This window comes from Tamandua tetradactyla, chromosome 23 (assembly GCF_023851605.1).
Source record: "Tamandua tetradactyla isolate mTamTet1 chromosome 23, mTamTet1.pri, whole genome shotgun sequence".
NCBI classification, from domain to species: domain Eukaryota; kingdom Metazoa; phylum Chordata; class Mammalia; order Pilosa; family Myrmecophagidae; genus Tamandua; species Tamandua tetradactyla.
The window spans coordinates 21,026,121-21,098,209 of NC_135349.1; the positions used below are offsets into that span (position 1 = coordinate 21,026,121).

The 72,089-nt window shown below is 35.5% G+C and overlaps 1 protein-coding gene and 2 pseudogenes across 1 annotated transcript; all 3 read left to right on the plus strand.

Moving 5' to 3' along the window:
- The first annotated feature begins 2,576 nt into the window (after window positions 1–2,576).
- Window positions 2,577–3,513, plus strand: LOC143666533 (olfactory receptor 5M5-like; annotated as a pseudogene).
- A 9,471-nt stretch (window positions 3,514–12,984) lies between these two features.
- LOC143666699 (olfactory receptor 5M11-like) lies at window positions 12,985–13,942 on the plus strand (annotated as a pseudogene).
- A 12,618-nt stretch (window positions 13,943–26,560) lies between these two features.
- Window positions 26,561–27,515, plus strand: LOC143666534 (olfactory receptor 5M5-like). Its single transcript, XM_077140216.1, is given in 3 exon segments — window positions 26,561–26,963; window positions 26,966–27,391; window positions 27,394–27,515. Coding segments are annotated over 3 exon segments (951 nt in total).
- The last annotated feature ends 44,574 nt before the right edge of the window (window positions 27,516–72,089 follow it).

Here is a 72,089-nt window from a genome sequence, read left to right on the forward strand (position 1 = left end):
TAGTTGAGAAAGCACTGTTCTGGTGTAGTGATTTTGAGGATGTAGTTGTAGCTCAGACACAATACTTGACCCTAAGGAGCTCGCAGTCTGATATTGAATCTTGTTCTCTGCTAGACCTGACTGTCACCAAATAATAATATGAACTGCACCTTATTGAGTGCTTGCCACAGGACATGTGTATTTACAAGGTTTTACCTGAATTAGTTTACATGCATCGAGGGAGTTCCTATTACTAACTACATTTTATAGATGAGGAAATGAGGCAAAGAGATTAGTAATATGTCCAATGCCCACAAGTAGAAACTAGATTTCCCCAGGAATTACGGCCCCAGAATATTTCTCACTAAGTATTAAACTCTGTTGATACTCGATAATTAAGCATTCTTATGTTTATTCAAGAGCTTAAATAAGGGGTTAGTATTCAATAATCTTTCTGATTTCATCTGTGTTAATGTGAATACTCTTTTAAATTATAACTGTGATATTGTGTAATGTGCTGCAACCACTTAATGATGAGCTGACACCTTTTGGGTTAATATTCTATCACCTATCAATCTATCTACCTATATTGCTAAACATAATCAAAATGTATTTCAGTAAGATGGCTTCTCTAAATTTCTTTCTTTCATTCAACTTCAACCAAAACTCAATATAAAGGAGACACCACCCTTGTTAAAGCTGAAGACTACTCTTCTAAACACTTTGTGAGACTGAGCTGTGGAACAAAGCACTTACATGAGAGGGCCCAAGTCGAAGGTGAATGTTTGGAAGACAAATTCTGGGACATTCCCTAACATTTGTTTCTACCTACAAATGCTTTTCTCTGAATCGCCTTTGATTAAATCAAGGATGTTGGTTCTGCTCCTTTAAATGAAGGTTATTACCATAAAATGCTCAGTTAATTTATTTGGAAAGTTCATTTCAATTACTTACTTAATTTTCCACAATCAAGAATGAATAATTGGTGATAGTAATTATTTTAACACTTGATTAATATTTCAATAAATAGAGACATTAAAAATACCAAGGACATCTACCTTTCTGTCATTTTAAAATAAGTGAAGTGAGCAAGGTGGCATTTTATATAAAGCATAAGATGTAGACTTATATAAAGATAAGAAAAAATTCATGAATTGAAGTCCAATAAGTTTCCTGTGGTTTCATTCTGACACCAAATAAATACTTGTCTATTTGATAAGTATAAAGATAGCATTCATTTGAACTTGAACTTATGAGCTTTAAATAGTAAAACACAAAATAATTATGATTTTTTTTTACTTATTTAACCTGTCTTGCACCATATTATCTTAGTCAATATGTCCAAAATCCTCATGTATAATGGAGAAGAAATTTTGGGTGATGTATTTTCAGAGTACCTTACAAGGAGCCATGTATCCAAATGTAACACAGTATGTTAAAAAGTGAGCATAATATTGTCATACCTTGTTATGTGTGTCCAATAGAGGACGGAGATTTCTTCAAGATGATGTCTTTGCTTCATTCATCTGAATAAATGTCAGGTGATGCACTTCATGTTAACTTAAGTAAAATCTTGATTATTTGGTTAACATGATTACTATTTGGCTATGATCTCTGTACATGTTTTAAATAACTTAATTTGATTTCATGTTTTAGTGTTTTTATTAATTTGCAAGGAGGTAGGCTGAAGTTAAATTATGACAAAGTTATTATGACCTGGGAAGAGTTTCCCAATTTTTGTTGCTGTTCATTTCAGCTCCAAATGGGAAAATTTTTAGACCTTATTTTACCCTAATCATGAATGCAACCACTATGATAACAGTAGCTATACATTTGGTGACAAAATGGCCAACTGAGGTAGAGTAGAGTTGGGGACATTGATATATATTGCAGGATGAGGGAACAGCTTGAAGATACTCAGAGATGTAAGAAAAGAGGTCCCAGTTTTATAAGAATTTGCATTATATATCAGTCAGTTTTATTTATTCCCAGGTCCATTCAGTTGTGCACAGAAACAACATATCATTTCCATTTTACCAAGGTCTATTCAGCTGGACATAGCACAGGTAAGTTTCAACAATAATACTTTACATACCCCATCAAAAGGTATAATATAAAACAAAGATTACAATTTCAAGAAAAGCAATGTTTTCATCTGTATGTACAAGAATATAATAATTCCAGCAAAGGTGCCATCACAAATAAACTAAGATTAGGGGTGCAGGGGTAGTTCAGTGGTACAACTCTCACCTGCCTTGCAGGAGACCTGTGTTTGATTCCCAGACCATACACTTCCCCCCATTCCATGTACAAATACATTTCAACAAATGGTACTTTCATGGAAAAAGAATGGAATGTAAACTGCACCACACAGCATACAAAAAAAGGTAAGATTGCCTTTATACATAGAAGCTGTATCAATTTACATGTTTAAAATATGAATCACATGATTAATAGCCTCCTTTCTGTCACATATAGTTACTGTCTGAAAGAATAGGAACAAGTATCAGATGACATGAAGTGGGTAATAGATGAATAACAACATACCAATAAATTTTATTCTTTCTGTAGACCTCATTAGAAGCCAAGAAAATGCAATGTTAATGAAAAACTACACACCCATGACTGAGTTTATTCTCCTGGAACTGACAGATCAAGCTGATTTGCAACCTGTCTTTTTGTGGTATTCCTAGTGATCTATCTTATCACAGTAATTGGCAACATGACCATGATTTTGTTAATCAGAAGTGACTCAAAATTTGACATCCCAATGTATTTCTTCCTCGGTCACCTGTCCTTTGTTAATGTCTGTTATTCCACCACTGTCACTCCTCAGATGCTAGTTAATCTCTTATCCAAGAGAAAAAACATTTCCTTCAATGGTTGTTTGACACAATTCCACTTTTTCATTTCCCTGGTGATTACAGATTATTATACACTGTCAGTCATGGCTTATGACCGCTACATGCCATCTGTAAGCCTTTGTTGTATGGGAGTAAAATGTTCAAACGCACCTGCCTCTCTCTGGTCACTGCTTCCTATATTTACAGCTTTGCAAGTGCTCTTGTCCAGATCATCCTGATGCTGTGTCTGTCCTTCTGTGGACCCAATGAGGTCAACCATTTTTACTCTGCACACCCACCTCCAATAGTCCTTGCTTGTTCAGATACCTATGCCAAAGAAACTGCCACGTTTGTGGTGGCTGGTTTCAACCTCACTTGTTCTCTCACTATCATCCTTGTCTCTTATATTTTCATCTTCACAGCCATCCTGGGCATCCATTCAGCTGAGGGGGGGCACAAAGCTTTCTTCACCTGTGGGTCCCATCTGATGTCTGTCACCATCTTTTATGAAACTCTGTTATGCACACATTTGAGGTCCCCTTCTGAGACATCTGTACAACAGGGGAAAATTGTTGCTGTCTATTATATCTTTGTGAGCCCTATGTTAAATCCTTTCATCTACAGCCTGAGGAACAAAGATGTCAAAAGAGTACTAAGGGAAGTTTTTCAAAAGAAACTGTTTGCTAAATAAGGTAAGCATTTTTTAATGAAGGTACATAATGTATCTTCATTAACTGTCCTGTTAGTGAGCACTTTAAGTTACAAATCATTTTCTGTCTTGGAGTAATTTTGTCTTTCTTTATCACTTATGGAAGTTGGAACAATGCGTTAAGTTATTTGGTAGAGTATACAGTGTCTCTCAATGAATTAAAACACAAAAACACACACAAATTCAAAGACAAACCAAAGGTACTGATATTGCTCTATAAAACCAGATAAAACAGATGATTCCATCTTTAGTAGCCATACTTGTGCAAAGATATGTAAAACAAAATTATGACATGCTAAGGCAAAGGCAACTTACTGCATTTTATAGTGCTTAATAACTTCTAAACTATTTCTCAGATATCTGCCAACCACAGGAAGAACATTTTTATTCTTTTATAGAGAATAAAAGGAAGAACTTTTGGGTATATCTCAGTTTATTTATCTAAGAAAGCCCTTGAAATGATCTTTTCAGTAAAATGGACTTCTCATAAACCTTTTGTTAGCAGTTTTATTGAGATATATTCTCATAACAAACCTCCATCCAAAGTTTATATTCAGTGGCTCACAATATCATCACATAGCTGTGCATTTCTCACCACAACTGATTTTAGAAAATTTTCATTACTCAAACACAAAAACCCATGCCCTTTATCCTTCCCCATTGACCTTTAGCATTAGTAAGTTGCATGTTATTATTCATAATAGATTATTAAAATATTAATGTTAACTTTAGTCCACCGGTTTGCAATAGTTGCATTATCCTGTATATCACTCTATCATTAACTCCTTGTAATAGTGGCATCTATTTGTTCTAGTTCATGAAAGAAAATTTTTATATTTTTACTATAAATCACAGTCATCATCCACCACAGGGTTCACTGTATTATACAGATGTTTTATCTTCTAGAGTTCCTTCTAGTGACATACATGGCACTAAACTTCCCCTTTCAACCAAATTTTCATGCATAATTCAGTGTTATTAATCACACTGACTGTGTTGTCCTAGGATTACCTCTATCCATTGCCAAACATTTAAATTCAACATAGTTAAAAATTCTGCACACATTAAACCCCTGGTCCCTGTTCTCTACCCTCAATTCTATCTCATGGGAACATATATTCTAGATTTTAACTCTATGAGTTTACCTATAATAATCTTAGTGAGATCATAAAATATTTTTCTTTTTGTGAGTCTGCCTTATTTCACTCAATATGATGTCCTATAGGTTTATCCATATTGTTGCATACTTCCGGGTGTCCCCTCATTTCTTCTTACTGCTAAGTATTCCATCATATGTGTGTACACATTTTATTTATCCATTGTTCAGTTTATAGACACTTGAGTTATTTCCATCCTTTGGCAATTATGAATAATGCCACGACAAACATTGTTCGGCAAATGTCCATTTGCATCCCAGCTTTCAGTTCTTCTGCATCATACCTCATAGCAGAATTGATGGATCATATGGAAGTTCTATTGATAGACTTCTGAGGAAACACCAAACTGTCTTCCATAGTAGCTGCAACATTCTGCATTCCCTCCAGCAGTGAATAGATGCTTCTATTTCTCCATATCCTTTCCCACATTTGTAGTTTCCTGTGCATTGTATAAAAACTATTTTAATAGGTATGAAATTATATCTTATGGCTTTGATTTTCATATCTCTCATAAGTAGTGAAGTTGAGCTTTTTAACTATTGGTACATCCTCTTTGGAAAAGTGTCTTTTCATGTCTTTTTCCTATTTTTAAATTTGATTGTTTGTCTTTTTATTGTTGAGCTGTAGGATTTCTCTATGTATTCTGGATATTAAACCCTTGCCAGATATGTGGTTTCCAAATATTTTCTACCATTAAGTAGACTCCCTTTTCACCTATGACAGTCCTTTGAAGCACAAATATAGTCAATTTTGAGGAGGTATCATGTATTCATTTTTTCTTTCATTACCTGTGTTTTGGAAGTAAAGTCTAAGAATCCATTGCCTTCCCTGAGATGTTTCATATGCTTCCCTACATCTTTTCCTAGGATTTTCATGTTAGTGGCTCTTAAGTTTAAGTCTTTGCTCCATTTTTTAGTTAATTTTTGTATGGTTGTAAGATAGGCATCCTCTTTCTTTCTTTTGGATAGGGGTATCCAATTCTTCGAACACCATTTATTGAACAGACTGTTTTGCCCAAGCTGAGTGGACATGGGAGCCTTGTCAAAAATCAAGTGACAGTAAATCTGAGGGTCTATGTTTGAATTTTCAATTCAATTCCATTGATCAATCTGTCTAAATTTATGTTACTACCATGATGTTTTGACTGCTGTAATTTTGTAATATGCTTTTAAGTCAGGAAATATAAGTTCTCCATCTTCATTCTCCTTTTCCAAGACATTTTTGGCAATCTGAAACCCCTACCCTGGCAAATAAATTTGATAGTTGACTTTCCCATTTCTGCAAAGTAGGTGTTGGGATTTTGCTTGATACTGCATTACTTTTGTATGTAAATGTGAGTAGTATTGAGATCTGAACAATACTTAGTCTTACAACCCATGAACACAAAGTCTTCTATTCATTTACCTCTTCTTGGATTTATTTTAGCAGCATCTTGTAGTTTTCTGAATGTAGACCCTTTATATGTTTGGTTAAGTTTAGACCTAGATATTTGAGTCTTTTAATTCTTACTGTAAATGGATTTTTTTCTTGATTTCCTCCTCAGTGCATTACTAGTATGTAGAAATACAACTGATTTTTGTGTGTTGACATTGTATCATTTCATACTGCAGACTTGTTTATTGCTTTAGTACCTTTATCACAGATTTTTCAGGATTTTCTAAATATGGGATCATGTCATCTGCAAATAGTGAAAGTTTTAGTTCTTCCTTTTCAAAGTGGATGCTATTTATTCCTTTTCAATGCCTGATTGCTCTAGGTAGAACTTCTAACAAAATGCTGAATAACTGGAGACAGAGGGCATCTTTATCTTGTTCCCCATCTTGGAGAGAAAACTCCCAGTTTCATATATTTCCATTATATCATGTTGAGGATGTTACTTTTGAGTCCTCCCTTTCAAAATATTTTTATCAAGAAAGGAAACTGGACTCTTTCAAATGCCTTTTCTGTATCAATCAAGATAGTCATGTGGTTTTTCCCTTTCAATTACTAATTGTGGTGTATACATTAATTTTAATTATTTGTGTTGAAGTGATATTGTGTACTTGGAATGAAATCCAATTTTCCATGGTGTGTAATTCTTTTAATGTACAGTTGGATTTGATTTGCACATATTTTTTGTTACAACTTCTTAATTCATTCACTTATGTTTGTTGATGAACTATTATCCAACAGATGTGTGCTAGATGGGGAGAATACAGTTCTTGCACATAAGGAGTTTACAGTGTAGTGGAGGAAATAGACACATGCACTTGAATTACCACTCAGTGTGCATCCTATTTGACAGGGATAAGGCAGAAGATGGTAAAAGCTGGGAGAGTGGAGGTGGAGGCCAGGCTCAGATCTGTGGAGGCAGAGAAGGTTTCAACCTGAAACTTTGTTACTATGAAGAACAAATTGGATGTTGCCATATGGAAGTGCTGACTGGAAGAAAGCTGAGGAAGGAAACACTTTATAAACATTGAGTGAATGAAGGATGAACTAGGATTATGGGACAGGAGGAGGAATGGTAACAGCATACAAATAAGGAAATATTCTACTCAGTATATGAAAACAAGGATTCAAACCTGACCCTGCGACCTACTGGATATGTGGCTCTGGGTGAGACAGTCAGTCACTGTTCTTTAAGCTGAGCATTATTCATCTGGTGGAAACTTGAGGATGGAGAGGATATAGTTTAATAAAAAAGAAAAAGAAAACATAAAAGCAGGCAATCATCAAAATTTTAATATAAAACTTTTCTGTGTGGCTTCCATAGAACTTTAGTATAAATGCTGGTAAATTTGAAATTATGCTAATACACTGACATGTGATCAACTCCCTGATCCATGAGTGCTCCATTTAAACCCAAGAGGGTTAATTCATGATGTAACATTCATCTCTTCGCCTCAGACATTCTGAGATTTGCTTTACAGCATGAGTTTCCACCTTCCTTTTCCTGGTATAAATTCACTTATATTTTACCACTTAAAGACACATCAAAAAAATTCTCTAAGCAGGGGTTGAGAAAATAAGTGCAAATCAGGTTCTGAAGTTTTTGTGTTTTGTTTTATCATTTTTATCTTTACTCTGAAGGAAATTGTATTAAAGTCTTATGCTGAGGCTTACAGATCATAGGCCTTTACAATCTTTAGAAATCAGGTTTTTTCTGACTGAAAATCATGCCAGCACAGGAATGCTGAATTTTCTTTGTAAAACAAAACATGCTCTTCTCTTCGTGACTGAGTGTAAACAAGGAGGTTGGCTATGAAAGGTGTTAACTATTTCTAAAAGCAGACATTATAAGCTAAATTTATCCAAGGCATTTTTCTAAGCACCTTAAATGAACCAACTATTGCATTTCCTGTGACAGCGCTATTTCCCATTTTATAATTGGGAAAACAGAGACCAAGCAGGTCACATAACTTGCCACTTTCAAGAGTTTGTTACTGTTGGAGCATGAGTCAATATCACTAATTGTCATTGGTTTCATAAAATTCCACCTTTCTAAAAACTAAATTATTAAATCCTTAGACTTTGAAGATATTAGAACAGGACCTGGTTTATTTATTTTTCCAAGTTTGTAACTCAGCTAAATGTCACCCAATTTTACTCAGAAAATTATTTCATAGCATATGTGCATTTTGGCTCCAAGTTCTAGTCAGAGCAATTGTTCACTTAAAGGAATTCTCTGAGCACAGAGAGAGAGGTCAGAGAGTTGGTGCTATCATCAGTCACTGGCCATGTGCATCTGATTAGAAAGACTGCCCAGTGATATGCTGAGCATTAGACAGTGTCCACCTCTACTGAGGGCTGACACAGCTCAGGGTTGCATGGTCAAAATTCACATGTCTTTCTGCTGACTCTGAAACTCCTGTCTCAGCCTGGAACACCATCAGTGTACTCTTTCTTCCTTCTAGAGGCTCTGGGTCATTGCCTTTAAGCATCTTATTTCTTGAATTTAATAATTTCTTCTCCTTCATCATTGGTTAGAACATTTCTAAATTGCCAATATAGTTAGAAGGAAAAGGGGGTGAAGTGAAGGAGATGTATGTTGACCCATCTACTCTACTTATCCCATATATTTAGACAAATTCTTTTTGAAAACAGATTATAAGAGAAATCAGATTTTATCTGTCCTTCTGATGGCATAGAGTTTGATACATCCCTGATGTGAAAACAGTAATTTATTTATTTTTTACTGTGACTCCTTATTTCCAGTAAGTGAAACAGCTGTATTTAGAAGGATTTTAAGATTGTTTCTTAAAAGGTAACTGATTATTATGTCTTTACTGTTTATTTAAAACATATTGCCCATCTCCATTTTTGCAAGGAAAAAATGGACAAAGTGATGTTTTCCCCCCTGCAGTCTTCTTGGACAAATTTACTTTTGGAGCACCCTATTTTTAAAAAAAAAAAATTCATATATGATCCTTCCTGATGTAGTAGGAGTATGAGAACCTCAAGTGATCTCTATAAAAAGCTTTATCAGAATTCACTTTCATCTTTTTGGATAATATTCTACAGAATTATCACTTGGTGCAAAGGAACCAAGAAAAAGAGTCACTACACTCACCTTCATATAAATGCATTTTTTAGAAGTTGAATTAGAGAATGAGTTCTTATAGCTGATTCATACAATCTGGAATCCCTTACATTCTCTGAAAAATGTACGTATGTGCATTTATTTTGGTTGAGAATTCACGGTTACATTGAGTGTTTCAAATATTTCATGGTAAAAATAAAACCAAAGAATCTTAAGAACCTTATTAAAATGAGTTCATTAAACAGCTTCTTGTTTCTTTTTCCAAAAAAAAAAAACCAGCTATTTTCTTATTAGCATCCAATTGAATGGCATATAAAATTCATCTGGACTTCTAGTCCTTTGAAATGGCATGGTCACTTGGGCTGAAACAATTCATTTGTAGCTGTTCCTCTTGTTCTTTGTGTTTGTGTATGTGGTAGGGGTGGGGGTGTTCTCCTTCTGATGCCATATTCCTCTCATTATCCACCTCTGGGACCAGGTGCTGCCCTCCTTCATCATGGGAGTGAGACTTGTGAAGTTATATTGGGCCTTGTGCTTGAAGAGGTGGTCTGAAGTGCTCAAAATTCTTTATAATTTTGACCAAGGGTCCCTGCATTTTTATTTTGCACTGGGCTATACTAATTAAGTAGGATGTTTCAGTTCCAGATTCTATAACTCAAAGGTTTCCCTTACCCAGCTGCTACTTCCTCAGCCTACTCAAACAGGTAGAGGTTCTCCTTGATGGTGACCTGGAAAAACTGCAAACTTCTTGTTCAGAAGCTGTTCACCTTTTAGTGACCTGGCCTGGCACAGGCAGCCTGACCTGTTGCAATTACGTTTCTCTGTAAACATATCTGATTAGTAATAATTTTTTACATTTTTGCACTTTTCAGTGCTTCTGCTTTACTTCAATTGGATTTATCTGTATCTGATATTCTGAGCTTATGAATCAAAACCCTTTCAGGTCCCAAAGGCAGTCTACAAGTGACATGTAATGAACGAGTCCTCCTGTCAATGTATCCCTCAAATTCCATTTCTTATCATGCTTTTTTTTTAAAATATGAAAGCCCCATATAATAAGCTTTTTCCTCCCATTTTTCTGTCTTTTGGCTTGCACTATCTAATTTCTCCGGAGTTTCCTATGTGCAAAGGAATATGAAAATACCTCCTAAAGCCACCATGTTGCTGTCACAAGAGTACATGCTGCTTTCAGAGGCTAGACATTTCTTCAGGAGAAGTTGCAAATAGCCTCTTACCCCTGTTTCAGTAAAGCTTGCTGATATTCTTGATAGGAATGTTATAAGAGTTCATAAATCAGTCTTTCAATGAAGGGAAACATTCAAAGTAGGGAAACTCTGAGCTGAAAGGTCTGTATTTCTCTACATGAATTCTGCACACACACAAATAAACCCACATGCATTCTGCCATGCACCCATCACTCACAGTTTCTGAAGAATGGTCACTTTATAGTTCTTTTTATTCTTCCTAGAAGGTCTTACACAAGAGATCTTTATTTCTTGTTTACTTCCTCATTCTTTTTGGTGCTTAAAAAATTTTTGCCTCTTCCTCACTTTCCCTTTTCCTCCTTTCTCCCAAATCCCATTTCTTTTAGTTTTCCCCAGAGCATTCACTCTCATTTGAAACTTCATTTATTTACTTATTATAAATGGAATGTACTATCTATCACTGCCCACTAGAATATGAGCTCCAGAAGGGAGGAATTTGTGAAGGCTTTGCTCATTTATATATCAATAGTGCCTAAATGCATGATGTCATGAATATTAATACATATTTGCTTTATGAACATTCAGTTTGAGTCCCACAATGATTTGAAAAGGAATCAGTACACATCAATACCACTTACAAGTGGAGAAATAGAGTGACTTCCCATCATTATTAAGCAGTAAAACTGCAAAATCAATATTTTAATCCAGGGCCCCCAAATGTCCCTTAAGGTAAACTTTTCTATTGTTTCTAAGTTTAGTGTTCCCTGAGAACAGGTGACCACAGACTATGTGTCAGCTGCACAGTACATATCTATGAGTTTACCAATAAGCCACAAAGTAGAAAATGCCTACTGTTAAGGGGAAGATGAGTGATTCAGCTCTGCTTTTTATGTTGCAATATTCAGAGATGCCTTTATGTCCTTGTCTCAGCTGTCCATTTGACACTTTATTCCTCAAGGCTGTTGGTATCTATATATGGTATTTTCTGGCAAAGTTTCAGTTTAGGTTGGCAGTCTGTTGTACCAGCACCTAGTTCAGATGGCTCTGAAATAAGGTGGCTTGAGTTGGTATTGCACACTGGTAGCAGTGTGACCTTAGCTTATTTACCTGATCATCCTATGCTTCATTTTTTTCATCTATAATCACGATAATGACAGTATCTACTATGGGAGGATATTGTGATGATTAAATCTGTTATTGCATGCAATATAGAAACTAAAACCAATTATGTAATTAATGATCACCATATATTAGAAATAACTATTTTTGGTTTATTCAACAAATATTCATTACATACCTTCTGTCCTGCTTACTGGAGGTATACATGCAAATAGAGACCTCTCTACCAGTCTTATATTAATGGAAGACTTAGTGACAAATTTTTAAAGAAAATACAATGTAGGATAGATGAAAATAGACTTTAAGTATGAGAAAAAAGGGAAAAATAAAAGTAGCATCTTGAGAAAAGAAAAGAATTTTAGTAGAGGTTTGTGAGTGAACTTAGAATGTAGAGGAAATAGTAGTACACCTTGACAGATACAAGCTGTGGTTAATAGCTTAAATATTGAATATGCAAATACTAATTTTGTGTTCTTTATTTAAACTTTGTCATTGCTAGTGACCATCTTCAAATACAATGAGAATTCATTTAATTTGAAGATAACTTTATTCTTTTATTTGACATACATTCATTGAAACACTATGACTGTATCTCTCCAAGGAACATAAACATTAAAATCCTTTGGATAGCTTATTAAATATGCAGGTCTTGGTATATTGTGTAAAATTTCCTGAAAAATGTCCCTGTGAATTTGGTGGAAAACAATCTTCCCAAATAATTCCCTTGTACATTAAGGTTCAACAAGCCTTTTATTCTCTTTTGTATATGACATCATACAAAATTCAACAAGGAAAAGCAGTGAGTAAAATATTGTAAGTCATTTATCCTTTCAGACAAGAACAGATTATTCTTCCTTATTTTAATTCAGTACACAAGTATGTGCTGAACAGACATGGTAAAATTGTGAGCTAGAATTTGTCCTTGCCTTTGAATAACTGATATAAGTGGAAGAGAAAGCAGGTGTATTTTATAAACATAAGGAGAAAAAAAGACTGTGCTAGAAACATAGAGATAGACCTAAAGTAATTTATTCAGTCTCACATGAAAGGAAAGAAATGAGAAATTCTTCCAAAAGGTGAAGCCGTAAACTGGGCCTTTTCCAATACAGAGTTTCAGATGGAAGACAATTCTAAGGAGACTTGGGCTTGTGGGACACTTGGAATTGTGTTGATGCAGGAACGGTACAGGCATAAGTATAGCTGTTGCTGTAAGTACAGCTAACCCATAGACATAGATATACAGGTAATTTATAAGAACTCACTATAAAGGAAAATTAAATAATGAATTAGTAAAAGTATGAAATTTCTGTATGTAATATGCAGAAAGAGAAGATTTTGCATGGCATGTTCGAGTTTAGAGACAATGATTTCAATTGTCTTTAACATGAATTGTAGTTATATGTCTTCTTCATTTCCAATATTCTTAAGAGCAAGCACAAACTCTCAAGTAATGCTCGTCTAAAATGGCACTGGAATAACAGAATTCATTCTCCTGGGGCTTTCAGATCTACCAGAACTCCAGCCTCTTCACTTTCTGTTGTTTCTGATTGTTTACCTCATCACTCTCCTAGGCAACCTGGCACAGTGGTGGTAATCAGACTGCACTCTCACCTTCACACACCCATGAACTTCTTTTTCACCATCTTAGCCTGTGTGAACTTGTGCTACACCTCCAATGCAACCCCACAGATGCTGAGAACTTTGTTATCTGAGGAGACTATTTCCTGTGCTGGCTGCTTTACACAGTGCTCTGTTTTCATCGCACTCCTCCTTACCAAGATCCATATGCTGGCAGCCATGGTCTATGACCGTCGTATGGCCATATGCAACCCACTGTGCTACAGTGTGAAAATGTCCAGGAGAGTCTGCCTCTGCCTGGCCACATTTCCTTATGCTACAGCTTCTCAGATGGTCTGTTCCAGGCCATCTTGACCTTCTGCTTGAGCTTCTGTAGATCCAATGTCCTCAACCACTTCTACTGTGCTGACACACCCCTCAATAAACTTTCTTGCACTGATAACTATGTCAAGGAACATGCCACGCTCATATCAGCTGACTTCAACCTCTCCAGTTCCCTCACCATCATCCTGGTGTCCTCTGTCTTTTTATTGCTGCCATATTCAGGATCAAATCAGCAAAAGAAAGGCAAAAGTCATATCTGTGGTTCTCACATGATGACTGTCTCTCTATTTTATGGGACAACCTACTGTGTGTGTGTAAGACTACCAACAGATAAAACTGTTGAGGAATCCACAGTAATAGTTGTCTTTTACATCTTTGTAAGTCCAATGCTTAAACCGTTGATCTATAGTTTGCAAAACAAAGACATAAAGCAGGCCTTGGAAAATATCTTGAGAGGAAATGTGGTCACTAAAATGGCAATACCTCCACTTTCCAGGAAACCATAATTCTAAACCTCCCTCAAATGTCTTTACATTTGATGCAATTTAGTGTTCTCTATGGGTAGTGCTCTTCTGTCTGTGTTAAAGTCTAGGGAACAAGAAGCTGCATTTCACTTTAAAATCTAGGCTCTCACACCCCAACTTTTGGTCCATGAATCTGCACCATCAGCATTGCCTCAGGGCCTGTTAGAAATGCAGAATCACATCCTGACCTCAGATCTCTGTTTGAAAATCTGCATTTTAACCAAATCCCCAGGTGATTTTTAATCTTACAGTTAAGAGAAATACTGCTTTAGGTCCCAAATTCCCTACTTGTATGACTTGGCACATTGGTGTGCTCTGACTGCTTATGAAAATAAGTATTACAACATTGTTCTCATTTCTGTTCCTTGAATTTCCTTTATTGCCAATCCTATTTAGAGAGTTCTTGAAGATGTACATCTTCCTACACTCTCTACTGATCTTTGAGTAAAGAAGAAACTGTGGTTTATGACAGTGATTTCTCTTTCTGAAGAAAGTGCATCTATAGTGGAGGAAGTAGCAATGGGAAAAGAGGTGAGGGGAGTCAGACTGAGTTTGGGGATCTTTCTCAATGAGCTGTAGCAACCCATTTCCTCCATTTGACCTTCCCGCCCAGGGAGAAGACTTTATCTCTCACCTTCACTTGTAAAACTGAAGTTGCTGTGACAGGAAGGATGAAACTTGAAGGAAAATAGAGGATTTGACAAAGCAATGGGTCCTAACAGAGTACCTACTTTTATTTGAATATTGATTTTACTGATTTTATTCCTGATTATGCTTAATTAAGTTGTATTAATTATTCTTTCTTGAGGATAGTCCTAGTGGTTACAGTGTTTAGATGTATGAGTCATTAGAGGGAAAATGTGATCTGGGGGAGGAATTGAAATTGTTCCAGCCTCTTTGCAAACCTCAAGTAAGCAAATTAGCTTTGCCATCAGGATCAGTGCTAAATTGATGTAAAAGGTTTTTGTACTCTGCAAAATCCTAGTTTCCTTGCTCCCTCAAAATGTGGATTATTTCCTAAATTCCTTTTTGGGAGGGCAATAAAGACTTTCTTTCATTTTCACCTCTGAGAATGAAAGAAAGAAAAAACTATATTTACATAAATATTTATTAGGTTGAATATAAAATAACTGTATTAGAAAAGACTCATTTTTAATACAAGGAATGAAATCTCCTTAAACTAGTTAAGGCAACAAGGAATGAAATCTTCTAAAACTATTTAAGGGAACAAAGGTAATTTTTGTGAATATGCAGTGTATCTCACACCATCCGAAGAGTAGAGTGCATCTCAGGAATCAAATGGAATGAATGTGGGTCATGAGAAAATTTATGTCTCATTTTCTATACCATATCTACATGTCGCTATCATATATAATACTTGAGTAGTGAAGACGGGCCTTCTGTCCTGCAACCTTGCAAATTTCTCTAATTCTGGTAGGATTTTTGTTTTTCCATTTATATATTCCTAAATTTACTTCATGCCCTCTGGGAATTAAGAGTTTTTACTTCTTTTCAATATTAACAATGTTTATATCTTTTTACTTCCTCCTTACACTGGCTCAGACTGATAGTACAATTTCAATAGAAGTTATGAACACAGATAAACATGTCTGGTCCCCATCTTTGAGGTGGGGAACATTTTCAATGTGTCATAAGGTAATATGGATTTAGCTGTAGATTTTTCAAAGATGTCCTTTATCTGATTGAGCAAGTTCCTTTCTTTTCTTTGCTGAGAATTATTATCATTAATGGGTTTGAATTTTGTAAAATATTTCCTGCATATATAAAATGGTCCTATGATAATCACCTTTACCCTGTTAATATGATGTAATATCTTCAATTTATCCTGCATTCCTGAGATTAAATCAGTTTATAATGATGTGTTATCTTTTCTATCTATTGATGGATTAGATTTGTTAAAATATGATTAAGATTTTTTTCATCTCTTCTTAAGAGGGATAACTACGATGAAACTTTCTCATTTTTAACAACTTTGACAGGTGTTATTAGTAGGATTATGATAGTTTCATAAAATGAATTGAGAAGTATCTTAACTTCCTGCATTTTCTGAAAGGTTTGATAAAGAGAGTCTATTTTATCCTTAAGTAGTTGGTATAGTTTACCAGCAAAATCATCAGGTTCTAGTTTCCATTGTGTGAAATTTTTTATTGTGCATTCATTTTTTTATATGTATTAGGGTAATTTTTGTAATCTCTCAAGTAATCCATCCATTTAGTTTATGGTGACAAACGTATAAAATTGTTTACAAATTCTCCTATATTTTTATTTTTTCATTATTTTTTCATGGGGGAGTTTCCAATATCCTTTTAATGATAGTACTAAATTTTCAAATATCTCTTCCATTCTGTATTGAGTTGTGTATTCTCTTATTTTTTTCTTTTGTTAGTCTGAAAAGGGATTTATAAATTTGATGAATTGTTTTCAAAGAATCAATATTTAATTTTGCTATTTTCATTGTATGTTTTCTATTTCATAGATTACTTACTTCCTTTTGTCTCTCATGTTGGGGGTTATTTTATCATTTCTTTTAATTATTCAGAGTGAGACCGGATAATTTATTTCATATTTTATTTTCTCAAAAAATAAAAACTAAATGTTTTCCCCAAGCACTGCTTTAATGTTAATTTTGGTACTTTCTTTTCTATTATACAATTTGCATTATTTTCTTATTTCTCTAGGATATCTTCTTCTATCCTTTGGGTTATTGAGAAAATTGTGCTTAATATACATATATTTGGGGATTTTGTATATACATATATTTATTGCTATCAATTTCTAATGTGATTCTATTATACACAGAAATATGCTCTTTGTGATATTAATCTTTTAAAATTTGTTTATATTTGTTTTATGGGTCAGTGTGTGATCTGTATTCCATGAGTATCCCATATATACTTTAAAGGAATATGCATTCTTCAGTTGTTGGATGTTGTTCTAGTTTATTAGCTGTCAGAATGCAATATACCAGGAAGGCAATGGCTTTTAAAGGGGACTTTAATAAGTTGCTAGTTTACAATTCTAAGGCTGAGAAATTGTCTCAACTAAAACAAGTCTATAGAAATGTCCAATCTAAGGTATCCAGGGAAAGATATCTTGGTTCAAGAAGTCCAACAAAGTTCAGGGTTTCTCTCTCAAGTAAGAAGGCACATGGCAAACACGGTTAGGGTTTCTTGCTCATCTGGAAAGGCATGTGGCAAACAGGACATCATCTGCTAGCTTTCTCTCCTGGCTTCTGGTTTCATGAAGCTACCGGGAAGGCATTTTCCTTCTTCTCTCCAAAGGTTACTGGCTGGTAGACACCCTGCTTCTCATGGCACATTGTTCACTGCTCTCTCAGAATCTTTCTCATTCTCCAAAATGTTTCTTCTTTGCTAAGATTCCAGTAAATTAATCAAGACTCATCCGAATGAGACACATCTCTGCCTAATCCAGTTTAACAACCACTCTTGATTGAATTACATCTCCAGGGAGATGACCTAATTACAGTTTCAAACATACTATACCGAATAGGGATTAGAAGAAACAATTGCCTTTACAAAATGGGATTAAGATTAAAACATGGCTTTTCTGGGGTACATACATTCTTTCAAACCAGCACAGATATCTTGTTCAGTAAATAACAATTAGGTAAAATTAATAATATTCAGATATTCTATATACTCATTTAATTATGATCTACTTTTCTTAAAAGATACTGTATTAAATATTCCTCTTTATTTCTGGTAATGCTTTTAACATGTTTTTTATTTTGTTTGATATGAAAAATTATATCTATCCATCTATCCATCTCTCATTTATTTATCCCTTATCTATCAGTTAAACAGATTTTAAAATCTTATCATTTTCCATCATTTGTATTCATTTTTATTTTTGTATTTATTTCTGATTTTTAAGTTGCATCACTTACAGACAGCATAGAGCTGGCTTACAAATTTTTAGAATCAGTCTGGAAATCTATAGGTTTAAATTTATGGAAGATTTACATTAAGGTAATTGATGTATTTGGTATGCTGATATTGGTATATTGGTATAAATCCACCAATTTTCATTTATTTTCTCTATTTCAATTTTCTTTTCTTCTTCTGTTCTTTTCCTTGGTTCCACTTTTTCTGATATCTTTGATGTTCACCTAACATTTTGTTAGTATTCCATCTATTTCCTTCATTGTTTTTTAAATATGCCACTTTTGATAATTTTAATGATTTCTCTGAGGATTAAAATACACATTTTTAATTATCACAGTGTACCTATACCTTCTAATTTTCCACTTCTTATTTCATGAGTTACACTTCATATATGATAGTATGAAGTATATACCACCTCCAACCTTTGAGTTAATTTTATCATATATTTTTACTTCTTCATACTTTAAAAACCCTGTTGTATATTAAGGCTTTTTTTTTGGCTTGAAGCAGTCACTTGTCTGTTAATGAAAATAATAAAGAAAAATAATAGAGTTTTATATTTACCCAAATAATTACCTTGTACAATATAATCATTTCTTCCTGTAGTTCAAATTTCCATCTGATATCATTCTGTGATAGCGTAAAAAATAAAACTTCCTCTATTCTGTTCTATCTTTTAAGTCTGTTGGCAACAAATGAATTCAGTTTTCTTAATAAATTATATCTCAGTTTTATCTTCTTTCTTGAGTATTTTTACTGGATTTATAGTTCTGGGTTGTTTCTTATTCTAATTTTTAAAAGAACTTGGACATTGTTATTCCACTGTCTTCTATCAACTTTTTTTCTGCTGTGAAGTCAGGAATGTTTGCATCATTGTTCTCTTCTCTCTATGTAACATTTCCTCAAGGTTTTCTCTTTATCATTTTCCAGTATTTGAATACTATTTATCTATGTAGGGCTTCCTTTTTATTGTGTTTGCTTGAAATTTGTTGAACATCTTTTCTTTAAGTAGATGTTCTCACCAAGTTGGAAAAGTTATAACAATTTTTTCTTCCTCCAATAATATCTATCTTAAATAATTGTATTTCCACAAGTCAGTGAATTTCTGTCTATTCTTTTTTTTACTCATTATTCTGTTGACTCTTCATACTGGATAATTTCTATGAATTGCCCTTTCATTTCCAAGACCGTTTCTTTTTCCATCTCCAATCTGATATTTAGCCTCACCTGTGAATTTTTCACTTTAGGTATGTGCTTTTTCCATTCTAGAATTTTTTTATGATTCTTTTTCATAGTCTCCACATCACTACTGGCATTTTTCATTTATATAATCATAAAATGACCTTAAATATATTTTCTAATATGTCCTTAACATATTTTAGTAGGTACCTTCTCTGCTAATTCTTGTACCTCTTTTATCTTGGCATTTATTTATATTGAGCACATCTATTTATGATCACATTTTATAATATTTCTATTTTTTCTTGCTTCGTATTTTTATTTATGCTGAAAACAGTGGATGATGCAATAAGCATCTGGAATTATGTTACCTTTCTTCAAGGGACATTAACTTTTGTTTGGAAATACACTTTGTTCTGATGGCTTGTTTTGACTCTACAGAGGGTGGGTTTTGGGTTTTGATAGGGCACATATGGAATAGCACTTATTCTAGGATGTGGGCCTTGCTCCAAAAATTGTGACCTTAATGTTGTCTCAGCCTGGTCCTTGGGTATTTGATAAGATGTCTTGTGTTTTCTCCTTCTGAAATCCTGTCTCTCACAGTATTTTGCACAACTAGTATTTCTATTCTCTCCTCAACATAGTAAAATTACTATCTCCTAAGTGTGGGGCACCTTGTTTGTTTTCTTCTCTCTGGGAGCTTGGTCCCATAATGCACATGTTAATGGCTAATAAAAGATGTTCAAAAATTATGTCCAGTTTTCAGTTGAAAGATCAGTTCAGTGCCTGACCTATCTCTCATCAGAAACAGAAATCTCATTCTGTGAATTTTGATGTGCACAGCCCAAAAAATGGTAGCTAGACCATATTAGATGCTTGCTCGATGGGGCTTGTTAGGCACCTCTTAATTTAATAAATACTGAAATGTAAATATAAACTGTACTTCTTAAAATCCAGGTAATATAGTAATTTGTTTTAAAAACTCAAATTGGAAGATTCTTAATGTTTCCAAGTCATGAGAGAAAGCATAAAGAAAGAAACAATCAATTTGTCTCTTAGTAGACTATGGTTTGAGCATTTTTCTCTTATGTGGACTGAAGCAAACAGAACTTGTATACATTCATTTGTTCATAAACTTCTGCTCCCTGTGGAGACAATGTCCTTTATTGGCAATGTGCTACACGTGAATTTAAACATTTTCTATAAAGTTCGATAGATATACTTTGGGCAAGTGGCAACTTATTTGATTTAATATTCTTGCTGAATTTGAAATAAAAATACCATATTATTGAATCAGTTTCAGGTTCACATTTTCCAACATTACATGCTACCTCCTAAACCCTGAATCTATCACCTTGAAATATGTCTGCTGCAACTCTTTGTGACATGATCTAAATTATTTTACTCACAGGGTTTTATAATCCAACTGCTATATTCCAGAGATTAAAGGCCTGTCTATAAACATTCACTCGAAAGCCAGTCTGTGGAAGGTTCTGTACCAAATGCAATTCAGACCAGAAAGGGCTACAGAAAGTATCAAAGCCCATGAGTTATGTTGTTTTTTATATCAGTATTAATTTTTCAAGTCATCTGATTGGGATAAATGATGACCAACAATGGAAAATTCCCATGAGAATAAGCTCCTGAGGGCACAAAACAATCAGCTTAACATGATCACAAATTGATATGATCATATTGCACAATACCTAGAGTCTAGTGAGTGTAAGTCTATACCAATTATTATTTTTCCCTGGGTGTCTTCTTGAAGTAATTTTGTAATTATTTTTTCAGGGTATGCTGAAAAAGCACTTTAGGGATAAAAGCTCTAAAGTGCAAGGTGGGTATAAATTGATCTCAGCAACTCATCTCTTGGAACATTAAGTGTCTCTGAGACAATCTTTCCATTGCTCAGGTAGAAATTAAATTGTACTTTCTCTTTAAGGACTTAAACTCATCAACTTAGCAATATTTCTTGAACATCTTTTTAAAGGTAGCACCCTAAAGCACTAATTTATCAACTAAGTTAAGGAGAAATAGACACAGTCAAAGAGGAATCATATTAATACTAGCAAAACAGAGCTTGCATAGAAATTTATAAATTCCTCTTTAAGTAACTGGGAAGAGAAACTTTGGGGAACAAATTTAACTAAGAAGCAAGTCTTTTTCCTAAGTGAATACTCAAAATAATTTTCACTGACACATCATTGGCTAGTAAAAAGCCATGATGGGAAAACATGACCTAGAATTAAGGTTCATGCATAATAATCAGGTAATGTGCCCTGGTTTGATGTTTGTGAGACAATGCAATGGAAGACCTAGACAGGGAGAAGGTGTTTGAGCTTATCTTGGAATAGCAGACAAGTGAGGTTCTCAATTCTAAGAAATTTAAATTTCTGTTTACATGCAATGAAATGCATGGTTTTGCCTACCACATGTCATCAACATTTTATTTATTTTCATACTTAAAATATCAGTATTTCCCAGCTAATATGGTAGATTTTTCTATACTTTAATGCCAAATTGAGGTACTGAAACTACACTTCAGTAAGCCTTAATTCTGTTTTCTATCATCTCTTCCTTGACTTCAATGTGTCCAAGCCTCCCACTCAATCCATCTTACAAGTCTGCAAAATGGTAGCTTTATTTACATGAGGTAGGAACTGTGAAAGTATTCCAATGATATATTGCTACCTAAGACATTTGCATTTTAATTGGCCATAAGGAGGACAAATTTGCCTGCAGAAGAACATTTCAAAAAGTCATACTTTAGGCATCATGACATGTGTAGAGTTGAGCTTTTACTTTTACTTATTGCTTTTTTATTTCTTTGAGTGTGATGATAAAGGACATCCTTGAAGCTTTGAATTTTAGTAAGTATTTACCTTTTTTAGCACATTATCATAAATGACACCCCTGGTTTGCTGCTTAATAATAACTATTATTATGTAAGTAATGATATTTTTGCATCTTTAGTAATTAATAATAAACATATATGAATAGATATGCATATATATCAAATTTATCAGCATGAACAATATATTTCTCTATTATGATCTGTGCTTATTAGAACCCCCAAGAAAAGAAATTTGGTATTATTGAAACAGTGAAACCTTCATGTGAAGTTTTATTTCTGTTATGTATCTCTCAATAAAGATTCCAAACTTCTGAAAACCTCATTGTGACTTTTAATTACCGATAAACTTCAGATTAGACACTAATGTCATAAGGGAACCTCTGCCAGAAAGATTCTTTGGTGTCCTACTTAACTGAGGATTCCTTGTTTATCTGAGTGATATTTATCACAGAGATCAAAATATTTATTGATATTAGACAAGTACTTCAATATTAATTATTTGGCAATTGAGATAGGATTTAGAAAACAACAAGAATCAGGTGAGAAGCATTTTGCTAGTGTTTGCATAAATAGGAAATAAAGCAATCTTTGTAAAAACCAGGGTGCACTTGTTGCAGTAAATAGTAAATAAGAAGCTATCAAATGTGACTTTCACAGTTATTAAGCATAAGCCTGTGGCATCTTCTCAGTGCAAGCTCTGAAAGCTTTTGCTTATAGAAATAGAGATAATCTTCAGCTGAATTTCTATTAAATATTTCATGATTATTCAGAGTTCAGAAATATATATATATATTTTTTTTAGGGGCAGACTCTGGGAATCGAACTCAGGTCTCTGACATGGCAGGAGAGAATTTAGCACTGAGCCACCATTGCACCACCCAGAAACATACATTTTTAATGTCATTATGTACATGACTTACAATTATCTCCTCTTCAAGCAAAAGACATTAGAGAAACTTCAGGTTTTGGGGGCCTTTTCTTTATTGACATACTGAAATGATATGGTTCCTAGAGATGACATGGTTCCCAGATACTTTTACCTAATTCCAAGATACTTTTGCCTAGTTCACATATTACTAAAGAAACTCAATTAGAGGAGTCTTGGGAAGGGGGCCATGGATGTTCATAGAGGGCTGAACAAAACAGAAGGGGGTGAAATAGGCAGGTATTGTCCAAAAACAGCTTAACCTCTAATAATTTTCAGAAATTAAAGTAAAAATGTGTAGAAATTATGAGATAATTTTAAACATTTGGAGCTTACCTTATGTGCTATATCCACATATACGTAATTTTCCTTATGCCTTACACCAGATATTTAATAGATGACCATTAATAATTGTTAAATATGGCACATTAATCAAACATGTGATAGTATATAACACCCAGCTGTACAGATTGCTTTTTTGAGAGTAGAACAGATTTATGTCAAGCTGCAATTGATGTCCAAAATCTGATGTCACAGTCTAGTCTATTTCAGTCTTTTCTCTTTAATTTTTTCTGCCTATCTCTCTTCTCTCTCCTTTTATGGAGTGGCTCTTGCAAAGTCAGGATTTGCCCTAGGCATATTTTTTGAATTAAAAATAAATTCAAAAGTTCTTTACTATTCAACCAGTAACAAAATTGAATGAAGGCAGTTTCCCAAGTAGTGCAAAGAATTTATTATCTCCTTGTATTTTGTTCAACTGTTCAGGTGTGAGGATTCTAGCATTATCTGTGGCCATAGTGAAATTAAGGATTCTTAGCTTAAAGAGAATGAGCCCTTTTCATTGAGTAAGCTTGAGAAATGCAGCATATTCTTGCCAACCCCTTTATTTCACAATGCACATGGATATATAAAATGTTCTGAGAATTCTTGCAAAATAAAATTCCATTTTATCTTTTTCTCAAAACCCAGCACTTTCCAGATTTAGTGTTCCACAATACCCCTTCCCTGAACTCCATTTTGTTACCTGTTATGCAGTAATTTTATTGAATGCAATTTTGAAAATACTAATCTAAAGTCAGGTGATAAGACATAGCATTTATTTGTGTTCCCATTTTCCCATTCTTAATCCTAATTTTGCTACATCTATTGCAGGCTCTTCTAAAGGTGAAATGAAATAGAAACAGAGTAATTACTTTGTTAAAATGAATTATCTACATGCATGCCAGGAGGTACTATTATTTAAATATATTTATTTTCTTCCTGAGCTGTAGATTGCTGTATCTTTGTAAAAGAAAGAGTTGGAAATAAGCAGTATAAATTCCAATTTCCCTTTTGTTATTTTAAATACATTAGCTGAGTGCCTGTATGCCATTAAACAGAAGATTTACTCATAAAGGAGGATATTTTCCAAAATGACCCTCCCTCCTGGGGATTGAGAAAAGAGCAATTTAAACACAAATCCTGAACAACAAACAATATATTTCCTTTGCAATGGTCAAATTTGTAGATTTAAGCCCTGTAAATTTTTTTTCCTGTTTCAAAGTAACAGCTAGTGTGAGTTCTAATGCATTACAATACTTGGATATAACATGCACAGAAACACACACACTCCAAAACAACAATAAAGATAAAGTCAAAGATACATATCTCAACTTACAAGTGTCTATCCTTCTTGCCCTGCCATGAAAGGACTTTACTGGTTTGTCTGCTTACTGCTTCTTAAAGTAATTTTTTGCCAAGATAGAAAATTCATCCCTACATCCATGTGGATGAACTTTGATTTTTCTTGCAAACCTCCTATCTCTGTATGCATTGTTCCTGGAAATTCTCCCTACTCTTGTCTTCTGAGAAAATCCCTTAACTAGGGATTTCAGATCCCAATTAAAGGTTACTTTTCTTTGATTCCTACTGTCATTCTTGAACACAATTAATCACTTCATTCAAATCTTTATTGTTATACTAATTGTACTTTACTTAATTTTCTCTTCACATGTCTCCCTCACCACAGAGGTATGAACCAGCTTTCCCAAGGGAGGAACTGATTTCAGTCATACTTACCTTTTCAGCAAAATAACTTGTATACACATGGTGTTCAATGCTGTTTGTATGCAAACACTTTCTTTTTATCATGACTAAGTCTTGTAGCCTCCTGTTGACATCAAAAAAGACAATATAGGTAACTTGTGCAGGTCCCTGATTTAATTCATACCAGTTTAGAAAGTGGAAATATTCATGTGGCGACATTGGCATAATACTGAATTGTTAACTGCACCTTAGTGGATCAAACCTGAAAACTTTGTATTATGCCTTCATTCAATATTATGCTAAAATTGAATTAATTGTTGATATTTTATATTTGACATACTGCCTGTAAAATTGATGAATTCTGATGAGTTTAAAATGGGCAGCTTTTGCATTCTGGGAATATGGAGCCCACACTACCATCTGAAAAATTTTTCTTTAGCATGAGTGACTATTGATTCTTTAGATTGGAAACTGCACTTGAGTTCACCTCTGTCCACTCGTATGCTCAACTCACTTCACTCATTTCTATTATCTAAAAGGTTCTCATAGGCATTTCAGTTTGTGATTCTTTATCTCACTTTTCTGCATCATTAATAAAATAATGGACAACACAACCAGGAACTTATCTATGAAAAGGATATTCCCCCAAATCTTGGCACAGTGCATTTCCATTTTAGCATTTCATTAACCACTATTATCTGACCTGATAATATCTGAAAGTTTAATCCTTATGTCACAATTAGTATTTTATGAACTTATACTAAGGATATTTCCACTTTTCTTGATCAGAACAGTTCTTTTTTCATAATTTCTGGACATTGGAATAATATAATATAGAATATTTAAATATTTACCTATGTTGCTAGACAGCTTAGAGTCAAATTTTTGTTTACCAATGACAGAAACTTCCAAATTTCATTATCCACTGTAAACTCTAAAATTCTTTCTGGGATAAATGAGAACATAGATTAATAAGCAAACAATTACCTTGATAATGCTTGTTTTCCCTATCCATTTCACTTCTGTTTTATTCATCCATGTTCTGTTCACCACAATTTCCTTCAACAGTAATTCATACAAGGCTCTGTTCTTTCCAAATTTGGGGACCTTAATTTTGATTTATTATGTAGAAATCATGCAATCTACTGTATCATATGGATATAGCAATATATCCAGTTGTAGAGAGTTTCTTTCAAACCTCTGTAATTCTGGACTCTCTATGTAGAAAGTAGGCAATGGATTTCTCAAAAGTGGGCCTTCTAAAGGTTATTCTTTAAATGTTTCATGCACCATGAGTGAGCACAAAGGTGTTTTCAAAATACATTACCATTTTGTGCAAGACTAGTCCCAGGCTAAATGAAGAAACCAATGATGTTATAGTAGAATATAAATTATAGATGATGAGTCAATCCATTTTAGATAACCTTCACTTATAATTTCCCTATTCTAAACAAGGTGGAGTCACAGTAGCCATTTTGGAGTCATCTGCACATTATATGCCCAGCTATTTGTGCCAAGGCCTTCTAGGGATTGCCAGCTTCCACATTCTTAGTCTATCTCTAGTAATAGCTGTGAGTGAGGGTGAATGAGTGAGGAATAAACAGAGAAAGGTGAGAAAGAAAGAGATGTGATGCTTATGATTTGACTTCTCATTCACCGTCTTAATTTATTTTCAGTCATCTAAGTGATCAATGTTGGTACCTAAGAAAATGGCCAGGGGAAATTCCACCTTGGTGACTGAATTTATTCTCTTGGGATTGACGGATCATCCAAAGCTTCAGCCCATTCTCTTTGTGGTGTTTCTGGTGATCTACTTGATCACCGTTGGGGGTAACCTTGGGATACTGGTGTTGATCAGAATAGATTTGCATCTCCACACACCCACGTACTTCTTTCTTGCCAGTTTATCTTGCCTGGACTTGTGCTACTCCACTAACGTGACTCCCAAAATGTTGGTGAACTTCTTATCAGAGAAGAAAACCATTTCCTATGCTGCTTGTTTGGTCCAGTGTTATTTTTTCATTGCCATGGTGATTACTGAATATTATATGTTAGCTGTGATGGCCTATGATAGATACATGGCAATCTGTAACCCTTGGTTTACAGCAGCAAGATGTCCAAAGAGGTGTGTATTCGGCTGATTGCTGGTCCATATGTCTATGGGTTTCTTAGTGACCTGATGGAAACCATGTGGACATATCGCTTGAGCTTCTGTGGTTCTAACATCATCAACCACTTCTATTGTGCTGACCCACCTCTCATCCGACTCTCCTGTTCTGACACTTTCATTAAGGAAACTTCCATGTTTATGGTAGCAGGATTTAACCTCTCCAACTCCCTTCTCATCATCCTCATCTCCTACATCTTCATCCTCATAGCCATCTTGAGGATGCATTCTGCTGAAAGCAGGCACAAAGCTTTTTCTATCTGTGGGTCTCACCTGGTGGCAGTGACTGTGCTTTACGGGACCCTGTTCTTCATGTATGTCAGACCTCCCACAGACAAATCAGTGGAGCAATCCAAATCACTGCTGTTTTCTATACCTTTGTAAGCCCTATGCTGAACCCCATCATTTATAGTCTTAGGAACAAAGATGTGAAACAAGCTATTTGGAAACTGACCACGAGAAATGTGCTTTCAAAATAGAATCACATTACATCTTACTTTATAAACTAGGTTAAAAATCTGTATTTGAAAACTGGATGTAACTTTAACAGCATCTATAGTAAAGTCAAATTTGAATCTATCATAAGCTACTATAACTAATGTCAAATCACAAAGCACATAGGGATAGATGATTTATTGTTTTACATGTGAGATGAGTACACGTGTGTGTGACTGGGTGTATATGTAGGTTTGGGGGATAATTGCTCTTCTTAGCTTTATACTATAAAATCTATAATTCCTACAGCAAAATATTCCAAATCTATGGAAGGCTATAATGTAAAGATTTAAAGATTTCCCTTTTCTTTCTACAATCTTGCATTCCCATTCTTTCTTCTTATATTTACCACAATTACCAATTTCTTAAGTTTCCTTAGAATTTCCATATGTCTACAAACAAATGTATGGTTATTTATTGACACATGTAGACAAAAATAATAATACACATATTGACAATCATAATTCTATAGGAGTTACTCTTCGAGGGCTTTTATTTTATGGTTGATAAGAAAGGACCACAAGGGCTGATGAGACTTGCTGTAACATCTAGGATAGAGGTCTTATAATAAGACTTCCTTTCCACCCACATACTTCTCCCTACTTGTGAGAGTCATTCTAAATAAGACATCTACCTTCTTCAGCCACAAAAGTAAACTATAATCAGAATTCCAAATACCTGGCTGGATTCTTAACATCTGAAGTTGGAAAAGGATGCTTTTTACAAATATGCATGGCAAAACCTCAGGAGAAACTGAGTCTTCTGTAGAATTTATCCATAACATGTCATACTCCTAGGCTTTGGGGTCCTTCATGCCTTGCCTCATGTCTTCCCTGTTACCTATGTTTCAGGGTGGGCCAGATGTTTTATACTTGTACCACAGATCAAACTGTAGCCACAGTTGTTGTCTGCCATAATTAATCAGTAATTTTAAAATTTTAGAATGAAGTGAGGTGAGCCTTTTTTAAGACTTTTAAGGCTAAAGGAAGCATATGGCAAGTTAATTGTTTTAGATGTCACATTTCTGGTGAATTTGAACTTGCATAGCATAAGTAAAGTTGAGGAATTGTCCATCCACGATAATCAAAGCATCATTTCTACATCCAAGGAATCTTCAAGAAGCACTACGATTGTACAGTTTTGTAAAGAAATGGAAACATAAGGAAGAAATTCAGTACACTCTGTTTAGTGCTATAATATAAGAATATAAAAGTGCTGTTAACTTAGGAAGGAGGCAATGGATTATGGCTATCCCTAGGCAAGAACTTCATTCTTTGTGCCCCATCAATTCCCATTCTACCTATAGTTCCTAAAACAAGGTTTTGTCAGACCACACAGGGTCTGAATAAACTAAGTGTTAGAACTGGTTTGTTGTCACATAGTAGATATTACTTTCAATTAAAAGGAAAAAGCTACCAGAATTTGTCACTTCCCCTCATCAAAATATTTTCTTGAGCTTACTTTAAAGCAGCTTTTCTACCTTAGAGCTGATTTCTGCTCCATATATCATAAACAGCAATATTTCAGTTATTCATTCTGTATTATTCCATATGATTATTTTTACATCTCTCTATTACTGAACTTTGTCATTCAAATATATTTTCATTTGAAGTCAAATTTTCTACAAATTTTGTCAAAACATACTACAAATAACTGTTTGTGTAAGTTCTTACATCCAATTTGTAGTTTATTTGATTTCTATGTAAATATATACCTATACTTAATTATGAAAATATAGACCTTCCTTGTATTAACCCAAATTTTATGAGCTCGGAGTTCCTGCTTCTATCTTTAAAACTGAGCAAAGTCCTTGGCACCAAATAGTGGTTCATAATCTATGAAATAGGAATGAAGAAATGAATCACATTTTGAAAGTCAACTAAATGCCTCCATTTTTGTATATTTTAGAAAAATGTATTCAAGTGGACATTGAGAAAATACATCAGTTAGTTATAAACTGAAGTATTTTTTAGAAATATGTGCCCCATCCTGATACTGATATTTTTGAATGACCACAGCAATATGCAATCAATTTCAAGAAAAAAGAGGAATTGAAACAAGACATTTAATGAATTGACTGGTTCATTGGAATTTTCCTATCAGCCTTTAACTTTCAAAGTGAAGTTTGTTCGATTTTATATGGATTGAACAAATTGAACAATGTGATCATGGAAGAATCTAGGAGAAATAAGAAAAAAATCATTTTGTATTTCCTTAAGCACAATAATTATGACATTTTGTAATATTTTCCCCTACCTATATGAAAGATCAGCACCTTTATGGTTCTTTCTGTGAGGAAAACTTATAGTCAAATGGTCAAAGGAATGGCCATGCTGTAAACCTAATACCTTCATTCATAAATCACATCATTTCTTTGTTGCACTGGATATCTGAAGAAGATTTAGACCTGCACATATATTAAAATATAAAGGGGGAGAGACAGAGAAATAATAATACCTGCCAAAGTTTGAGAACTTTTTAACAAATATTGATTTAATTTTCCCAACAGCACTATGCATTCAGTCTTATAATATGAATTTTAAAGGTAAGAAAATAGAGTTTCCCAGTTTAATTATTAATTGAAAATTGCATAGCCAGAAAGACATTCAAATTTATTCTCCTTCAAAGTTCATTTTCATCTTAAGATAGGATATGTGTTCCACCATATTTGACTGAGCAGACAAGTGGTATAATAAATACAATCATTTTCTGTATTCCTAAAATTGTTGATAAAATATATACAGCTGCATACATACCTATTAATATAATTCAGTGTGAGAAACAATCTTATTCTATAATTTATAGACAAATTCAATTTATTGAATTAAGTGAGCTTTGAAGTCAGAGCCTGACTCTCTCATTTATCTGCTGAAGTAGTAAAGATGTGAACTATGGAATCAGACTTACCGAGCAAGTTACTCAACCACTTTTTGCCTCAGATTCTTCCTCTAAAAAAGGAAGATACAGTGCTTTCTCATAGGATGTCCATGTATAAGAAATGGATTAAAACATATAAAGCACTTAGCATTATAGCATTCATTTAATAAATATTAATTCTGGTTTATCATTAGGCTGACAGTTACTTCACATATCCAAGACAAAATTTCCTCTCTTAGCTTCCTGCATATTTCCTTTGATATGAAGGTCTCACTCTTTGGAGAACATGCATTTATATGTTTTTTGGTTATTTTATGAATGTCTGTGTTCACATGATATTGTAAATTCCACAAGGTCAGAAACATTGTTTTGAAAGCAATTGTTTCTGTGTTACTTAACATGGTACATAGTGAATGCTTCATGAAAAAAATAAATTGAAAAATTTAGGGATTATAATCTCCTTGTAAAATGATTGAAAAGAAAATTATACATACATACATATACATACGTATATATATATATATATACATATACATACGTATATATATATATATATATATATACACATATACACACACACACACATACACATAATTTACAAATGGAACTTTAAATGTGTATAATTTCTTTATGTATAATCAGTCTATCAGAATCATACCAGAGAGAAGGAATTTAGCTTCCTGAGGTTGACCAGTATTCCAGATTTTCAGCTTACCTTCTTCATCTTGTAATTTGTATTTTCTGTCTTGTGAAAATCTTGGGCCTAATCATCTGGATCACACCCTCTTATTGTATTTTCCCTAATCTTCCAATCACACAAATTCTGGTGAATTTTTAATTTGAGAACACCATTCCCCTAGCCAATTTGTTTAAACAGTATAACATAGTCATATTCCTTTTAACTCAATATTTTGTCCCTGGTGCAGTTTATGACAATCATGTCTGCAGGTTCATCTACTTTCTACTTTGATACAATATTGGATTCAAGTGGTTCCACACTTATATGGCTACTGCTATTTACAAATGTATTTTGTATAGGCTTATTTTACATCACATTTGTTTTCTCAGTAGCTAATGTGGAACATCATCCTGTTTTGACACTTTAAAGCTGTCCAAATAAACTATATTTACCATATAACCATGTTGGGCTGCTATAATGTGCTCAGGAGTATACGTGTGTTACAAGTTTGCATTTTTACCACCAAAATGGGAAAGTGTGTATTTTTGTAAGCTATAAAATCTTTTCTACTTTTGACTTTTATAACTATTGCAATACATTGAGATAATCTGCAAAATATGGAAAATGCACTCTCCTTGAAAGAGTTATTAGCAAAATCAAAATAGTCCTTGTCCTATATGTTTGTAACCCACCAACTGTACTGCTAAATAAATGCAAAGAGAAATAATGTAGTATTTATAAATATGAGAAAGTCAGAAATGTTATGTAAATTTCATTTTAATCCATAAGCATGAAGAATTACCACATACATAATTTGAAAGTTTTCTTTCAAACTTCAGACTTGAAACATCCAAATTTCTACATATTTTCATGGCAGAATATTGTAAACCATCATATTTTTGTTCTTGGTTGAATTTTTTAGAGAAGAATATTCCTTATTTGAACAATACAATGAAGTCTCGCCCAGTAAATTTTCCAAAAATGTCCTGTCAAGGGTCAAGAATCATAGCTAACTAGTTGTTTTAGCTCAACTTTGGCTACAAAGTATGTCTAATTGAAACCTCTATTCCACTGTTTATAAATCACTTTTTCACACATCTCACAACTAGATGTCTAATGGTGATTTCATTGTTGAATTAATTTACCAAAGCTTTAAAGAATAAATTAGAAATAATGTTGCTTTGGTGAATGACCTTAGAAAGTAGGCATATGTAAGAGTAGCCACTGACTTGTGAATTGAAGATAATCATTATTTATTCAACTAGTGTTGGATGGGTAACTATGAGAAAAGATTGTATTCTTCATAGTTACTTGCCTTATTTGATGACCATAATGTCAGTCAGCTTTGTCTGATCAACTCTATGCCAAGGACAAGTCACCTCTTCCTTCACACATCAACTCCTAGAACTATTTTCATGTTTGTGTTCACATGCTCATTAAATAAGCTCAACACATAGTTATTGATATCTACCAAAATCTAGCTACTATAGGTATTAAGGATGAGCAAAATATAATCTCTGCCTACAAAGTATGATATTTAGTCAGGAAAAAACATCCAAGTTAATTTTAGCATATGGCTTTTTAGGATAAGTGAAATAGTTGAAATTGTGAGAAGTGTTTTATAGAAACAGAGGAAGAAAAACTTACTCTGACCAAGGATTTTAAGTTAAGTCTCCCAGAGGAGGTTGCCAGGGAGCTAGAACTTGAAAGTTGAGTGGAATTTCAAAGGGTAGAGAAAATGAGCACTGGCACTTCCTAAAGAAGGATCCAACTGATCAAATGTGAATAGCTTGCTTGTGCCTGGAACACCAATCATGGATGGGAAAGTGAGAGTAGATGAAGTTGAAAGGTAGCCAGTCAGATGATGAGGTATTGAATGTTCTACCCAACATATTTAGATTGAATTTAATGTAGACTCAATGTGGTGGCTAGTGTAGACTTAACATATTATAACCTGAGGAATGATATGAAAGGAATATATTTTCCAATCATACTTTAACATGTGCCAGGAAAAGAAGGATCCTGTGAATCTTATTTTAACTGAGGGAGGCAGTAACTGTCTGACCAGCTGCCATTATCATCCTATAATTGAAACTCTCTCCCAGGCTGTTTTAATGCCTTACAAGATTTGTAGCTGTCTGTTTGCACATAGAGTCTAAATTTTGGAGAACCATATGAATTGGTTGCCTACCTGTTCCTATTTCTCTGTTATCTTTTCAACTCCCCATATCCTTATAGGCTCAGAGTTATGCTGACCAGTTCCCCATTTTCATATACTAAATTGTGTGGGGACAAATACCCTCTTATCTCAAATTTGTGGACCATAGCTGAATTTCACTAAACCCTCAGAAAATTTATTGTGTCTCCTAATCCCTCCCATGAGATATCTAGTATATATGTTCTTTTAAGCCATGCAAGATATAATGGCTTAGAAAATAAAAATCAAGGAAATTATCTCAATCATCTGCATATTTTTGGTTTCTGCAATTGCTTTCATTTGCTGTTGGGCTTTTCCAATCAAAAAAAAGCAATATATAAAAACCAACAAACAAGTAAGAAGGCCTTAAAATACCACACAAGTCTTTTCAAATGGAGGTTTACCAATTTGTATTATATCCTATTTGTCTATTAATGGACAAGTGAAATGAATCAGTAATAAACTTTCTTTAGAATGTGGCTCTTTCTGCTAAATACTGAACTGATGGGTAACAGTGATATCTGTAAAAGCATGGCAAGTGGTATGCAAGGTCATTACCAAAGAGAATGAAGACACTGACACAGGAGAGATGCTTAAGCCATTAGCTAACTCCCATGTTAAGTCCCTGGACTGTCTTCAGGGACATTTTAATTTTCAGAGGTGATTATCTCATCTTGAATTTTTTTTAAAAGAAACATCATAGGGAAATAAAATCAACTTTATAAATGCAAACAAAATTTTATCTCAATTATTATTTTTGTAGGCTCATTGATTTTTCTGCTTCTTTATCAGTAGGACTGAGTATTCTGTGTATATTAGGGACTATCTACAATGTTAATACTCATACTTGAAATCCCATGTCTTACTTGATAAAAATAAAATGAGGTTAGAGATGATTAAATGATATGACAGAAAGCAATATAGTTGGTTGTATAAGTACCAGTGACACTGTTTATAGAACTTTTACCTTTTCTAAATATTAAACAAAGAGGAGGAAGAAACTAAAAATCTTGGGATGGCTTTATGTATCTCATACATGGTCAGAACATTGCATATATTTTCAATTTCAATCCTCAAAGAAAACCCATGCAACAAAATTTAACATGTAAGAAAATTGAGTCTCAGATAAATTAAATTGTCTAAGAACTGTAGATCTAATATGTAGGACAATTATAAGTTTTAAGTTATGTCTTCCCAGTTTCAAAACCTATGAGTTGATTTTGTGAGGTGAATAGCCATACTAAGGATAACTGGAAACATTCCAGTAAAATTGTGCTATTTTTTTAAAGCTTAGGAAAGTACAAAGACATCTCAGCAGATGTTTGTGTGTGGGTGTATGTGATTTTTTTGTGTGTGATGTATGACGGGGTTACATTTCATTCTTTTTCCATGTGGGTATCCCTTTACTGCCACATCATTTGTTGAATTTTTGTTTGCTTTATTCGTTTGTGTGTTTGTTTGTTTGTTTTGAGAGGAGTGCATGGGCTAGGAATTGATCCCAGATCTCCCACACAGCAGGCAAGAATTCTACCACTGAACTATCCTTGCACCCCTGGCAGATGTTTTTTAAAGAAGAAAGGATGTAAGGATAGGTCACAAGCACACAGAAGAGCAAAGCATGATATTTCATCGTACACCAGTGTCATGGTCAGGTTCATGCGTTGACTTGACCAGGTGGTGGTACCTGTTTGTCTGGTTGGGCAAGTCCTGACCTGTCTATTGCTTTGAGGACATTTCATAGAATTAAATCATGATCATGCCAGCTGCACCCACAGTTAATTCCACTTGTAATCAGCCAAGAGGAATGTCTTCTGCAATGAGTGACATTAAATCTAATCAATGGAACTCTTTTAAAGAGGATTCAGAAGAGACAGTCTATCTTCCTGCTTCGGCCAATGAGCCTCTCTTGTGGAGTTTGTCCAGACCCTCCACTGGTGTCATCAGTGTCACAGCCTGCAGATTTTGGACTCTCTGTTCCCATGGTTACATGAGACACTTTTATAAATTTTATATTTGTGGATATTTCCTGTTGTTTCTCTTTCTCTAGAGAACCCTGAGTAATGCAGTTTGGAACCAGGGAGTGATTCTTAAGAAGCATAATCTTAAAAATGGGTTTTTATGATTGGTTTTCTACTCAGACTATACTCAAAGGCACTGAGGATTCTGATTCTTTAAATCAAAATAATATTGCCAATCCATGGGATGAGTTGGCAAAAAATATAGCCAAAATGTCACAATTAGATTCTTCTAATGCTTACCCTTAGGCTCTAGGGGACAATGTTTTTGACATCTTTATGGAGTTTTGTGGAAATAGGAGGTATAGAGACGTTGGCTGATTGTTGTTAGATACACTGTGTACATTAATGAATGAAAGAGATGGGCTTAAGGCTTCAAATGAGGAGCTTATGCATCATCTGACAGATGTAAATGTTTCTATGAGTGTCCTGAAGGAAAATCTTATTTCGTGTAGCAGTAGACTTGAGATCTCCTAAAATCAGACTCAGAATCTTATTGTTAGAGTAGCAACTTTGCAATGTAAACTGAAATTTAATCTGCCATTAAAGCAAGGACACTGATTGGAAAGGAATGGGACCCTGGAAAATGGGCTGGAGACATATGGATTGATATTAATAATAATGTCAGTGGAGAGTTTGAAACCCTAGATCATGCTGAGTCTTCTCTAAATAACCCTGTAATAGTCTGCCCTGAGAACATAGCCACCCCACCCCCAGCCTGCCCTGAGGAGTTGGCCATCCAACCTCCACCTGAAAGGATTAGCCCTAGAGTGATTAATCTTGTTTCACCAAAGGAAACTGCAAATGAATGCCCTGAAGCAAATGATTTGGAAGATACAATCCCTTTCATGACCCACCCACACCACCCCTCATTCTTCCAGACCTATAACTAGACTAAAATCCCAACAGGCCCAAGAAGGTGAGGTATAAAATGTCACCCATGAGGAGGTAAATTATATCCAAAAGAATTTTGAGTTTTCCAATTTATATAGACAAAAATCAGGAGAAATATGTGTGGCAACAGATTCTAAGAGTGTGGGATAATGGTGGGAAGAATATAAATATGTTTATTGATGTGGACCCACTGAGCAGAGATTCTGCATTCAGTACTGTAGCTTGAGGGATTAGAAAGGGCATTAATAGTTTGTTTGGATGGTTGGCTGAATTATGGATCAAAAGGTGGCCAATATTATCTGAGGTTGAAATGCCAGAACTTCCCTGGTATAATGTAGATGAGGGGATCCAGAGGCTTACAGAGATTGAAATGTTAGAATAGATTTATCATGCAAAGCCTGCTCTTAAACCCCAGGAATGTCTGGAGGATGCACCTTTTACAAGAACCATGAGAAATAAATTTATGACACTAGCATCATCATCTCTGAAAAGCTCTGTAGTTGCACTTCTCTGTAGGTCAGATATTACTGTGGGAACTGCTGTCACTGAGCTGGAATCCTTAAACTCAAATGGCAATGATGGGTTCCCAAGTTGGCAGAAGCACTTAATTGCCAAAGACAAGGTGGACGTGGCTATCATAATAGACAGCAGACTCAAAGCAGGAGACAAAATAATCTGACTCACAGAGACTTGTGGCATTGGCTGGTAAATCATGAGGTACCTAGCAGTACAATAGATGAGCAGTCTACTAAATTCTTGTTTGAGCTGTATAGACAAAAGAGTTCTAGGTCAAGTGAACAGAAATCTAATTTGAATTACAAAAACAAAGAGCCTTGGCCCCTTAATCAATTTTAGAAAGTTTGCAGATCCAGAGGCCTGTGCATAAGGGGAAGGTCAGGTCCCTTTGGGGACCTGCCACAAATTTATACTCTTAGTCTTCCTCCAAGCCTTCCTCAAGGAGACTGATATCCTTTTACCAAGGTAACTTTGCATTGGGGAAAAGGAAATGATCAAATATTTGGGGGATTATTAGACTCTGGTTCAGAAGTGACATTAATTCCAGAGAACCCAAAACATCACTCTGGTACACCAGTCAGAGTGGGGGCTTATGGAGGCCAGGTGATCAATGGAGTTTTAGCTCAGGTCCATCTCACAGTGGATCCTGTGGGTCCCAGACCCATTCTGTAGTTATTTGCCCAGTTGCAGGATGCATAATTGAAATACATATAAGCAACTTGCAGAATCCCCACATTGGCTCTCTACCTCATGAAGTAAAGGCTATTATGATGGGAAAGGCCAAGTGGAAATCACTAGAACTGCCCCTACCTAGCAAAATAGTAAATCAGAAGCAATACAGGATTCCTGGAGGGATTGCAGTGGTTACTATCACTCTTAAGGACTTGAAGGATGCTAGGGTGGTGATTCCCACCTCTCCTAGTTTGCTAGCTGCCATATATTCTGCAATATACCAGAAATGGAATGGCTTTTTAAAAGGGGAATTTAATAAGTTGCTTGTTTACAGTTCTAAGGCCAAAAAAAGTCCCAATTAAAACAAGTCTATAGAAATGTCCAATGGAAGGCATCCAGGGAAAGATACCTTGGTTCAAGAAGGCCAGAGGCCAGTGAAGTACAGGGTTTCTCTCTAAAATGAGAAGGGACATGGTGAATACAGCATCATCTGCTAGCTTTCTCTCTTGGTTTCTTGTTTTATGAAGCTCCCCAGGAGGCATTTTCCTTCTTCATCTCCAAAGCTCTGGCTGGTGAACTCTCTGCTTTGTGGTGCTGCAACATTCTCAGCTCTCTCTGAATCTCTTGGCTTTCTCTCTTGTCATTCTCTTTTATAGGATTCCAGTAAATGAATCAAGACCCACTCAAATGGGTGGAGACACATCTTGACCTAATTCAGTTTAACAACAACTCTTGATTGAGTCACATTTGCTGGGAGATGATCTAATTATAGTTTCACATATATGGTACTGAATAAGAATTAGAAGAAACAGCTGTCTTTACAAAATGGGATTGGGATTGAAACATGGCTTTTCTAAGGTACATACATCCTTTCAAGCCAGCACATCACCACATCCCCACTTAGCTCTCCTATTTGGCCTGGGCAGAAAACAGATGGGACTTAGAGAATGACAGTGGATTATCATAAACTCAACCAGGTGGTAACTCTAATTGCAGCTGCTGTTCCAGATGTGGTATCATTGCTTGAGCAAATCAATACATCCCCTGGTACTTGGTATGCAGCTATTGATCTAGTAAATGCTTTTTTCTCAATAGCTGTTAGTAAGGACCACCAGAAACAGCTGGCTTTCTGCTGGTAAGGTCAGCAATATACTTTCACTGTCCTACTTCAGGAGTATATAAACTCTCTAGCCCTATGTCATAATCTTGTCCTCAGGGACCTTGATCATTTCTCTCTACCACAAGACATCACACTGGTCCATTATATTGACAATATCATGTTGATTGGCCTAGTGAGCAAGAAGTAGAACTAGTACTAACTCCAGACCTACTGGACAGGCTTTTGCATGTCAGAGGATGGGAGATAAATCTAACAAAAATATAGGGGCTTTCCACCTCAGGGAAATTTCTAAGTGTCATTGGTTTGGGGCATGTAAAGATACCCCCTCTCAGGTGAATTATAAGTTGCTGCATCTCACCCCTTCTATGACCAAAAAGAGGTACAATGCCTAATTGGTCTCTTTGGACTTTGGTAACAGCATATTCCTCATTTGGGTGTACTATTCCAGCCCATTTATTGAATGATGAGAGAAGTTGGTCATTTTGAGTGGGGACCTGAAAAAGAGGAGGTTCTGCAACAGGTCCAAGCTGATGTACAACCTGCTCTACCACTTGGGCCATATGATCCAGCAGATTCAATGGTGCTGGAAGTTTCAGTGGCAAATAGAGATGCTGTCTGGAGCCTTTGTCAGGCCCCTATAGGAGAATTACAATGCAGACCCTTAGGATTTTGGAGTAAAGGCTTACCATCTGCTGCAGATAATTACTTTCCTTTTGAGATACAACTTTTGGCTTGTTCTTGGGCCTTAGTAGAGACTGAATGTTTAACCATGGGCCACCAAGTTACCACAAGACTGAGTTGCCTATCATGAGCTGGGTGTTGTCTGATGCACCAAGCCATAAAGTTGGGCATTCACAGCAGCACTCCATCTTAAAATGGAAATGGTATATATGAAATAGGGCTAGAGCAGGTCCTGAAGGCACAAGTAAGTTACATGAAGAAGTGTCCTAAATGCCCATGGTCTCCACTCCTGCCACATTACCTTCTCTTTCCCAGACCAGAGTTATAGCCTCTTGGGGAGATCCTTACAGTGAACTGACTGAGGAAGAGAAAACTCAGGCCTGGTTTACAGATGGTTCACTACAATATACAGGTTCCACCCAAAAGTGGATGGCTGCAGCACTCCAAACTCTTTCAGGGGTGTTCTTGAAGGACAGTGGTTTGGAGAAATCCTCCCAATGAGCAGAACTTTGAGCAGTGCCCTTGGTTGTTCATTTTGCTTGGAAGAAGAACTGATCAGAGATGCATCTGTATACTGATGCATGATGGTTTGGTTGGATGGTTAGGGACTTGGAAAGACCATAATTGGAAAATTGGTGATGAAGAAGTCTGAGAAAGAGGTATGTGGATTGACCTTTCTGAGTGGGCTAAAAACATGAAGATATTTGTCTCCCATGTGAACGCACACCAGAGGGTGACTTCAGCAGATGAAAGTTTAATAATCAAGTGGATAAGTTGACCCATTCTGTGGATACCAATAGCCTCTTTTACCAGCAACTCCTCTCATTGCCCAATGAACTCACAAGCAAAGTGGTCATTGTGGTAGGCATGGAGGTTATGCACAGGCTCAACAATATGGACTTCCACTCACCAAGTCTGACCTGGCTACAGCCACTGCTGAGTGCCCAATCTGCCAACAACAGAGACCCACACTCAGCCCCCAATATGGCACCATTCCCCAAGGTGACCAACCAGCTACATGGTGACAGGTTGATTATATTGGACCACTCCCTTTGTGGAAGGAACAGTGATTTGTTCTAACTGGAATAGATACATACCATGGATATGGGTTTGCTTTCCCTGTATGCAATGCTTCTGCCAAAACTACCATCTGTGGACTTACAGAATGCCTTATCCATTGTCATGTTATTACACAAAGCATTGCTTAAAATCAAGGAAGCAATGATTATTCCTAGCATATGAAAAGGTCTTTCATTTTGCAAACACTTCACAGCAAATGAACTGTGGACATGACGGAATTCTCTGGTTTTACCACCTTCCCCATCATTCAGAAGCAGCTAGATTGATAGAACAGTGGAATGGCCTTTTGCAAATTAAATTGTGGTGCCAACTAGATGGCAATACCTAGAAGCTCTGGGGTAATGATCTCCAGGAAGCTGTGTATGCTCTGAATCAGCATCCACCATATGGTGCTGTTTCTCCCATAGCCAGAGCCAGAATCCATGGGCCTAAGATCCAAGGGGTGGAAATGGGAATTAGCACCACTCACTATTACCCCTAGTGGTCCACTAGGAAAATTTTTGCTTCTTGTCCCTGGGACCTTGAGCACTGCTGGTCCACAGGTTTTAATTTCAAAGGAGGGAGTGTTTCCACCAGCAGAAACAACAATGATTCCATTGAACTGAAATCTAAAACTGCCACCTGGTCATTTTGGGCTACTCATGCCCCTGTATCAACAAACTAAGAAGGGCATTGCATTACTGGCTGGGGTGATTGACCCTATCAGCAAGAAATAGGACTGCAACTACACAATGAAGGTAAAGAAGAGTTTTCCTGGAATATAGGAGATCCCCTAGGGTGTCTTTTAGTACTACAGTGCCCTGTGATTAAAATCAATGGAAAGCCACAACAACCCAGTCCATGCAGAACTACCAATGGCTCTGAAACTTCAGGAATGAAGGTTTGGGTCACCCTACCCGGCAAAGAACCATGGCCAACTGAAGTGCTTGCTGAAGGTAAAGGGAACATGGAATGGGTCGTGGAAAAACGTAGTGATAAATATGAACTATGACCACATGATCAGTTACAGAAATGAGGACTGTAATGTTGTTTTGTTCATGTTATAGTATTTAAGTTGTAAGATATCAAGCTTAAGTATGAATATTACCCAAGGACTTGCACCCTACTCTGGGGAGATTTAATGTGTTTCCGGTTGTATGCAGACAGTTAAGTATTGTTAGGCAAGGAAAAAATGTATCTTTTTTGTTTCCTATTTAGAAATTAAGTGTGGTTTTAAGGTGATATACATAGCTGCCAAGTTGACAAGGGGTGGTCTGTTATAGTCAGGTTCATGTGTCAACTTGGCCAGGTGGTGGTACCCATTTGTCTGGTTGGGCAAGTACTGGCCTGTCTGTTGCTATGAGAACATTTCGTAGAATTAAATCATGACCACGTTGGCTGCATCCACAGCTGATTCCATTAGTAATCAGCCAAGGGCAGTATTTTCTGCAATGAGTGACATTTAATTTAATCAATGGAAGGCTTTTAAGGAGGATTCAGAAGGGACAGTCTCTCTTCCTGCTTCAGCTGATGAAACTCTCCTGTGTCATCAGCTTCACAGCCTGACCCACAGATTCTGGACTCTACATTCCCACGGTTACATGAGACAATTTTATATATTTTATATTTATGGATGTTTCCTATTGATTCTGTTTCTCTAGAGAACCCTAACTAATACAACCAGTAAGAGACAAGGAAAAGATACTGAGACACCCATTATCCAATCCTTACAAAAATGCATACATACACTGAAGCAACTATAAAACAATATGTGTGTTCAATTAAAATAAATATATGTATTTATATATGTGTGTATAAAACACATGCACAAATGTCAAATGCTGTCCTTCCAGGAATGATTATTCCTAGCATATGAAAAGGTCTTTCATCTTGCAAAGCACCTTTCTATGTTCACTAGGCAGTGGTGCATCTAAAGCTGAGCTTGAGGTTAAAAACCAGCAGAAGGTCAACCCCACTGAACAATGTGGAAAAAATGGAGTATTTTAGGTATTCCCAGGAGAGAAGAGGTGGAGGTAACAACTAGAAGGGGGTGTAGGTACAGAAATAAGAGGAATCAGTTATGTGTTATGAAACTGGGAATTAAGAACTGTAAAAGAGTCAGTGAAAGATACTATGTGGTTAGAATTCAGGTGGAGAATTTAAAGAATAAATATGTTCAATTCCTAAATTGAGATTCTTCCTTTTTTTGCAATAAATATTTACTTTCATCTGCCTTTGATGGAGTTGCAATGTCATGTGTGTATATGTGGATGTTTGCATATTTGTGAATATTTGGGATTTCTAAATGGCATGGAATAGATAGGAAGGAGGTTACAAGGCAATTCTGAATGGAAAGAAGTTCATGAGAACATGACTGTCCACTTCCAATCTTGTAGGTAACTGTTTATTTTGTCCTCTGTGACATTCTGTTTTACAAACATATCTGTAACATTTTGCAAATCTCCCATCCCATCTCAGTGGGCAGTAATCTAATCAATAAATATAAACAAAATTTAAGACCAGATTTATCTACTGAGTTTGTGCCCTCCATATTGTTCCCTAAGCACCAAGTCTTTCTTCTTTATCTAAATTTGAACCAATGATTACTTTACTGTATCGTCTGCCAATATCTGTAACTGGGAGCTATACTACGATTCATCATCTAGGCTCTTCTACACAGGAGCTACTGGGAAGCTATGGTGGCAGAAGGCTCCTGTCTCCTTATCAATCTGTGGATTTTTCCAAGATTCTTCAAAGGAAAGAGATTGTTCCTTCACAGGGAAGGTAAACCATTTCTTTGAATGCATCCTCACTCATCACATTGCTCCCACTGATGTATGATTTGTTTCCTTCTTCCAGAAGCTTTCCTTGAATGCTTTCCATCAGAATAAATGAATAAGCAAAGAACTCACTTCCAAGTTCCAATTCCACTGGGAGAGATTTCATTCTCCCTGAATCCACATAACTCTCTCCATCAATGTCCCAAGCCAGAGTCACTTGTTCTTTAGAATCTGTTTTCACAATTTGATGTCAGTCATGGTAAGTTTAATTGCAATACACATTTCTGGGAGCTCGAGATGGTGTATGTTCGAGAAAAAAATGGATTTTTGTTCTGTTTTGGTGAATAATTTTGGGTTTTTTCTGTGATAACAATACCTTTAAATAGTTCTACCCATTTAAGCTATAATTATTATGGTAACTTAAATGAAAATACTATATTAAGTAAAAACAATTCTTCTCAAAGCACACATCAATTTAAGAGGGCTAACTTAGTTTAAACTAAAAAGGAAAATATTTTATTAATGCTGGAATAATAAATTATGATCTTATCATTCAGTAGTTACTCATGGCTGAATTATTATTATTATTATTTTAGAATTGTTCTTTAGATAAAAATGTAGTCATTGCATGAAACCATGTCATATAGTCATGTCATTTAATAGCAACTGGAATATAACACTCCGTACAAAATCCAATTTTGAAGGAGATTCATTTGCAGCAAAACAAATGACTTTTAACTTCTCATAGGATAAAAACCAAACCACTTAACATCACCAGTGAGACCATGCAGAACCAGGCCCCTGAGCATCTCTCCAACTTTTTCTCACAACATATTACCATTGCTATCTGCATTGCAGGCTCCTTGGTCTTTTTCTGTTCCTTAACCTGCACCATCCTTACTGTTCTCTAGATCTTGCATATGCTATTACCTGCCCCAAATATTTTTCTTATCCTTCTTTACATTACATCTCTCAGAGAAAAATGTTGATGGGAGTTAAATCCACCTATAGCATGATCTCATAATCCCATGTATAACTACCTCATGAAATGCATCACAGTTGCAATATTATATTCATAGTCTGATTAGTTCATCATTGTCTGTTACACACTGAGCTGGTAAATTTTCTGAGAACAAAACCCATATGAGCATGTTCCCACTTCCTATTAGCAGAGACATGTACAGTGATGCATATGTTGTCTCTATAAATTAGGTGAATAAATAGATAAATTAATCTTTTTATGCAATAATAATGGTGTTAATTTAAATTTTGTTTATCTTTTAAGTGTGTTTTTTGTTTGTTTGTTTTTTTGTTTTTTTGTTTTTTAAATGGGCAGGCACCGGGAATCGACCCTGGGTCCTCTGACATCACAGGCAAGCATTCCTGCCTGCTGAGCCACCGTGGCCTGCCCATGTTTTGTTTTATAATGTTTAAATTAAATGATTATACTTTGAAATATGTTTATATGTACATTTACAAATACTAATACTAATGATTAAATTATAGCTTTAGTGAAAGTTCTTACATCACTTATTTTAATTGAAAGGAACCTAAGCATCATTTGGAAAAGTATGGCCATCTAAGTATACTAAAATATTTGGCCACACAAGATGCAATGTATGTAATAATACATATTCTAATACCTTGTAAACATATCTCTTAGCTTTTAGGAAAATGAGTAAAAGCCTCAGAGGCCAAAATGAGTTAAAAGTAGAATGAAGAATGATGAGTGAGTATTGAGACCAATAGCTCCCTTACAATTAGCCTATAGCCTCAGAGATCTGTACAGGAGATGAGAGACCAATGATGAGGAGTCCACAAAGCTAGGAGTTAAATGGCAGAAAGGCTACAACCAATTTGGCAGTAGAGAGGTAGGGTAGGGAAAAATGAAACCATGTTATCTCAGATCTTATGGCAATGGGCAAGTGTTTAGGTCAAGTTGGGATTCAGATTGACACAGCTCTCATGGATTATAAAATTACAAAGCAAGAATGAATTTAAATTGCACCTAGTTTGGAACCAATTTTAGGGGCTTAGCACAAATAAACACAAACAAAAGATAGAGGAATGAAGTATGTTCACAACCCAGTCTCAAAACTTTCCAAAAACTTCTAGTTTATATAAATTTTCAGGAAAATTGAAAGAAAAAAATAACACCACCCAAACACAGGTGGAAACCATGAGAAAGAATCAGCTCTTATAAGGAGGAGGAGAATTAGAAAGCCTTAGTTTCATAGTTTAGAATTATTTATATGAATCATAAAGTGAGTACACTTAATAGTTCAAAGAAATAAAGATTGAAATTAAAACCATGAGACCATGAAGATTAAAATGAGTAAATAACACCACCACTATTTTTATTTTAAATAAGCTAATGTGTGAGCTTGTCCAATGAGAAAAACAGAATCTCAGAAATTTCTAACTATTCATGAATTGATTTTGCGTTAAGGTTACTGGAGCTTTATTGAAACCCATTTCACAATGCAACACTGAAGATTACACTATTTATGCATTTGCCAAAGCATAAGCTCTTGCACTTAAGAAATACTCACTTCACTTTATATAAATTTTATCTCAAAAACAAATAAAGCTACAGAGTGAAGGGAGACTGACATACAAAAATGAATATACTGACATCGCTACTATGATTAGAATTAGACCCAGCTTTAGCCTGATATTGTATAAATAAAAAATTAAAACTTTGCTGCAGATATTCAGAGTCAAAGAACAGCCTTCCATAGGATGTCTTAGAGAAGACATATGAGTTCTAGATGGAGAAGTATACCTTCACTGTCGGGTCTCAGAAAATAAAACTTGACATACAAAATGGATTTTGTGGCATGGGGGTGCCTTCAGTTTCTCTCCTTCAGCAGCTCCTCTGACAGGATCTGATGTGCTGATACATGATGTTCCAATGTTCCACCCAGCAGAGACCAGGCCATGTAACTATGAGCATGAAGTCATAATCTACACCAGCCTGATATTTCCCAACAACGCCTGCAGGTTTACCACACCCACCTCATTCTCTTTAAAAATATGGCCATCAGAATGAGAGTTAGAGCCTTCTCCTTCCTGTGCATTGGCTCTCAGCCTGTCACTTTTTCTCTCAATAACTCTATAATCTTTGATTTGCTGCCTCATGTGGATTCCTTAATGACTCTGTGCCTAACATAATGGTACCAAAACCCATGGCAGAGGTCTGACTGAGGCTTAGCTTGCTGGTCCTTTGGGGTTATGGGACTGCCTTTCAGTCAACCCCATTTGGGGATTAGACTGAGGTTTGAGTTTCCAACCCCTTGGGGCTATGTCAGCAGCCTTCCAGTCACTCCATTCCCTGAAATAGCATGGTCACTGTGGTTTCCATGTGATTAATGGCTCGAAGTTCCTGGCTCAGACCATCTAAAAACAATTCCAGCTCACATCCATGGCACTTGAGCACCTACAACTAATTCAGCACTGGATAAGTGGCAGCTTTATGCCAAGATCCTCGCTTTAAGAGTTTTGTGTCCCTTGGATGGCTACCTTGCAGCATTTGGGTGTGCTTTAATGCAGCACCGTGGCCAGCTCCCCAAGCATTTTTGATCAGCCTGAAAAATCTGGGTGCTTTTTCAAAATTCTCTAGCTTTAAGAGCATTTTTTTCCATTGCAGCAGTCGAAAGTAACCTGGGCGATGCCTTAAGTGAAAGACTGCATGCACTCTTGTGGACCCCAACAACAAACTGTGGACACCTTCTTGGTCGTTGTGATTGGATCATAAATCTGGACAGTTAGTCTCACATAAAACTGTGTCTTGGGTTTTATATAAGCCTTCAAGGGAGCAATAGCTCATAAACCTCCCATGAGCAAAATTATGTACATCTCCCACAAGCAAACCTCCATAAGCCTTCCCCAATACCCTTTAGAAAAACAAAAGCATTAGTCACAAGACAGTACTCTTGATGAACAAATGGTCTGAAAGTTCCTGCTCCTAAGCTTAACAAATTCATTTCTCTGTACTACTCTATTGGTTTGCCTCCTTCATAAAAACCTTCTAAGCCTTGTACCCCTCTAATCACTTCTAAAGTGGTGTCATAGGTGTTTTTTTATTTTTATTTTTTTGTCATAGGTGTTTTACGTCAGATAATTGTTAACTAATATATTTGATATGTTAAATATTTAATGTCTATTTGTTAGCTAATATGTTCAGTCTAATTATTAATTGGTATGTTCCTACATTTATATTAATCAGATGTTCATAACTGCTTACTAATTGCAGAAATTCTTTTAAAAAGGGAACTTTGGGCTGCATTAAAAATCGAAAAAATTTGGTTATGAGCTTATAAAAAAGGTATTATTTTTGTAATATAATCTGGCTCCACCATGATTTAAAATAAAAATACTACTATTACAGTAAAAGTTTAAAATATTACAGTTAAAATTTCTCTGCTAACAGTTAAAAAATGGGATCAATCCTTTTGTTGTCACTCTCAAAAATATTTAATAAGGGGACTTCCTGGAAGATGGTGGCTTAGTAAGACGCGCGGATCTTAGTTTCTTCTCCAGGACACCTACTAGGGGAGTAGAAACGATACAGAAAGCGCCCAAAGCCACAACAGAGATAAAAAAGACAGCGTACCCCATCCTGGAACGGCTGGCTGGCTGAGAGAAGCAGCTCGGGTGAGATCGCCGAGGCGCGCGGGCCTTACCGGGCGGGGTGGCAAGCGGCTGGAGTTACTCCCTTCCCCCTTCCCGGGCCGGCTGGGAGAATTGGAGAGGTGGTCCCCTGAAACCAAGGCGACTGGCGCCCACACCACGCGCAGCCCCCGGACCAGCTGAGAGAATTGGATCGGAAACCCCCATGCTGCGGAGAATGGTGGCCCCGTGACTCCCGGGGAACGTGCACTCTCTCGGGCGGGCCGCTGCTGCTGGTGCCCTCCCGCCACGCGTGCTGCCCAGGGCCGACTAGGAAATTCGGACGGGCTCTTTCCCTGGCTGCGGTGACCAGCAACCCTCCCTGCGTTCGGACCCCGGGCCGGCTCAAGCCGCTTTGGCTAGCGAACCCCCAGGACAGCGAGAGTTTTCCAAAGTTTAAGGTCCCACAGCACCTTTTACTGGTGGGACCCGCAGACAAACGTGTGCCACGAGCGCCACCTACTGGGCAGGATAAGAAAAACAGAACCCAGAGATTTCACAGAAAAATATTACAACCTTGCTGGGTCCAACACCAAGAGAAATCTGAATAAATGCCCAGACGCCAGCAGCAGAAGATAACTGTCCACGCTCAAAAGATTGAGAATATGGCTCAGTCAAAGGAACAAACCAATAGCTCAAATGAGACACAAGAGCTGAGACAACTAATGCTGAATATACGAACAGAAATGGAAAACCTCTTCAAAAATGAAATCGATAAATTGAGGGAGGACATGAAGAGGACATGGGCTGAACATAAAGAAGAAATAGAAAAACTGAAAAAACAAATCGCAGAACTTATGGAAGTGAAGGATAAAGTAGCAAACATAGAAAAAATAATGGATAGCTACAATGATAGATTTAAAGAGACAGAAGATAGAATTAGTGATTTGGAGGATGGAACATCTGAATTCCAAAAAGAAACAGAAACTATAGGGAAAAGAATGAAAAAATTTGAACAGGGTATCAGGGAACTCAAGGACAATATGAACCGCACAAATATACGTGTTGTGGGTGTCCCAGAAGGAGAAGAGAAGGGAAAAGGAGGAGAAAAACTAATGGAAGAAATTATCACTGAAAATTTCCCAACTCTTATGAAAGACCTAAAATTACAGATCCAAGAAGTGCAGCGCACCCCAAAGAGATCAGACCCAAATAGGCGTTCTCCAAGACACTTACTACTTAGAATGTCAGAGGTCAAAGAGAAAGAGAAGATCTTGAAAGCAGCAAGAGAAAAACAATCCATTACATACAAGGGAAACCCAATAAGACTTTGTGTAGATTTCTCAACAGAAACCATGGAAGCTAGAAGACAGTGGGATGATATATTTAAAATACTAAAAGAGAAAAACTGCCAACCAAGACTCCTATATCCAGCAAAATTATCCTTCAAAAATGAGGGAGAAATTAAAACATTCTCAGACAAAAAGTCACTGAAAGAATTTGTGACCAAGAGACCAGCTCTGCAAGAAATACTAAAGGGAGCACTAGAGTCAGATACAAAAAGACAGAAGAGAGAGATATGGAAAAGAGTGTAGAAAGAAGGAAAATCAGATATGATATATATAATACAAAAGGCAAAATGTTAGAGGAAAATATTATCCAAACAGTAATAACACTAAATGTCAATGGACTGAATTCCCCAATCAAAAGACATAGACTGGCAGAATGGATTAAAAAACAGGATCCTTCTATATGCTGTCTACAGGAAACACATCTTAGACCCAAAGATAAACATAGGTTGAAAGTGAAAGGTTGGGAAAAGATATTTCATGCAAATAACAACCAGAAAAGAGCAGGAGTGGCTATACTAATATCCAACAAATTAGACTTCAAATGTAAAACAGTTAAAAGAGACAAAGAAGGACACTATATACTAATAAAAGGAACAATTAAACAAGAAGACATAACAATCATAAATATTTACGCACCAAATCAGAATGCCCCAAAATACGTGAGGAATATACTGCAAACACTGAAAAGGGAAATAGACTCATATACCATAATAGTTGGAGACTTCAACTCACCACTCTCATCAAGGGACAGAACATCTAGACAGAGGATCAACAAAGAAATAGAGAATCTGAATATTACTATAAATGAACTAGACTTAATAGACATTTATAGGACATTACATCCCACAACAGCAGGATACACCTTTTTCTCAAGTGCTCATGGATCATTCTCAAAGATAGACCATATGCTGGGTCACAAAGCAAGTCTCAACAAATTTAAAAAGATTGAAATCTTACACAACACTTTCTCGGACAATAAAGGAATGATGTTGGAAATCAATAATAGGCAGAGTGCCAGAAAATTCACAAATACGTGGAGGCTCAACAACACACTCCTAAACAACGACTGGGTCAAAGAAGAAATTGCAAGAGAAATTAGCAAATACCTCGAGGCGAATGAAAATGAAAACACAACATATCAAAACTTATGGGACGCAGCAAAGGCAGTGCTAAGAGGGAAATTTATTGCTCTAAATGCCTATATCAGAAAAGAAGAAAAGGCAAAAATTCAGGAATTAACTATCCATTTGGAAGAACTGGAGAAAGAACAGCAAGCTAACCCCAAAGCAAGCAAAAGGAAAGAAATAACAAAGATTAGAGCACAAATAAATGAAATTGAAAACATGAAAACAATAGAGAAAATGAATAAGGCCAGAAGTTGGTTCTATGAGAAAATGAATAAGATTGATGGGCCCTTAGCAAGATTGACAAAAAGAAGAAGAGAGAGGATGCAAATAAATAAGATCAGAAATGGAAGAGGAGACATAACTACTGACCTCACAGAAATAAAGGAGGTAATAACAGGATACTATGAACAACTTTATGCTAAAAAATACAACAATTTAGAGGAAATGGATGGGTTCCTGGAAAGACATGAACAACCAACTTTGACTCAAGAAGACATAGATGACCTCAACAAACCAATCACAAGTAAAGAAATTGAATTAGTCATTCAAAAGCTTCCTAAAAAGAAAAGTCCAGGACCAGATGGCTTCACATGTGAATTCTACCAAACGTTCCAGAAAGAATTAGTACCAACTCTCCTCACACTCTTCAAAAAAATCGAAGTGGAGGAAAAACTACCTAATTCATTCTATGAAGCCAACATCACCCTCATACCAAAACCAGGCAAAGATATTACAAAAAAAAAAACTACAGACCAATCTCTCTAATGAATACAGATGCAAAAATCCTCAATAAAATTCTAGCAAATTGTATCCAACAACTCATTAAAAGAATTATACATCATGACCAAGTAGGATTCATCCCAGGTATGCAAGGATGGTTCAACATAAGAAAATCAATTAATGTAATACACCATATCAACAAATCAAAGCAGAAAAATCACATGATCATCTCAATTGATGCAGAGAAGGCATTCGACAAGATTCAACATCCTTTCCTGTTGAAAACACTTCAAAAGATAGGAATACAAGGGAACTTCCTTAAAATGATAGAGGGAATATATGAAAAACCCACAGCTAATATCATCCTCAATGGGGAAAAATTGAAAACTTTCCCCCTAAGATCAGGAACAAGACAAGGATGTCCACTACCACCACTATTATTCAACATTGTGTTGGAGGTTCTAGCCAGAGCAATTAGACAAGAAAAAGAAATACAAGGCATCAAAATTGGAAAGGAAGAAGTAAAACTATCACTGTTTGCAGACGATATGATACTATACATCGAAAACCTGGAAAAATCCACAACAAAACTACTAGAGCTAATAAATGAGTACAGCAAAGTAGCAGGTTACAAGATCAACATTCAAAAATCTGTAGCATTTCTATACACTAGTAATGAACAAGCTGAGGGGGAAATCAAGAAACGAATCCCATTTACAATTGCACCTAAAAGAATAAAATACCTAGGAATAAATTTAACTAAGGAGACAAAAAACCTATATAAAGAAAACTACAAAAAACTGCTAAAAGAAATCACAGAAGACCTAAATAGATGGAAGGGCATACCGTGTTCATGGATTGGAAGACTAAATATAGTTAAGATGTCAATCCTACCTAAATTGATTTACAGATTCAATGCAATACCAATCAAAATCCCAACAACTTATTTTTCAGAAATAGAAAAACCAATAAGCAAATTTATCTGGAAGGGCAGGGTGCCCCGAATTGCTAAAAACATCTTGAGGAAAAAAAACGAAGCTGGAGGTCTCGCGCTGCCTGACTTTAAGGCATATTATGAAGCCACAGTGGTCAAAACAGCATGGTATTGGCATAAAGATAGATATATCGAACAATGGAATCGAATAGAGTGCTCAGATATAGACCCTCTCATCTATGGACATTTGATCTTTGATAAGGCAGTCAAGCCAACTCACCTGGGACAGAGCAGTCTCTTCAATAAATGGTGCCTAGAGAACTGGATATCCATATGCAAAAGAATGAAAGAAGACCCATCTCTCACACCCTATACAAAAGTTAACTCAAAATGGATCAAAGATCTAAACATTAGGTCTAAGACCATAAAACAGTTAGAGGAAAATGTTGGGAGATATCTTATGGATCTTACAACTGGAGGCGGTTTTATGGACCTTAAACCTAAAGCAAGAGCACTGAAGAAGGAAATAAATAAATGGGAACTCCTCAAAATTAAACACTTTTGTGCATCAAAGAACTTCATCAAGAAAGTAGAAAGACAGCCTTCACAATGGGAGACAATATTTGGAAATGATATATCAGATAAAGGTCTAGTATCCAGAATTTATAAAGAGATTGTTCATCTCAACAACAAAAAGACAGCCAACCCAATTACAAAATGGGGAAAAAACTTGAACAGACACGTCTCAGAAGAGGAAATACGGATGGCCAAGAGGCACATGAAGAGATGCTCAATGTCCCTGGCCATTAGAGAAATGCAAATCAAAACCACAATGAGATATCATCTCACACCCACCAGAATGGCCATTATCAACAAAACAGAAAATGACAAGTGCTGGAGAGGATGCGGAGAAAGAGGCACACTTATCCACTGTTGGTGGGAATGTCAAAGGGTGCAACCACTGTGGAAGGCAGTTTGGCGGTTCCTCAAAAAGCTGAATATAGAATTGCCATACGACCCAGCAATACCATTGCTAGGTATCTACTCAAAGGACTTAAGGGCAAAGACACAAACGGACATTTGCACACCAATGTTTATAGCAGCATTATTTACAATTGCAAAGAGATGGAAACAGCCAAAATCTCCATCAACAGAAGAGTGGCTAAACAAACTGTGGTATATACATACGATGGAATATTATGCAGCTTTAAGACAAGATAAACTTATGAACCATGTAATAACATGGATGGACCTAGAGAATATTATGCTGAGTGAATCCAGCCAAAAACTAAAGGGCAAATACTGTATGGTCCCACTGATGTGAACGGACATTCGAGAATAAACTTGAAATATGTCATTGGTAACAGAGTTCAGCAGGAGTTAGAAACAGGGTAAGACAATGGGTAATTGAAGCTGAAGGGATACAGACTGTGCAACAGGACTAGATACAAAAACTCAAAAATGGACAGCACAATAATACCTAATTGTAAAGTAATCATGTTAAAACACTGAATGAAGCTGCATCTGAGCTATAGGTTTTTGTTTTGTTTTGTTTTGTTTTGTTTTGATTTTACTATTATTACTTTTATTTTTTTTCTATATTAACATTCTATATCTTTTTCGGTTATGTTGCTAGTTCTTCTAAACCAATGCAAATGTACTAAGAAATGATGATCATGCATCTATGTGATGATGTTAAGAATTAATGATTGCATGTGTAGAATGGTATGATCTCTAAATGTTGGGTTAATTTCTTTTTTTCCGTTAATTAAACAAAAAAAAAAAAGAGAAGGGATAATTGGAGATGAAGGGATACAGACTGTACAACGGGACTGGATATAAAAACTCAGAAATGGACAGCACAATACTACCCAATTGTAATGCAATTATGTTAAAACACTGAATGAAGCTGCATGTGAGGTATAGGTTTTTTGTTTTTGTTTTTTTTGTTTTTTTTTCTTTCTATTATTGTCTTAATTCTTATTCTTTTGTCTTTTTATTTCTTTTTCTAAATTGATGCAAATGTACTAAGAAATGATGAATATGCAACTATGTGATGTTATTAAGAATTACTGATTGTACATGTAGATTGGAATGATTTCTAATTGTTTTGTTAATTCTTTTTTTAATTAATAAAAAAAATTTAATAAAATGAATCTAATAGTTGAAAATAGTTGAGGGAAAAGCATAAAATTCTCAAAATTCCATGGCTCTTACCTAAAACTTTCAAACCCAAAAGCCTAATATCTTTCTATCTGTGCAATGAATTAAAAAGTTTTCCTAGATTTAAACTTGGAACAAATTCAATAAGCTAAGTATATTTCCCAAAACTTAATAGTCAATGTACTTTTAAAGTTTTATGTAATTTATGATATTATAAAAACAATAAACGGGAGGTGGGGCCAAGATGGCAGCTTAGCAAGGCGTGCATTTTTGTTCATCCTCCAGTACAACTACTAAATAACCAGGAACAGTACAGAACAGCTCCTGGAGCCACAACAGTGACCAGAGACACAGCATACCCCAGTCTGGACCAGCTGGACTGGTGGCAAGCCCCCCCAGAACTGTGATTTCCCCAAGCCATGGCGGTGGGTACTCGGAACCCCTCCCCCACAGGCAGCTTCCCAGAGGGAAAGGAAAGACACGCTAACAGTAGCACAGACTGAGCCCAACCAAACATCAACTGTAGCATTAATTAACAAATTCTGACTACCAAAAATAGACTCCCAATCAGGCGAATCTGGTCAGAGCAGAGGTCGCTTATTGGGTTAACCAAAAAAGAGGAAAGGGGATGAAATGAAGGTTTTTGTGGCTGTCTCCATGGAGGCTTGGCTGTCTCTGGATCTAGTGGCAGGACTACTCAGGCTGTAACTGTCCCAGGCATAGGCAGAAACAGACTGCTTTCAGGGCTGTCTCTGCCTGTGCCTTTCCCAGGGGAGGGGTGAAGCCCAACTCAGGTGGAATCCCTCTCTCAAGGAATTCAGAACCCAGGGCTTGGCAATTTGAAGCCATTAAAACCAGCCTACAACTTCTCCTCTGTCTCCACCACGCCCCCAGCAGGGAGAGTCTTCTAAACTTAAAGGTGCCACAACATCTTTTGCTGGTGGGACCCCCAGGCAAACAAGCACCACATACTGGTCAGGATAAGAAAAACAGAGCCCAGAGACTCCACAGGAAAGTGTTTTAACCTGCTGGGTCTCACCCTCAGGGAAAACTGATGCAGGTCTCTCCTTCCCCCTGATAGGAGTCTGGTTTAGTCCAGGAAAACCTGGCTGGAGTCTATATTACCTATGTAGACCCTCCTAAAGGTGGGGATGGAAAAGGAACCTTACAAGCAGGGCAAGAAACAAGAAAACAAGAACTGAAAAATTATCCTCTGTTGAACAAAACCTAAGCTAGAGGTCCAGAAAAAGCTGAACTGGAGGTCAAAGAACAGATAGACAACAAACTCATCTAGCAAGAAAACCCTAGGTAAGATAAGTGAAAGCAGTCTCCAGAATAAACTAATTAAGGTAATTAAATGTCTAGACACCAGCAAAAAATAATAAATCACACCAGGAAAATTGAAGATATGGCCCAAAGGAACAAACCAATAGTTCAAATGAGATACAGGAGCTGAAACAATTAATTCAGAATATACGAACCGACAAGGAAAACCTCACCAAAACCCAAATCAATGAATTGAAGATATGAAGAAGGCAAGGAATGAACAAAAAGAAGAAATGGAAAGTCTGTAAAAACAAATCACAGAACTTATGGGAATGAAATGTACAGTAGAAGAGATGAAAAAAATGATGGCAACCTACAAAAGTACATTTCAAGAGACAGAGGTAAGGATTAGTGAACTGGAGGATGGAACATCTGAAATCCAAAAAGAAACAGAAAATATAGGGGAAAGAATGGAAAAATATGTGCAGGGAGTCAGGGAATTAAATGATAATATGAAGCAGACAAATATACGTGTTGTGGGTGTCCCGGAAGGAGAAGAGAAGGGAAAAGGAGGAGAAAAACTAATGGAAGAAATTATCACTGAAAATTTCCCAGCTCTTATGAAAGACCTAAAATTACAGATCCAAGAAGTGCAGCACACCCCAAAGAGTATAGGTCCAAATAGATGTTCTCCAAGACACTTACTACTCAGAATGTCAGAGGTCAAAGAGAAAGAGAAGATCTTGAAAGCAGCAAGAGAAAGCAAACCATCACATACAAGGGAAACCCAATAAGACTATGTGTAGATTTCTCAGCAGAAACCATGGAGGTGAGAAAACAGTGGGATGATATATTTAAATTACTAAAAGAGGAAAACTGCCAACCAAGAATTCTATACCCAGCAAAATTGTTCTTCAAAAATGAGGGAGAAATTAAAACATTTTCAGACAAAAAATCACTGAGAGAATTTGTGACCAAGACTCCAGTTCTGCAAGAAATACTAAAGTGAACACTAGAGACAGATACAAAAAGACAGAAGAGAGAGGTGTGGAGAAGAGTGTAGAAAGAAGGAAAATTAGATATGACATATAAAATGCAAAAAGCAAAATGGTAGAAAAAAGAAATGCCCATACAGTAATAACACTAAATGTTAATGATTGAACTCCCCAATCAAAAGATGTAGACTGCAGGAATGGATTAAAAAACAGGATCCTTCTATATGCTGTCTTCAGCAAAACATCTTAGACCCAAAGATAAACATAGGTTGAAAGTGAAAGGTTGGGAAAAGATATTCCATGCAGATAACAACCAGAAAAGAGAAGGAGTAGCTATACAAATATCCAACAAATCAGACTTCAAATGTAAAACAGTTAAAAGAGACAAAAAATGATACTATGTACTAATAAAAAGAACAATTCAACATGAAGACATAACAATTATAAATATTTATGCACTGAACCAGAATGCCCCAAAATACGTGACGTAAACACTGCAAACACTGAAAAGGAAAATAGACACATCTAACACTGCAAACACTGAAAAGGGAAATAGACACATCTACCATAATAGTTGGAGACTTCAATTCCCCACTCTCATCAATGGACAGAACATCTAGACAGAGGATCAATAAAGAAACAGAGAATTTGATTATTAATGAGCTAGACTTAACAGACATTTATAGGACATTACACCCCACAACAGCAGGATACACCTTTTTCTCAAGTGCTCATGAATCATTCTCAAAGATAGACCATATGCTGGGTCACAAAGCAAGTCTTAACAAATTTAAAAAGATTGAAATCATATACAACACATTCTCAGATCATAAAGGAATGAAGTTGGAAATCAATAACAGGCAGAGTACCGGAAAATTCACAAATATGTGGAGGCTCAACACACTCTTAAACAACCAGTGGGTCAAGGAAGAAATTACAAGAGAAATCAGTAAATATCTCGAGGTGAATGAAAATGAATACACAGCATATCAGAACTTATGGGATGCAGCAAAGGCAGTGCTAAGAGGGAAATTTATTGCCCTAAATGCCTATATCAAAAAAGAAGAAAGGGCAAAAATTTGGGAATTAACTGTCCATTTGGAAGAACTGGAGAAAGAACAGCAAACTAACCCCAAAGCAAGCAGAAGGAAAGAAATAACAAAGATTAGAGCAGAAATAAATGAAATTGACAATATGAAAACAATTGAGAAAATCAATAAAACCAGAAGTTGTTTCTATGAGAAAATCAATAAGATTGATGGGCCCTTAGCAAGATTGAGAAAAAGAACAAGAGAGAGGATGTAAACAAATAAGATCATTAATGGAAGAGGAGACATAACCACTGACCCCACAGAAATAAAGGAGGTAATAACAGGATACTATGAACAACTTTATGCTAATAAATACAACAATGTAGATGGAATGGACAAGTTCCTAGAACGGCATGAACAACCAACTTTGACTCAAGAAGAAATAGATGACCTCAACAAACCAATCACAAGTAAAGAAATTGAATCAGTCATTAAAAAGCTTCCCAACAGAAAAGTCCAGGACCAGATGGCTTCACATGTGAATTCTACCAAACATTCCAGAAAGAATTAGTACCAACCCTGCTCAAACTCTTCAAAAAAATTGAAGTGGAGGGAAAGCTACCTAATTCATTCTATGAAGTCAACATCACCCTCATACCAGTTATGTTAAAACACTGAATGAAGCTGCATGTGAGATTGACAGAGGGAGGAGGGCTGGGGACATAAATAAAATAAGAAAGAAAGATAGATGTTAAAGATTGAGATGGTATAAACTAGGAATGCCTTGAGTGTATAACAATAGTGAAATGTACAATGCACAGATTTTAAAAATGTTTTTGCATAAGGAAGAATAAAGGAATGTCATTATTGCGGGGTGCTGAAAATAGACGGTAATTAATATTGTAAAATGTCACCTTATGTGTGAGACTAAAGCAAAAAATGTTTATTTGTTACAAAATTTATATTTTAACTAGAGTATTTCCTAATATAACTTATGTAGATAGTTTGATTAAACATCATAAGTACTTGGAATCTCAGGTAGGACATGAGATTTTGTTGGTTTCTCCAGAATAATGCCCCAATGAATCCCAGAGTGATTTGATCTGGGGGCTTGAAGTATTTGCAAGCCCCCTATGGGGAATGGTCAGAGCAGGGAGAAATTCAACTTCCCCAAGTCAAATTCTTGATATTCTCACAAACAGTGTGGACAACCAAAGCTACAGGCTGAGCCCCCAGTCTTGGGGATTGTTCATATGAAACTTAACCCCTCAAAGGATAGGTCAAGTCTACTTAAAACTTAGGCCCAAGAGTCACCCCCAAGAGAGCTTTTTTGTTGCTCAGATGTGACCTCTCCCTCCAGCCAACATGACGAGCAGTCTCACCACCCTCCCCCTCTCTGCATGGGACATGACTCCCAGAGGTGTGGACCTTCCTGGCAATGTGGGACAGAGATCCTGGAATGAGCTGAGACTCAGCATCAAGGGACTGAGAAAAACCCTAGAATGAGCTGAGAATTAACATCAAGGGATTGAGAGAACCTTCTCGACCAAAAGGGGGAAGAGTGAAATGAGACAAAGTGTCAATGGCTGAGAGATTCCAAACAGAGTCAAGAGGTTATCCTGGAGGTTATTCTTACACATTAAGTAGATATCACATTGTTGTTCAAGATGTAGTGGAGAGGCTGGAAGGAACTGCCTGAAAATGTAGAGCTGTGTTCCAGTAGCCATGTTTCTTGATGATGATTGAACAATGATAGAGCTTTCACAATTTGACTCTGTGAATGTGAAAACCTTGTGTCTGATGCTTCTTTTATCTATCATATCAACAAAAGAGTAGAACATATGGAATAAAAATAAATAATAGGGGGAACAATGTTAAAATAAATTTAGTTTGAAATGCTAGTGGTAAATGAAAGCGAGGGGTAAGGGGTATGGTATGTATAACTTTTTTTCTCTATTATCATTTTATTTCTTTTTCTGTTGTCTTTTTATTTATTTTTTTAAATCGATGCAAATGTTCTAAGAAATGATGAATATGCAACTATGTGATGATATTAAGAATTACTGATTATATATGTAGAATGGAATTATATCTTATTGTTTTGTTTGTTGTTAATTTTTTAATTAATAAAAACAATAAAAGGAATTGAATGATAAATTCTTAAATTGAACAAATGTAATTGTATCTTGCTTAGATATGTTCTTCTTAAGAAATTAATTAAGTTCAATAAAAATATGAGTTTTTTATAAATTTGATTACTTGGTAATCTATTACCTCAATATATACTAAAAATCTTAAATTATAATAGATTTGTTAATGTCAATCAAAATATTTCTGCAAATAAACCCTGTCATAAATAGAGAAAACTTAATTCTTGACTTAAAAAAGTTTATGTTCTAGTTAGAATATACTTGTACCAGGGTGTTCTAATTTGCTAGCTGCCAAAATGTGATACACCTGAAATGGAATGACTTTTAAAAGGAAGAATTTAATAAGTTTCTAGTTTACAAGTTCTAAGGTCAAGAACATGTCCCAGTTAACACAAATCTATAGAAATGTCCAATCAAACGCAGATTTTGTTTCAAAAAGGCCGATGAAGTTCAGGATTTCTCTCTCAAGTGAGTAGGCATGTGGTGCACACAGTCAGGGCTTCTCTCACACCTGGAAGGGCACATGGTGAACATGGAATCATCTGCTAGTTTTCTCTCCTGGCTTTCTGATTCATGAAGCTCCTCAGGAAGCATTTTCCTTCATCTCCAAAGGTTGCTGGCTGGTAAACTCTCTGCTTCTCATGGCTATGTCATTCTTCCCTGAATCTCTCTCATTCTCCAAAACGTTTCCTTTTTTATAGGATTCTAGTAAACTAATCAAGACCCACCCAAGTGGGTGGAGACACATCTCCACCTAATCCTAATCCAGTTTAACAATCACTCTTGACTGAGTCATATCTTGAGGGAGATGATCTTATCATAGTTCCAAACATACAGTATTAAATAGGGATTAGAAGAAAAGGCTGCCTTTACAAAATGGGATTAGGATTAAAACATGACTTTTCTAGGGTACATGCATCCTTTCAAACTGGCATACAGGGCATATTGTAAAACAGTCATAATAAAGGAATAAAAATGCTTGGAAAATTTAAAAAGCAGAGAAATAAAAAAAGACCTAAGAGGTTCTCATCAAAATAACACATACAGAACCTTTAAATAACAAAATAGCATATAAACAAATAAAACTCTAAACAAGTTGTTAGAGACTGTAACTTAATTCTGTAAATTAACTCATTCTTGGCATTAGTTAGCAGTTAAAAATGTTGTTTAAAAAGTATGAGTTTTTTACTGAATAGAATTGAGAGATTTTAAATATTTTATAGAATAGTCACTTATGTGTTCTAAATATAAAGTGTATAAATGAATGGCCATGTTCTAAAACCAAACATAAATTTCTTCTCTTCCTCCATTATTTCACAGATCTCTGTCCTTCTTTCATTCATAAATACTATTATTGAAAGAAAATATACAGGTTCAAAAGCTTTATAAATGTATTATCAAATTTATTTCTGATTATATGCAGTTTAAAGAAATAAAAACTATAGGTAAAATGAATATAGAAGGTTATAGAAAGTTTAAATAAAATAGATTTTGTTTGTTATGGTCATTGTGAAGTACAAGGACTTTAGTTGATAAAAAGTAATAAAAAGTTGGAGGAGATGAATTTTATTTCTTATACTTATTTCTAATTATAACTTCTGAAATCTTGTAAAGAGTTATAAAGAAAAAGTTTATAAAAATAAATTCTCTCTATCATAGAATTAATAAGAAGGAGTTTATGAAAGTAAATTCTGTCTGTCATAATCAGTACTAACCAAAATTTAATAGGTCAGTTTATCACATATTTCCAAAAAAGGAAAGCTTTTCTGTTGAGTATTCATACAAAACTAAAGTTAAGTTTTGACTGCGTTCTATTAACATGGATTGTTAGTATGCTCTTAACATAAAGTATTTTGAAAAACAATTTTCCTTTATCATCCAAATAGTATGTCTAAAATATTTTACATCAGAATAATATTCTTATTAATGTTTATGCTGGCATTATTCTTTTTTTCAGAAGACAAATCTTCTCACTGTTAGGAAAGAAACTGTTACAAATAATTTGTTCTTTCCCTGGTATAAATGTGGTTTAACGTACTAAAATAACTTAACCTATTGCATAAGAAATATTTAAGACATATTACACTGGTTAGATATAATTTTCTATCTTGTTACTTGTTAAATTTAAATAAATAGGATATTCATATATTTGAACATTGTATAAATTCCTAACAGTTTGACAATATTCTCACTATCAATGTTATATCCCTATACTAATCTATATGATGTTAAGCAATGGCATGGTGTTATTACTCATAGTTTTAATTATTTTTAAAAGGCTACAGATCATAGAAACAGCCAAATTGTCAGATGCATTGTTTTTCTCCAATACTTCTCTAAAAGTGTATTGCTGAACTTCAAGAGAAAAGTTAAACAAATGTATATATTTTATTGTTGAATTACATAACTCGGTAAATGTGTAAAAATATAATAGAACAAAACCTCTGCTATGATTTCTTAGTATAAAACAACTGCCTAATGTTTCTATTTCTAAAAAAGCTTCATTTAAAAATATTTATAAAGATTAAAGCTCAGAATGTAAACATTAACCATAATAATTAAATTCTGAGGTGATTTACTCTTTATATAACCCAGTAATTCCTTGAAACTTTAAGTGTCTATATAACATCTAAAATTCAAATTTAGTTCTCCAACTCTGAAAGTTAGCATGGGTTCACACAGCAATGATTAAAAAACTGAAAATGATCAAACTCCAGTTAAAGATGTGATGAAACTGATACAGTTAAAACCAAGATAATTCAATATACAATGTAAAAAATATTATCTGTATTTTAAAGCTCTGAATTTTGTGTGAGATAAAAGAAAAATATTTATTTCATCCAAATTTTGCACTATCAATTTAATCTGTCTATTGAGTTAAACAACCCAATTCAACTTTATTTAATATGGAACCTGGAATAAAGAAGAAAATCTTGATATTTTGTACAAATTAATGTTTTATACTCTGCATTTCAAAGCACTTGGGGCAAAAAATGAAAAAGTATATTCAAAGTCCCTTGACGGACTGGGGAAGGTAAAACCATTTGGAATTCTTCAGGTAGCCAAGGTCTCAATTTTAAGGTTTGCCCTTATGAAACTTGTTTCTATAATAGTAAACTAAACCTACTTACAATTAGTGTGTAAGAGCCATCTCCAGAAAATCCCTGCTATTGTTCAAATGTGTTCTCTCTATAAGCCAAACTCTGAGCTTTCCCCCAACATGGGACATAATTTTCTGGGATATAAACCTGATACTGACAGTGTGAAATATAACTGGATCCTGGCATCACAGAACATAGTTGGCCCTGGCACTGTAAGACATAAGCTCCAAAGATAATCCTGGCTCTGACATGGATGAATTATCCAAAAGGGGGAAAAGAAATAGAGTTTCAATGGCTAAGAGATTTCAAATCAGGTTGAGAGGTTATTCTGTAGGTTACTCTTATGCAAGCTTCAGCCAGATATCAGAAACTGCCAGAATAAGGCAAACCCCAACCAACAATGTTCCTAGAAACCCTAAAAAATATCTAATGCATTATAAAATTTTGTTTATTTCTCAGAAACTTAAAACCTCCAAATTGTTCCAATGCCAAAGAGGCTATGAAACCCAAAGATGCTGAAATCTCCAAGAATAACAACTAGTTTCATTATTCATCCCTTTGTCTCTTAATAACAAGACCTATTTTTCAGCCTTAAAGCAGTTAAAAAGGCCCTGGGTGCCCTAACTGCAACAGTTTAAGGAAACTGCATTATATTAAATAAAACCTGTTGTTTTTATATCAACAATACAGGTAATAGCAGCTGTGACCTACAAGAAAAAAATCTCAAAACTTACTCCTGTTACAAAAGAAATTTGAAAATCTACTCCTGTCACAGCAAAAATATCACTATCAGCCAGTTCCAGCAGAAAAAGCCCCCAAACCCAGTTAATAATGCTCTGGCTCAACTCAAATCAATTTCCTCCCCCCAATTTTGCCTGAACACAGAAGGAAGTAGCCAAAAAAAGAACATGAAATCCCTGTTCCCTCCAAAAGTTGACAGATAACCATGAGCATGAAGTCATGATCTGCACCAGCCTGATATCTCCCAGCAATGCCTACAATCTTTCCACACCCCCACCTAGTTACCTTTAAAAACCTGGCCCCTAGAATGAAGGTCAGTGCCTTCTCCTTCCTGTGCATTAGCTCTACTGTGTTTCTTTCTTTCTTAATAAATCTGTTAAGCTTTGACTGTCTGTCCCATGAGAATTCCTTAACAATTCTGTGCCTAACACACATTTTAGTTAATATCAGATGTACCAGTTTTTCTTTGCTGTAAGCAACAGAAGTCATATTTGACTATACTAAGTTAAAAGGCAGTCTTCTGGATGAGGACTGGGGTCACCCAAATCAGTGTGCAGCCAGAAGACAAGGCAGGAAAAACAGAAAACATTCTAGAATGATTGGAGAGAGAGTGGGTCAAATCACAGGATCCACGTTCATTTGCAGAATCAGTTTGGTTTTTAAGCCACCACTGTATTTTGTTTGATGTGTAAATTTTGTACTTACTTACTTAGATAATTGAGGCAAGCATTCCTGCTTCCTCCTTTCTGAACCAAGGATCCCTCCCCTCAACTGATTGGAAGCCAGAACTGTGTGACTCAGAAAAGAATATTTCCTTCTTCTTAACTCCATGTGGTGGGATTTTCCTCCAAAAGATTACTATCAGGGTGCTAAAGGCTTGACAGTTTTTAAATTCTGTATAAGCACCCAATGCAAAGTTTTAAACATTTTTTAAAGCAATATTCAAAAAAGCAAAAGAATCACTCATGTCCTCACTTGGAAGTTCCTATTCCAGTGAGTCTGGAGGAGTATGAAGGCATTAAAGTAGCCCAGCCTTATTCTTCATGATGCTGTAGTTGGAATAAGTTTTGTCAACCTTATTTAAACAAAGCAAACACACTTGGGGAAATATTTAATATCCTTTCCTTTGTTCACTTCATCACCTGCTGTCATTGTAATTAGGGACAAGGAAATTCTTAGTCTTATGCATTATCTTTTGTCCATACAGTGCATTTTCAAATAAAAATTAGAAGCAGGAGAAGAGAAGAAGGTGGAAATAGGTTAGAAGTAATGAAAAGGAAAACATACAAACAAAAACAACAGTGGATAGGAGGAGGCCAATATAAAACAAGAAAAGTAGAGAGAGATACATAACAAAAGGCAGAGAGCTGCTTTGAATGCCAGTTTCCAAACTCTATTTAAGATACAATTTACCAAGAATGAATTTCAATAGAAACAGGGTGATTAAAAATACTGGGAAGAGACAGGAGGAATTTGGGAGGAAGGTCAATACTCCAAAAGTAATACTTAAAATATTTTTTTATATTAAAACCTAATCCAGAATAAATACAAATTCTCCTCAACCATCTAAGGAAAGTATGAGAAGAAACCTCACCACAGTGATTGAATTTATTCTCCTGGGACACACCAATCACCTGAAATTGTAGATCCTTTTCTTCATGCTATTTCTGGTGGCTTATGTGGTCATGGTAACAGGGAATCTGGGCATGATTGTACTCATCCAGGTCAATGCCCAGTTCCACATGCCCATGTACTTTTTGCTGAGCCATTTATGCTTTGTGGATCTGTGCATCTCATTCAACATGATTCCAAAGATGCTGGAGATCCTATCAGACAAAGAAAACATTTCCTATTCTGCTTGTCTGGTACAGTATTGTCTTTTTATTGCCTTAATGTTGAGTTGAGTTTTATATCCTGGCTGTGATGGCCTTTGATTGATACATGGCCATTTACAACCTTCTACTTTATGTTGGCAAAATGCCCAAGAGTGTCTGCACATTCCTCATCATGGTTCCTTGTGTATATGGAATATACACAGGGCTGATGAAGAATATGTAGATATAACAATTTAGCCTTCTGTGGCCCCAATGTCATTAATCATTTCTACTGTGCTGACACTACCCTGATTAAGCTGGCTTTTTCTGACATCTACCAAACAGAAACATCAATGTTTGTCATGGTTAGATGCCATATACTTTATTTCTTACTTTTATATTTTTCCCATCTTGAGAATCTGCTCCTCAGAGGGAAGACTAAAAGCTTTCTCTATCTCTGGATCACATCTGAAAGCTGTCATCATATTCTACACAACTCTTTTTCTCATGTAACTCAGACCCCCATCTAAGGAATCTGTGGAGCAGGGAAAATGGTTGCCATGCTCTATACCACAATTATCACTTATTATTTTTAGTGGAAGATATAACAGGAGGCATTAAACATAGAGCTGTTTAGGAAAAAAGTTCATTAAAAACCTCTCTCTTCCTTTGGTCCAAAACCTTTTCTAGACCTTTTCCTCAAGATTGATGATGGGCATGATGAAAAATGAGAACTATGAAACACCAAGGAGAACTCAAACCTGTGTCTTTACTTTTAACTTTAATTCTTTAAGCATTCTAAACATATAAAACAAAAATTTTATTACAGTAGTTTATGTGTGGGTGTAGGTATTTGGGCTGTTCACTAGATATTTTTATTTCCTTGTTTTGTAGGCCCACAGTAGAATTAAATTTCTGGCTCCTTTGATGTTATGTGGGGACATGTGGTGATGAAAATGAGTTGGATTAGAATCCATGTGTTGTTTTGCAATTGAGCATTTAAATGTGATGAGAGACCCTTCAAGTGGTCTTTAAAGAAATGCATCATGACGACCAGCATAATTTAAGATGGTGCTTGCTAAGGCATTATGAGGTCTTGATATGGAACAGAATCCATATCTCTTTTGTTTCCATTCCACAGCCTGGAGGAAGTCTTTGGTCTAATGGAATGTCTTGACCATATCCTCTGTCCCGAAGTAAGAACGAACAGCCCCATCTGTTTGATAGGGCTGGCACTCTGCCAAAAGGGTGCTTGATAGATGCTTTTTGCTCAAGTCAGGGCCACCTCCAACTCCTTGTGCAGCACATACTTAGCTTTTATGCAGCTGCCATCTACAGGTCCTGACTTAAACAGTTTTGGCCTTCCTCAGAGTTTGGCCATTATGGGATCTCTTCTCCTGCTCTTTTGGAACTTTTGTGCTTTGTAAGTAGTAAGTGGTCATTTGTTGAAAGTTTCTCTTGTGGCTAAGCCTGTGTTCTCACATACAAGGTATAGAAACTCACTCCACAGGCTGAGTTATGATTTGAGGTGCTGGGGACCAGATAGGATTCGACTTCTGCTCAGGCAGGAAAGATGTTTGATCAATATCAGCCAATGGACATTTACTGAGACCAGGAAAGCTCCAATACTAGAAAATAATGTATCTCCTTCATGCTCTTGACACTTTGGGCTCAATGGAAAGCACTGACTAGGGGCCGTGAGCAGAAGTTCATAAATTCCTTTACAAAGAGTGAATAAAAAATTGTGGGGTTATTCTATCCTCACCAACTGTCCAAAGATTTATGACACCTGTTAAAACATTCCCAGTGAATTGTATGTTATCAAATCATTCTCTTCTCATTGAGATAGTGATAGCTGGATAGTTGAAAAGATACTCAATAGAATTTTTTTTAAGCTGGAAAATGATTAGCATAGCCTTTGGTAGCTAGGAAATGTTTATCATAATATCTTTATATTTTTAATTTTTTATTAATTTTTAAAATTAAAAAATATGACAACAAAGAAATATAAACATTCTTAATGTATGATCATTCTGTTCTACATATATAATCAGTAATTTATAATATCATCACATAGTTGCATATTCATCATCATGATCATAACTTAGAACACTTGCATCAATTCAGAAAAAGAAATAAAAAGAAAATAGAAAAAAATTCATAAATACCATACCCCTTACCTCTTCCATTCATTGATCACTAGCATTTCAATCTAAGTTTATTTTAACATTTGTTCCCCTTATTAATTATTTTTATTCCATATGTCCTACTCATTTGTTGATAAGGTAGATAAAAGGAGCATCAGACACAAGGTTTTCACAATCACATGTTCACACTGTGAAAGCTATATCACTATACAATCATCTCCAAAAAACATGGCTACTGGAACACAGCTCTACATTTTCAGGCAGCTCCTACCAGCCTCTCCATTACATCTTGACTAACAAGGTGATTTCTATTTAATGCATAAGAATAACCTCTATGATAATCTCTCGACTCTGCTTGGAATCTCTCAGCCATTGACACTTTATTTTGTCTCATTTTGTTCTTCCTCCTTTTGATCAAGAAGTTTTTCTCAATCCCATGATGCTGAGTCTCAGCTCATTCTAGGATTTCTGTCCCATGTTGCCAAGAAGTTCCACACCACTGGGACTCATGTCCCATGTACACAAGCGGAGGGCAATGAGTTTGCTTGTTGTGTTGGCTGAAGAGAGAGGCCACATATGAACAAAAAGAGGTTCTCTTGAGGGCAATTCTTAGACCTAATTTTAAGTGGGCTTGACCTATCCTTTGTGGGGTTAAATTTCATATGAACAAACCCCAAGATTGGGGCTCAACCTATTGCTTTTGTAGTCCCCTCTGCTTGTGAGAATATCAAGAATTCCACTTGGGGAAGTTGAATTTTCCCCATTTCTCACCATTTCCCAAAGGGGACTTTACAAATACTTTTTTATTCCCTGTTCAAATCACTCTGGGATTTAAAAGGGCATCACTCTGGACAAACCAACAAAATCTCATGCCCTACTCAAGGTTCCATGTACCTCAATTAAGCTGTCAATTAATTGTTAATTAAGGTGTTCAATTAAGCTGTCTACATAAGTTATATTAAGAAATACACTAGTCAAAATATGAATTTTGTACCAAATAAACATTTTTGCTTTTTCTCACACATGAGTTAAAATTTTAAAATATTAATTACTATTAATTTTCAACACCCTGCAGTAATGACATTCCTATGTTCTTTCTCATGCAAAAAACAATTTTTTAAATTTGTACATTTAATCACTATAATTATACACTCTAGGCATTCCTGGATTATACTATCTCAGTCTTTATTGTCCATCTTTTTTCTGATTTCATTTGTGCCTCCAGCCCTCCTCCCTCTATCATTCTCACATTCAGCTTCATTCAGTGTTTCCAAATATTGTCTCCCATTGGGTGGACTGTCTTTTTACTTTCTTGATGAAGTTCTCTGATGCACAAAAGTACTTAATTGTGACGAGCTCCCATTTCTTTCTTTCTCTTTCTTTCTTTCTTTCTTTCTTTCTTTCTTTCTTTCTTTCTTTCTTTCTTTCTTTCTTTCTTTCTTTCTTTCTTTCTTTCTTTCTTTCTTTCTTTCTTTCCTTCCTTCCTTCCTTCCTTCCTTCCTTCCTTCCTTCCTTCCTTCCTTCCTTCCTTCCTTCCTTCCTTCCTTCCTTCCTTCTTTCTTTCTTTCTTTCTTTCTTTTTTTCTTTCTTTCTTTCTTCAGTTCTCATGCTTTGTGTGTAAGGTCCTGGAAAGTACCTCCTATTATAACATTTATAAGGGGTCTCTCTACATTTTCTTCTAGCAGTTTTATGGTCTTAGATCTAATGTTTAGGTCTTTGATCCATTTTGAGTTAATTTTTGTATAGGGTGTGAGATATGGATCCTCTTTTATCCTTTTGTGTGTGGATATCCATGTCTGTAAGTACCATTTATTGAAGAGACTGTTCTGTCCCAGGTGAGTTGACTTGACTGCCTTACCAAAGATCAATTGTCATTGCCCTCTCCCTGTCTACATGGGAGATATGAGAGGGTCTATATCTGAGCACTCCAGTCAATTCCATTGGTCAGTATATCTATCTTTATGCCAGTACCATGCTGTTTGGGCCACTGTAGCTTCATAATACAACTTAAAGTCAGGTAGCATGAGGCCTCTAACTTCATCTTTCTCTCTCAGGAAGTTTTTTTAGCTATTTGGGGCTCCCTGTCCCTCCAGATAAATTTGGTTATTGGTTTTTCTATTTCTGAAAAGTAAGTTGTTGGGATTTTAATCGGTATTGCACTGAATCTGTAAATCAATTTAGGTAGAATTGACATCTTAACTATATTTAACCTTCCAATCCATGAATATGGTATGCCCTTCCATTTATTTAGGTCTTCCATGATTTCTTTTGACCATTTCTTGCAGTTTTCTTTGTATAGGCCTTTTATATCTTTAGTTAAGTTTATTCCTAAATGTTTTATCTTTTTGGTTGCAATTGTAAATGGAATTTTTTTCTTGATTTCCCTGTCAGATTGCTCATTCCTATTATATAGAAACACTACAGATTTTTGAGTGTTGATCTTATAGCCTGCCATTTGCTGTACTCATTTATTAGCTCTAGTAGTTTTGCTGTGGATTTTTTGGGGTTTTCAACATATAGTACCAAATCATCTGCAAACAGTGAGAGTTTTACTTCTTCCTTTTCAATTTTGATGCTTTGTATTTCTTTTTCTTGTCTAATTCTCTGGCTAGAACTTCCAACACAATGTTGAATGAGAATGGTGATAGTGGACATCTTTGTCTTGCTCTTGATATTAAGGAGAAAGTTTTTAGTTTTTCCCCACTGAGGATGAAGCTAGCTCTGGGTTTTTCATATATTCCCTTTATCATGATAAGGAAGTTCCCTTCTATTCCTATCCTTTTAAGTGTTTTCAACAAGAAACGATGTTGAATTTTGTGAAATGCATTTTCTGCATCAATTGAGATGAACATGTGGTTTTTCTGCTTTGATTTGTTGATATAGTGTATTACATTAATTGATTTTCTCATGTTGAATCATCGTTGTATACCTGGGATGAATCTTGCTTTGTCCTGCTGTATAATTCTTTTAATGTGCTGCTGGATTCAATTTGCAAGAATGCTGTTGAGGATTTTTCCATCTATATTCATTAGAGAGATTGGCTTGTAGTTTTCTTTTCTTGTAATATCTTTGTCTGGTTTTTGTATGAGGGTGATGTTGGCTTCATAGAATGAATTAGGTAGCTTTCCTTACACTTCAAATTCTTTGGAGTTTGAGCAGGATTGGTACTGATTATTTCTTGAATGTTTGGTATAATTCACATGTGAAGCCATCTGATCCTAGACATTTCTTTTTGGGGAGCTTCTTAATGACTGATTCAATTTCTTTACTTTTGATTGGTTTGTTGAGGTCATAAATTTCTTTTCGAGTCAATGTTGGTTGTTCATGACTTTCCAGGAAGTTGTCCATTTCATCTATATTTTTTAGTTTATTAGCATAAATTTGTTCATAGTATCTTCTACTTACTTTCTTTATTTCTGAGGGGTCAGTGGTTATGTCTTCTTTTCCATTTCTGATTTTATTTATTTGCATCCTCTCTCTTCTTTTTGTCAACTTTGCTAAGGGTCCATCAATCTTATTGATTTTCTCATAGAACCAACCTCTGGTTTTGTTGATTTTTTTTTTTTGGTAGCTTTCTTGTTCTCAATTTCATTTATTTCTTTTCTAATCTTCATTATTTCTTTCCTTTTGTTTACTTTGGGGTTAGTTTGCTGCTCTTTCTCTACTTTTTCCAAGTGGACAGTTAATTCCTTGATTTTTGCCATTTTTTTCTTTTTTGATATAGGCATTTAGGGCAATAAATTTCCCTCTTAGCACTGCCTTTTCTACATCCTATAGATTTTGATATGTTGTGTTTTCTTTTGCCTCAAGCTATTTACTGGTTTCTCTTGTAATTTCTTCCTTGCCCCACTGGTTGTTTAAAAGTGTGTTGTTGAGCCTTCATATATTTGTGAATTTTCTGGCATTCTGCCTATTATTGATTTTCATCTTCATTATTTTATTATCTGAAAAAGTGTTCTGTATGATTTTAATATTTTTAAATTTATTGAGACTTTCTTTGTGAACCCACCATATGGTCTATCTTTGAGACTGATCCATGAGTACTTGAGTAAAAGGTGTATCCAGCTGTTGTGGGGTGTAATATTCTATAAATGTCTAAGTATAGCTCATTTATTGTATTATTCAAATTCTCTGTTTCTTTATTGATCCTCTGTCTAGATGTTCTTTACATTGATGAGAGTGGGGAATTGAAGTGTCCAAGTATTATGGTAGATGTGTTTATTTCTCTTTTCAGTGTTTGCCTCCTATATTTTGGAGCATTCTGGTTCAGTACATAAATATTTATGATTGTTAGACCTTCTTGTTGAATTGTTCTTTCTATTAATATATAGTGCCATTCTTTGTCTCTTTTAAATGTTTTACATTTGAAGTCTAATTTGTTGGAAATTATTACAGCTACTCCTGCTCTTTTCTGATTGCTATTTGCATGGAATATCTTTTCCCAACCTTTCACTCTCAATCTATGTTTATACTTGGGTCTAAGGTGTATTTCCTGTAGAGCGCATATAGATGGGTCCTATTTTTTTCATCTGCTCTGGCAGTCTATGTCTTTTGATTAGGGAGCTAATCCATTAACATTTAGTGTTATTATTGTACAGACAGTATTTTCTTCTACTTTTTTGCCTTTTGGATTTCATGTCATATCTATTTTTTTCTTCTTTTTACCTTTATTGATAGTCTCCACTTCTACACTCTTTTCCACACCTCTCTCTCCTGTCTTTTCCTACCTGTGTCTAGTTATCCCTTTAATATTTCTTGTAGAGCTAGTCTCTTGGCCACAAATTCTCTCAGTAATTATTTTTTTTTTGCCTGAAAATGTTTTAATTTCTCCCTCATTTTTGAAGGACAATTTTGCTGGATATGGAATTCTCAGTTGGCAGTTTTTCTCTTTTGGAAATTTAAATATATCTTCCACC